The 72,089-nt window shown below is 43.3% G+C and overlaps 1 protein-coding gene and 1 non-coding gene across 2 annotated transcripts; both read right to left on the bottom strand.

The window, feature by feature from the left end:
- Nucleotides 1-23,064: 23,064 nt before the first annotated feature.
- Nucleotides 23,065-57,665, bottom strand: KCNS3 (potassium voltage-gated channel modifier subfamily S member 3). Its single transcript, XM_038748399.1, has 3 exons — nucleotides 57,587-57,665; nucleotides 44,136-44,328; nucleotides 23,065-25,094 (listed from the first exon to the last, which is right to left on the bottom strand). Exon 3 carries the CDS (start codon nucleotides 25,033-25,035, stop codon nucleotides 23,551-23,553), a length of 1,485 nt encoding a protein of 494 aa, XP_038604327.1. The 5' UTR covers nucleotides 25,036-25,094; nucleotides 44,136-44,328; nucleotides 57,587-57,665; the 3' UTR covers nucleotides 23,065-23,550.
- A 6,620-nt stretch (nucleotides 57,666-64,285) lies between these two features.
- Nucleotides 64,286-64,423, bottom strand: LOC119935591. Its single transcript, XR_005453390.1, has one exon. It is a non-coding gene; the product is annotated as a small nucleolar RNA SNORA7 (small nucleolar RNA).
- Between the last annotated feature and the right edge of the window lie 7,666 nt (nucleotides 64,424-72,089).

The following is a 72,089-nucleotide window of genomic DNA, read 5'->3' on the forward strand; positions in this document are numbered from 1 at the left end:
TCCTGGTCAAAGAAATTACATGAACAGAGGTTCAGGGACAGGAAATGTGTTGCCGACTTGTACTTCCCAAGCGCTTAGTACAGTGCTCTGCACACAGTAATCGCTTAATAAATGCGATTGATTGATTGATTGATTGAGATGCAAGAATGAGTCATAGTGAGAATCTTGGAAGGAGTGAAGAGGGCAAACTCTGTGAAAATTGCTGATATGTAGGCTTCAGAAAACTGATGGAGAGCCTTGAATCCAATGGTAAGGAACTTCAATTTGATTCAGATTATAATAATAATAGTAGTGGTATTTTTTAGGTGCTTACTGTGTGCCAGGCACTGTACTAAGTGCTGGGGTGGATAGAAGCAAATCGGGGTGGACTCAGTCCCTGCTTCACATAATAATAATAATGATGGTATTTGTTAGGCACTTATTATGTGCCAAGATGACATGGGGGGGTCACAGTGTAAATCCCCATTTTACAGATGAGGTAACTGAGGCACAGACAAGTGAAGTGATCACAGGACAGACAAGTGGCAGAGCCAGGATTAGAACCCATGACTCCCAGGCTTTTTTTATGGCATTTATTAAGCGCTTACTATGTGCAGAGCACTGTTCTAAGCGCTGGGGGGGATACAAGGTGATCAAGTTATCCCACGTGGGGCTCACAGTCTTCATCCCCATTTTACAGATGAGGTAACTCTATCTACTATGCCATGCTGCTGCTACACCAGATGGAGATGAGCAGCCACTGTGGCATTTTGAAGAGTGGAGAGATGTCTGCTTGTCAAAGTTTCAGAAGACAAACAGGGTACCAAACGCACCTGGAGATAAGGAGAGCTCGAGGAGGCAGATATAGAAATAGTCTAACTGCAGGAAAGTGAGTGTTTCAACCAGGGAGGTAGCAGTTTGGGTGAAGAGGAAGGGACAGTCCAGAAAATGTTCTGGAGGAAGAATTGGTAGGATTGAACTGCTGATTGAATCTGAACACTGAAAGACAGTGAGCAATCAGGTCCGAAATCAAGGCCGTGGGCTTTTGGTGTAGGGATGATGGTGGCGTTATCCATTAGATTGGAAAGTTATGGGAAGGGGAAGGTTCAAGGGAGAAAATGAGAAGTTTAATTTTAGATATGTTTAGTTTTAGATGCTGGCAGGCCACCCAAGTAGAGATATTCTGGAAGCAAATGGAAATTTGAGATTAAATAGCAGGAGAGAAGTGTAAATCAACAGTGACTGGAGGTAGTACAGGAGTTCCTGCTTTCTAAATGAGGGCAATATTTTAGGCACACTGAATTAAGCACTTTGGAGAGTACAATACAATGGAGTTGGTAGGCATGTTCCCTGACCACGGGATAAACTGTAAAAATCTCCAGATATTCATTCATTCATTCATTCATTCAATCGCATTTATGGAGAGCTTACTGTGTGCAGAGCACTGTACCTAATGCTTGGGAAAGTACAATGCAGCAATAAAGAGAGACAATCCCTGCTCACAGTGAGCTCACAGTTAGGAGATATTCAGAGGTTTCTCCATAATAATAATAATAATAATAATAATAATAATAATAACATTTATTAAGCGCTTACTATGTGCAAACTACTGTTCTAAGCACTGGAGAGGTTACAAGGTGATCATGTTGTCCCACGGGGGGCTCACAGTCTTAACCCAGCGCTTAGAACAGTGCTTTGCACATAGTAAGTGCTTAATAAATGTCATTATTATTATTATTATTATTATTATTATTATTATTATTACTAATCCCCATTTTACAGATGAGGTAACTGAGGCACAGAGAAGTGAAGTGACCTGTCCAAAGTCACCCAGCTGGCAATTGGCGGAGCTGGGATTTGAACCCATGACCTCTGACTCCAAAGCCCGTGCTCTTTCCACTGAGCCACGCTGCTCCTCTGAAGAAACTTTATTCCTGAAGCAAGGGCCTGGGAGTTAGCAGGATCTGGATTCTGATACCAGTTCTTTCACTTGTCCGCTGTGTGACCCTGGTGAACAAGTCACTTAACTTTTCTGTGCCTCAGTTACCTCATGTGCTAAATGGGAATTAAGATTGGGACCCCTATGTGGGACATGGACTGTGTCCAACCTGATTAGCTTGTATCTACTCCACCGCTTAGTACAGTGTTTGGCACATATTAAACACTTAACAAATACCAGGAAAAATGAATGAAATACAAATTAAAAAAAATAAAAAAATAAGACTTTGTTTTTTTGCATGATCATGCACAAAAACATTTTTTACAATATCCCTACATGTTGTACTCAGACCAGAAAATGCTATGAAAGATCAGATTGTACCTCACTCTCCCAAAGTAATATTCCAACTTAATAAACGCCTTGGCCAAAGGCTGGTGATAGTTCAATTTTCCAAGTAATGCAATTTAAGACTTGTTGCAGTATTTGGGAAGAAATGGTACCTAGGGGAATTGAGGAGTTTTAAATGTTGCTGCTGATGAGATATTTGAAATAGTCTGTTCTGTGACCATGCATCCATTATCCCTGCCAGTCATCTCCCAGTGCGTGTCGCTGGGCACGAAAGGACTGGACATTTTAATGCAGCACGAAGTATCACCATGAATGCAATACCTCAAGTACACATCCAGCTGAAGATGGGGTCTATCTCCTTTTAACCATTAGAAGCTAAGTGATGCTCACCAGAAATGTCAAGGAGCTAGAAAAGATGTCCGGGGAAGCTTGAGGCTTAACGGAAAGGGCACGGCCCTGGGAGCCTGAGGACCTGGGTTCTAATCCTGCCTCTTCTAGTTGCCTGCTGCGTGACTTTAAGTGAGTGTGCCAAGGTGAACTGGGATGCCAAGGTCAAAATGCTATCTTGTGATTGCCCACGCTAGCAAAGCGGAACTCAGAAGCATGGACGGGACACCACAACTGAAACCTAGAAGCAGCATGGCACAGAGGATACAGCATGGGCCTGGAACTCAGAAGGTCATAGGTTCTAATCCTGGTTCCACCACTCATCTGCTGTGTGACCTTGGGCAAGTCACTTGTAATAAAAATAATAATAATAATAATAATAATAATGGCATTTGTTAAGCGCTTACTCTGTGCAAAGCACTGTTCTAAGCGCTGGGGAGGATACAATGTGATCAAGTTGTCCCATATGGGGCTCACAGTCTTAATCCCCGTTTTTACAGATGAGGTAACTGAGGCTCAGAGAAGTTAAGTGACTTGCCCAAGGTCACACAGCAGACTTGTGGTGGAGCCGGAATTCAAACCCATGACCTCTGACTCCAAAGCCCGTACTCTTTCCACTGAGCCACGCTGCTTCTCTTGTACATATTTACTATTCCAGTTATTTTGTTAATGATGTGCATCTAGCTTTATTTCTATTTAATGTGGTGACTTGACACCTGTCCACATGTTTTATTTTGTTGTCTGTCTCCCCCTTCTAGACTGTGAGCCCGTTGTTGGGTAGGGATCATCCCTATATGTTGCCAACTTGTACTTCCCAAGCACTTAGTACAGTGCTCTGCACACAGTAAGCGCTCAATAAATACAATTGAATGAATGAGTGTATGAATGAACTTCTCTGGGCCTCAGTTACCTCATCTGTAAAACGGGGATGAAGACTGTGAGCCCTACATGGGACAACCTCATTAACTGGTATCTACCCCAGTGCTTAGAACAGTGCTTGGCACATAGTAAGCACTTCACAAATACCATCATTATTATTATTACTTTATTAGACATCCTAGGCCAGGAATGTGGAAGGTGTCCTTCACCTCCATGCCAACCAAATGAGATGCAAAGGAGCTGGAGGGAACGTGGGGGAGCAGCAGGGACAGAGATTGGATAAGAGGAAACCAGAAGGACAGATAACAAATACCTGCTGCCTCCGACGTTCTGCGCAGCGGTTCGAGACTTGCAGCGGCCGGCCGTGTGTCTCCTCTGCCCAAAACGTGGGATTCCCATTCTGCCTGCACCAAGTGACAGGCTGTGGGTCAGGTGAATGTCCTTCTGAGCACTCATGGGGCTGAAAGCTAGGTGCTTTGCCACATGTAACATATAAATATATTTGTCCCAAGTGGGAAGCATTCATGGTAGGGACCTAGCTGCTTCGCCACACGCAAGTAACACATAAATGAATTCCTCCTGAGTGGGAAACATTTGTGGGTGGGAGCTAGTTGCTTCTGCAAGTGCAAGTAACACCTAAGTGAATTCCTACCGAGTAGAAAACAGTCACGTGTTCTATTCCTGGCTCTGTCACTTGTCTGCTGTGTGACCTTGGACAAGTCACTTCACTTCTCGGTGCCTCATCTGTAAAATGGGAATTGAGACTATGAGCCCACTTGGGACAGGAACTGTGTCCAACATGATTTACTTGTATCCACCGCAGCACTTAGTACAGTGTCTGGCCCATAATAAGCACTAGTGCCTGGCCCATAAGTGTTAATAAGCACTTAACAAAAATCACAATTATTTTTATCTGCACTCATGGTTTCAGCTACCACCTCTCTGTTGCCAACTTCCAAATTTACTTCTCCAGCCCTGACCTCTCATCTAGCCCACGTCACTGCATTTCCTCTTGTCTCCAGGACATCTCCACTTATTGTCCCGTTGGAACCTCAAACTCAACATGTCCAAAAGAGAATTATCCTACCTCCTTACACCCACTACTCCCCCAATCTTTCCTATATCTATCACTGAAACTGCCTCTTCCTAAACCTAGAAACCTGTAACCTTATTGTCATCCTTCACTTGACACTAATTTGAAATCTTACATCCAATCTACTGCCAAATTGTACTAGTTCTTCCTACAGTAGTTCCTGGATTCTTCCCTTTTTCTCCACCAAGCCAGACACTACCCAGTCCAACCTCTTGTCATATCTTAACTAGACTTTTAAATCAGACTTCTCTCAGTTTTCCCTCCATCTGGTCTCTCCCTTCTCCAATCTACACAGTACACTGCTGTACCGATCATCTTGAAGAATCACTCAGATCACACCTTTCCAATCCCCAAATCCATGTGATGGCTCCCCATTTTTTTAGTGGTATTTATTAAGCACTATGTGCCAAACACTGTACTAATTGCTGAGGTAAATAAAAGATAATCAGGTTTGACACAGTCCTTCTCCCAAGTGGGGCTCACAGTCTAAAGGGGAGGGGGTACAGGTATTTAATCCCCCTTTTACAGATGAAGTAGCTGAGACACAGAAAATTTAAGTGATTTACCAAAGGTCACACAGCATTCTGGTGGCAAATCTGGGATTAGAAGCCAGATTGTGGGATTCCCAGGCCCACGCTACTGGCAGCATCAAGTAAAACCTCTCATGAATGGCTTCAAAGATCTCCCCCAGTTCTCTCACCTTACATTTCTGCTCTCTTCTCTTGCTATTCCCTACCTCACCCTCTTTGCTCCTCCCACGCTAACCTATGCCTCACTCCCAACTCTCCCACCTCTTCTCCTTCCAACCCCTTGCTCATGCTGTTCCTCCAATCGAAAACCCCTCCTTCTCCAAATCCATAACACCATTCTTACCATAATCAATGTCCTCCTAAAATCCCTTCTCCTATAAGCCACCTTTGTCTATCACCCAGCAGATTATATGAACCCACCAACCATTTCCAACACTCAAACAGTAATTTATACGCATCCTCACCACTTATTTATACGTTTACTTAATTGTGTTTTTGATTATTTTGACAGTTTCAGCTGTAAATGTTTTTCATGTGTCTCCGTCATTGGAGAATAAGCTCCTTGTAGGCAGGGAGCATGTCAGTTCATTGGATTGGGGATGATAATGTGAGTGATGATGCCAGCATTTATTAAGTGCTTGCCATGTACTAATCTCTAGGGTAGATTGAAGAGAGTCAGATCAGATACTAATCGATCAATTCTATTTTTTGAGTGCTTACTATGTGAAGAGCACTGTACTAAGTAGTTGGGTGAGTACAATATAATAGAGTTGGTAGACTCGTTCCCTTCCCACAATGAGCTTACAGTCCAGAGGAGGAGATGTACATTCTAGACTGTGAGCTTGTTGTTGGGTAGGGACTGTCTCCATATGTTGCCAACTTGTACTTCCCAAGCACTTAGTACAGTGCTCTGCACACAGTAAGCACTCAATAAATATGATTGAATGAATGAATGAATGAATAAGTTACAGATCTGTACATTTGTGTTTGTGGGGCTTGGGGAGATCTGGTTGGGGAGGTGGTCGGTGGGGATGGTGAATAAAGGGGAAAAAAATCAAGGCAATGCAGAAGGGAGTGGGAAAAGAGAAATGAGGACTTAGTCAAGGAAGGCCTTCTGGAGGAGAAATGCCTTCAGTAAGGTTTTGAAGGTGGGGAGAGTAATTGTCACATATGAAGAGGGAGGGCATTTCAGGCAAGAGGCAGGACATGGGCGAGAGGTCCATGGTGATATAGAAGAGATCAAGGAACAGTGAGTAGGTTGGCATTGGTTGTAGTAAGAGAGCAGTGAGATGAGGTAAGAGGGTGTAAGGTGAAAGAGTGCTGTAAAGCCAATGGGAAGGAGTTTCTGTGTAGGTGGATGGGCAACCACTAGACGTTCTTGAGGAGTGGGGAAAAATAGACTAAATGTTTTTGTAGAAAAATGCTCTGTGCAACCAAGAGAAGTAGGGACTGGAGTGGTGAAAGACTGGAGGCAGGGAGGTCAGTAAGGAGGCTGATACAATAATCAAGGCGAGATAGGATAAGTGCTTGGATTAATGTGGTAGCGTTTGGATGGAGAGGGAAGGGCAGATTTTAGTGATGTTGTGATGGGTGACCCGATAGGATTTAGTGAGAGATTGAATATTTGGGTTGAATGAGAGAAAATGAGTCAAGGACAATGGCAAGTTTGCAGGCTTGTAAGACAGGGAGGGTTATGGTGCTGTCAACAGTAATTGGTAAATCAGGAGAAAGGCAGGGTTTGAGGGAGAAGATAAGGAGTTCTGTTTTTGACAAGTTAAGTTTGAGGGGATGTGAGGACACCCAAGTAGAGATGTCTTGAAGGCAGGGGGAAATGCAAGACTGCAGGGAGAGAGAGAGAGACATCAGGCTGGAGATAGAGATTAGGGAATCATCAGCGTAGAGGTGGTAGTTGAAGCCATGGGAGAGAATGAGTTCTTCAAGGAAATGGGTCTAGACGGAGAACAGATGCTTATGCTTAGTACAGTGCTCTGCACACAGTAAGTGCTCAATAAATATGATTGAATGAATGAATGAAGCCAAGTTTGGATGTTTCCAGGAAAAGGGGATGGTTGACAGTATCAGAGACAGCTAAGAGGTCAAGGAGTATTAGGATAGAGAAGAGGCCATTTTATTTGGCAAGAAGGAGATCACTGGTGACCTTTGAGAGGGCATTTCTGTGAAGTGAAGGGGTCAGAAGCCAGATTGGAGGGAGTCATGCTGAGAATTGGAGGAGAGGAACTTGAGACAGTTAGTGTAGACAACTGGCTCAAGGACTTTGGAATGATAGGAGGAAAATGGGGTGATAACTGAATGGAGCCATGGGGTCGAGGGAAGGTTGTGGGTTTTTTTAGGATGGGGAGACATGAGCATGTTTGAAAACAGTAGGGAGGAAGCCATTGGAGAGCGAAAAATTGAAGATGGTGGTCAGGGAGGGAAGAAAGGAGAGGGCAAGTGCTTTGATAAGGTGCGAAGGGATGGGGTCAGTTGCACGAGTGGAGAGGATGGATGTTGAGTGAAGGCTAGAGATCCCCTCTAGAGATGCCTTGCTTGTATGCACCCCAGCACTTAGTACAGTGCCTGGCACATAGGAAGTGCTTAACAAATACCATTGTCATTATTATTATTATTATACTGCTGAGAATGCCATCCCTGTTTCACATAGGACTCACCCTCTAGGAGGAAAAGAGAACAGGTATATCAACCCCATCTTATGGATAAGAAAACTGAGGACAGAGTGGTTTAATGACTTGTCCAAAGTCACACAGTAGACAAATAGTGGAGCCAGAATTGGAGCTCAGGGCTCCTGACTCACAGTCCTGTTCTCCTTCAACTAGTCCAATTTGCTAAACACTTAGTACAGAGCATTGCACCCAGTGGGCTCTCAATAAATACTATTGCTACTACTGCTAATAGGCAAATTGTCCATCCATAACACTGTACCGAATATCTAAAATGATTCATAATCTCAACTTCCCCCTTAGTCTCCTCCCCTCTCTTTCCCTTTCCAGGTCTTTCTCCTGCTTTATTCTCTGAACTTCCTTCTTCAAACTTGGCTAATAGCAGTAAGAACAATGACAAGAATACTAACACTAATACTAGTGATAATAACTATAATACTAGTATTTGTTAAGCACTTAATTTGTCCAGGCAATGCACTAAGCTCTGGTGGACACAGTCCACGTCCCACATGGGGCCCACAGTCTTCCTTCTGTTTACCAAATCAAAACTAAACACAGGAAATAAAAGATTTACAAAGGATGAAAATGTCAGCAAGACAAACCAATGAGTACAGTTCAAATTCAGAGTTAAAGTGATAAATTGAGTCCTGAAAGCAAACTTTCCATGAGAACTTTTCTTGACAACATGTAGCAGCAATTCTGCAAATCATGGTTCTTTGGCTTACAATCTGTTGACATTTTTCTAAATCAAGACTTAAGTTTCTCCTGAAATGGGGTACACTTCATCAACAAGAAACCGTATCAGATCACATAAAAGTGCTATTTTTGGTATATTTTTTAAAGAAAAGTATGCAAGGCTCAGTCTCCTCCTCTGCCTCCCACCCCCTAACTGACTCTAGGTTCAGTTCTGGGTCCCTTTCTAATCTCCATCTACACCCACTTCCTTGCAGAACTCATTCACACCCATGGCTTTAACTACCATCTCTAGACGAGAGACTCCCAAATCTCTGTCTCCAGGCCCTACCTCTCTCCTTCTCTGCAGTCTCATATTTCATCCTGACTTCAGGACATCTATACTTGGGTGCCCCGCCGACACATCAAACTTAACATAAGAAGCCCAAAACAGAACTCCTCACCTTCCCACTCAAACCCATCCTCCCCCTGACTTTCCCATCACTGTAACAGCAGTGCCATTCTCCTTGGCATTAGCCTCAACTCATTTCTCTCGTTCAACCCACATATTCAATCTGTCACCAAATCCTGTCGGTTCTACCTTCACAACATTGCTAAAATCCACCCTTTCCTCTCCATTCAAACTGCTACCACATTTAATCCAAGTACTTATCCTATCCTGCTTCAATTACTGCATCAGCCTCCTTGCTGACATCCCTGTCTTTTTTTTCTCCCCCCTCCAGTCCATACTTCACTCTCCTGCCCAGATCATTTTTCTACAAAAACTTCAGTCTACGTTTCCCAAATCTTCAAGAACCACCAGTGGTTGTCCATCCAGCTCTGTGTCAAACAGTTACTCCATACCATTGGCTTTAAAGCATTCAATCACTTTGTCCTCTCCTTCCTTACCTCCCTGATTTCTTACCTCAGCCCAGCCTGCAAAGTTGACTCCTCTAATGCCAATCCACTTACTGTACCTCGATCTCATCTAACTTGCCAATGACCCCTCACCCACATCCTGCCTCTGGCCTGGAATTCCCACCCCCTTCATATCTGAAAGATGATCACTTTTTCCACCTTCATTACCCAGGAGGCCTTCCTCTACTAAGATCTCATTTCTTCTACTCCCATTCCCTTCTGCATTGCTCTTGCACTTGGATTTTGCAACCTTCATTCACCCCTCCCATAGCCCCACAGCACTTATGCACATATTCATAATTTACTCATTTTCATATATATATATATATATATATATATATATGTATATATGTATACACATGCCCCCCCCCCCACACACACACAGTTCTTTATGGTACTTAAGCGCTTACTATGTACCAGGCACTGTACTAAGCACTAAGGTGGTAACAAGTTAATGAGATTGGACACAGTGCCTGTCCCACATAAGGATCCCAGGCTTAATCCCATTTTACAGATAAGGTAACTGAGGCACAGAGAAGTGAAGTGATTTACACAAGGTCCCACAACAGACAAGTGGCAGAGCCAGGATTTAAACCCCCTGGCCCATGCTTTATTGGCTAGACCATGCTCTTTCCCAGCATGCATTAATTTCATTAACACATCTCCCCTTCTCGACTGTAAGCTCTTTCATGGTAGGGAATGTGTCTGTTATATTGTTATAACATACTCTTCCAAGTGCTTAGCACAGTGTTCCACTCCCAGTAAGTGCTCCTTAAATATGATTGATTGATTCTCCCAAGGATTCAGTGATGGAGGACGATCAAAAGAAACGATGAAACTCTCACGGGAATACCAGGTTCTTGCCCCTAAGAAACCACTGCCGTCTTTAACTTCTGCATGCTCCCATGTGCCTGCTCTATACAACTGAAAGGATCAATGCCTTTGTCACGATCTGCCCACCCACCCCCATGTGGCCAGGAATGTTCGGGCAGAATATTTCCATTGTTAAATATGAATCTGTTAGATTGGAAACTCCTTGAGACACCTCAGCTTCAGGTGTAGGATAGTTGCAGCAGTTAGGGGTGCAGGAACTTGGGGAACCCTGAGAAGAAATGGTTCACAACCTGTTTCAGGAAGAACAAGAAAGCTGGAAGGCCTTAGGACCCAGTGCAGGCCTACTAGGGCGCAGGCTCTCCTGAAGAGTGTCCTAGAGCTTTTTAATAATAATAATAATGGCATTTAATAAGTGCTTACTGTGTGCAAAACACTGTTCTAAGCGCTGGGGAGGTTGCAAGGTGATCAGGTTGTCCCACGGGGGGCTCACAGTCTTAATCCCCATTTTACAGATGTGGTAACTGAGGCACAGAGAAGTTAAGTGACTTGCCCGAAGTCACACAGCTTACAATTGGTGGAGCCAAGATTTGAACCCATGGCCTCTGACTCCAAAGCCCGGGCTCTTTCCACTGAGCCACACTGCTTCTCCTCTTTTTAGGGGAGGAGTTAGGATTGAGAACCCCTGGTAATGTCACAGTTATGCTACAAGTTGAAGACTTCCCCCTCTGAACATCAGTCTGTTATCTCTGATGCCTTCTTTAAATGATAAAGGTCTTTTGTGGTTCCAATCTTATCTTCTAGGTTGATGAATATAGTGTTAAAGTGATGATGATTATGATAATTAGAGTAATATTCATTCATTCATTTCATTCATAGAAGCACCATGCTCAGTGGAAAGAGCACGGGCTTGGGAGTCAGAGGTCATGGGTTCAAATCTCGGCTCTGCCAATTGTCAGCTGTGTGACTTTGGGCAAGTCAATTAACTTCTCTGTGCCTCAGTTACCTCATCTGTAAAACAGCGATTAAGACTGTGAGCCCCACGTGGGACAACCTGATCACCTTTTATCATCCCCAGTGCTTAGAACAGTGCTTTGCACATAGTAAGCACTTAACAAATGCCATCATCATCATCATCATCATCATTCATTCATTCAATTGTATTTATTGAGTGCTTACTGTGTGCAGGGCACTGTACTAAGTACTTGGGGGAGTGTGATACAATAATGAACAGACACATTCCCTGTTGACAATGAGCTTACAGTGTAGAGTTGGGGATTCAGACATTAATATAAATCCATAAATACAATACATATACATAAGTGCTGTGGGGATAATAATTTTGGTATTTCTTAAGCACCTACTGTGTATCAGGCAGTCTTCTAAACTATTGGGTAGATGAAAATTCATCAGGTTGAACACAGTTCCTGTCCCAAAAGGGGCTCACATTTTAAGTAGGAAGGAGAACTGGTATTGAATCCCCATTTTGCAGAACAGGAAACTGAGGCATGGAGAAATTAAATGACTTATCCAAGATCAAATAGCAGGAATTTGCAGACATGACATTAGAACACAGGTCCTCTAACTCCCAGGCCCCAATTTTACTTTACTCATTCCTAACTTTGATTTATACATTTTCTGGTTATTCATTTCAGGACTAGAATTATCTGTAGCAAGAAATTCTAAACTAGGAAAAAAACTCATAGAATGCTGACAACATTTGTGAATCCATCATTATCTCTTCCAACAATGAGGATATTTAAAAAGAAAGATTCTTAAAGTGACCACATCATGAATATGCGATTTGAGTATGCTGACAATCATTTTTCAATCCATAAATATCCTGCCATATGTTTCTCTATCCCACTCCTTTTATTCTGACTCAGTCAATTTAATTGTCTAAAAAGCTCAAATTCATCAAATTCCTCACTTCATTTTATGTTGGCTTTTATGAAGTCTAAATGAGGAAAATCAAATGAAAGAACGATAGAAAAAGAAGCAGTGATTTTGTATGACTATTGGAGAACGGGATAGGGAGGTCATAACAGAGCTCAAGCTGAAACAAGTTGATAAAGTTATTTAAAGACAAAATTCTACTATGCACTTTGGATCATGAGATGCCTTTTGGCCTAGTGGAAAGAGTATGAGACTGGAAGTCAGAGGACCTGGATTCTAATTCCGCTTCTGCGACTTTGCTGTGTGATCTGTGTGTGATCACTTTAACTTTCCTGTGCCTCTGTTCCCTTCTCTGCAAAACGGGGATTCAATATCGGGTCTCTCTCCTACTTGGACTGTGAGTCCCATATGCAACTCTTCTATCTACGCCTGTGCTCCTCTCTCAGGATTCCACCTGGAGAGTTTCCAGTACTGTACCAGTCTCAGTTATGGGAAGGAGAGTTAAGCAGAGGCATACTCATTCCATTCCTAGGTTGGGCAATGGCTAGTGAGTGGAAGGCAATCTGCTACAAGTCAAAACTCACCTGTGCTGGGTAGCAGTGGCATGAAAGAGAGTCGAGGGTGGAGACACAAGTTTACTGCGTGGAAGAAGGCAATGGTAAACCACTTCCATATTTTCACCAAGAAAGCTCTATGGATACGCTACCAGAACGATTGCGGATGGAGGCGGGGCGTTCTGCGAGAGATGTGTCCATTGAGTTGCTATGGGTCAGAGGTGACTTGATGGCATAAGACAAGACAAGATCCCATTGCTTAGTGCAGTGCTTGGCACAAAATAAGCACTTACTGAGTACCATCATCATCATTATTATAATACACCAGGCTATCATCAATTGTAAGCTTCATGAAGGCAGGGATTCTGCCTCCTACAATACTTTTATTCTACCTCCCCAAGTCGGCAAAACTGTACTCTGCACACAGTAGGCATGCATATGCTAATGACTTATCTTGAGATATTGAAATTTACATAACTTTGGATTTAATCTTTTTACAAAATGATCTACAAAGAAAGTACATGACTTCCTTATAACCATTTTGCTAAATTAAAGATGCTTTGGAATCAAAGTCTGCTAAGAATTGCATAATACACCAGAAAACAAAGATTATAAGGGTGAAGCAGTGTAAAAACACAAGGGAGGATATTCTCCAAAACTTATTTCCGATGGCACCTCAGTAAGGGACAAAACTGCCAAATTTTTTTAAAATGTGCAACCCCATTGTGAATAATCTATTATTAAAAGCACGATTATAAATATATGCAATATATATACAACATAGGTTTCTGTAACCCAGTCCACACATTTTTTTATGGTAAGAATTTACTATGGGCCAGACACTGTACTAAGCGCTGGGATGGATACAAGCAAATCAAGTTGGACACAGTCCATGTCCCACATGGGGCTCACAGTTTTAATCCCCATTTTACAGATGAGGTACATGAGGCACAGAGAAGTTAAGTGACTTGCCCAAGATCATACAGCAGATAGGTGACAGATAGCAGATTCAGAATTAGAACCCAGGTCCTCTGACTCTAAAGCATGTGCTCTTTCCAATTAGGCCACACTGCTTCCCTCTTGGCTCCTCTAACATCAGTATACTTACTATACCTTGAACTAGTCTCTTTCACCGTTGATCACTTACTCACATCCTCCCTCCTGCCTCATATCTGACAGACCACCATTCTCTCCATCTTCCAAGTTGTACTAAAATCTCATCTCCTCTAGGATGTCTTCCCTGACTAAATTCTCATTTCCTCATCCTAGTCTCCCTTCCTTTGGCATCACCTTTGCACTTGGGTCTCTACCTCTTTAGCGCTTTGATACTCACCCCAGGCCCATAGCACTTATGTGCATGTCCTATTCTCTGCCATTTCTATTTGAAATAGTTAAATACTTGCATTCCCAACCAGATTATAAAATCCATAAGGGCAGGGACCATTTTCTCCCCTGAGAGAAGCAGCATGGCTTCGTGGAAAGAGCACGGGCTTGGGAGTCAGAGGACATGGGTTCTATCCTGGCTCTGCCATTTGTCTGCTGTGTGACCTCAGGCAAGTCACTTCACTTCTCTGTGCTTCAGTTACCTCATCTGTAAAATGGGGATTAAAAGTGTGAGCCCCACATGGGACAACCTGATTACCCTGTATCTACCCCAGAGCTAAGAACAGTGCTTGGCACATGGTAAGCAATTAACAAATACCATAATTATTATTATTATTATTTTTACAAACACTCATCCTCTCCCAGCCACTAGTATGGTGCTCTGCACACAATAGGTTCTCAATAAATATAATCGATTAAAGTTACTGAAATGCTGATAGTAGAAATTGGAGGTGGGGGGGAAGCCTCCTTGTAGTATGTAGCAGAAAAGTTTACTCCTGGGTAAAGATCTATGGACTTGAGATGTAACTTGTTGATAGGGAATATAAAGAGTTGAAAATAAGTCCATATAGCCCAACAGTGCCAAAAGAATGCTTCTGTTGGATGGGAAAAACCAACAGCGGTCACAGTCACTTGTGTTTCAAGGACAAGCTACAGAGCTAAACAATTTTCCCAAACTTTAGTTTGTGGAAGAGCCACTTTTTCAGGTGCGTCGGAAACTAATCTCTTTTAACTTCTTCCTGGGACAGCTGCTACTTCTGTTTTGTAGTTTTATTTTATTATTTTTATTTATGGTATTTATTAAGTACATTAAGCTCAGGGATAGATACAAGATAATCATATCAGAACCATTCCTGCTCCACTTGGGGCTCATAATCTAAGATTGAAAGCAGTAAGGGAAGAAATTTCTACAAGAAGCTAGAAAATTAGCTCCAGTAAAGGTGTCATTTTAAATAGTTCTGTGGATTTAATGAATACATGTGTGTTAGCAGACTGTCTCTCCCCTAGATTCCCCAACAACTCATAAGCTAACATGTGTGTGTATACATATGTACATTTTATATTCAAACTACATGCATGCATGTATATACATCTATTTTATATGCAGACATACATACAAATATATATCCGTGTATATGCCTGAAAGTAAGCTCGTCCTCTGTACTGTAAGTTCCTTGTGGGCAGAGACCATATCTGTTTATTGTTATATTTTGCCCTCCCAAGCACTTAGTACAGTGGTCTGCACACAGTAAACTCTCAGTAAATATGACTGAGTGAATGAAAATATGTACTAATATATGTAGATACATATACACACATATGCACTCCTTGGCCCATGCTCTTTCCACTAGACAACACTGCTTCCCAAAATGTGTCCCGTACCTACCACTCTAACTTCAACATCTCATTTAACCTACAATCCCACATTCCCCCTTGGATTTCCACCAATACCTCAAATCCATCATGATCTGAAATATTTCAGAAAGGGGAAATGGGAGAGAATAGCCTATGTATACTGTCAGGGGTAGGGGTGGGGTAAGTATCAGAGTTCTATCAGACCTAAGTGCACAGGTGATGTAGAAGGGAGGGAGAATAAGGTGAGGAAATGAGAGTTTACTTAGGGAAGACTAAATATACGTAGTTTATATATACACATCTACACACCAATCAGTGGTATTTATTGAGCATTTGGTGTGTACTGAACATTTTATATTTGATATACTTATGGGTGTTTACATAGATATACTTTATATGCTGATTTTCTTTCTGCCTAAAATTATTTTGATATAAAGTTGTCTTAAAATTAGAAATAATCTGACCAATATAGACTGCAAATGCATGGAGTTATATTTGTAGGTATACGTACTATTGATAACATGTACACATCTGCAAATTATTTATGTGAATGCCCATCTCCCCCTCTAGGCTGTAAACTCACTGTGGGCAGGGAGTGTGTCTACCAACTCTGTTGCATTGTACTCTCCCAAGCACTTAATAAACACAATAAGCACATAATAAGCACTCAGTAAATTCCACTGATCGGCAGATTGTTTGAGATGTCTATCCACTGGAGGTTTTTGAAGAGCAGAGAAATGCGAGTTGAGCAATACTTAATAATAATAATAATGATGATGATGGCATTTGTTAAGCGCTTACTATGTGCAAAGCACTGTTCTAAGCGCTGGGGGGATGCAAGGTGATCAGGTTGTCCCACGGGGGGCTCACAGTCTTAATCCCCATTTTACAGATGAGGTAACTGAGGCTCAGAGAAGTTAAGTGACTTGCTCAAGGTCACACGGCAGACATGCGGTGGATCCGGGATTTGAACCCAATGCTTCAAGATACTTCAAGATGAGGATCCAAGTAGGAGCACATAGAAAAGATTGAAGGGGGAAAGACTGGTGGCAGGAAGACTAGTGGAAGAGGCTTCTGCAATTAATTTAACTGGGTGATAGGAGTTTGATGCACGGTGTTAGCTATTTGGTTGGAGAAACAGGGGAGGATCCAGGAAATGTTATGGAGGAAGAATAGATAGGACTTAGGGGAAGTTGAAATTGAGAGCTGAAGGTCAACCCAAGGTTATGAAATTCTGGGATAGGGTGATGGCGGTGTGGTAAAGGAGATGGGAAAGGCAGTAGGAGTGGGTTGGCTCAGTGGAAAGAGCCCGGGCTTTGGAGCCAGAGGTCATGGGTTCAAACCCCAGCTCCGCCAATTGTCAGCTGTGTGACTTTGGGCAAGTCACTTAACTTCTCTGGGCCTCAGTTACCTCACCTGTAAAATGGGGATGAAGACTGTGAGCCCTCCGTGGGACACCCTGATCATCTTGTAACCTCCCCAGCGCTTAGAACAGTGCTTTGCACATAATAAGCACTTAATAAATGCCATCCTTATTATTATTATTAAGGAGAAAGATGAGAAGCTCAATTTGGGGCACGATGGGTCTGAGGGTCTGGTGGACATCCAAGTGGAGATGTCCTGGAGGTGAGAGGAAATACGAGATTGTAGGTTTGGTGAGAGGTTGAGGCTGGAGCAGAAGATATAGGAGACATTTAGGAAAGCAATCTGGCCCAGGGGAAAGAGCAAGGGCCTAAGAGTCAGAGGATCTCGGTTCTAATCCCAACTCTGCTATTTGCCTGCTGTGTGACCTTGGACACATCACTTAACTTCTCTGTGCCTCAGTTCCCTCATCTGTAAAATGGGGATTAAATCATCCTCTCTGTCCTACTTAGATGGTGAGCAGCACTTGGGACAGGGACTATGTCCAGTCTGATGACCTTGTATCTACCTCAGTGCTTAGTACAATTATTGGCACATTGTAAGTGCTTAACAAATACAATAATAATAATAATAGCATTTACCAAACATATATATATGTGTGTATATATACAATCACACACACTCTAACACACACAATGTGCATAGATTTTGTGATGCCCCTGACAGTAGTGATTGTGAAGTTTTATATACACAGGTGAATGTGGCTGAAAAGACCAATGCAGACGGGGCACCCATCCTGAATTTCTACTATCACTTGTATTTATCAAGCAATTATTGTGTACAGAGCACTGTACTAAGCACTTGGAAGAGTACAGTCTAACAATAACAGACACATTCCCTGCCCACAGGAGCTTTTATCTATAAGGGAAGAGAAGCAGCGTGGCTCAGTGGAAAGAGCATGGGCTTGGGAGTCAGAGGTCATGGGTTCAAATCCCAGCTCTGCCAATTGTCAGCTGTGTGACTTTGGGCAAGTCACTTAACTTCTCTGGGCCTCAGTTACTTCATCTGTAAAATGGGGATTAAGACTGTGAGCCCCCCATGGGACAACCTGATCACCTTGTAACCTCCCCAGAGCCTAGAACAGTACATTACACATAGTAAATGCTTAATAAATGCCATTATTATTATATACACATTATTATAAATGAATAAATTAACATTGAAATAAATCTTTGGCTCTGATGAACTTGTCCCCTACTGGACCTGCCTCTGCTTTCAATTCTGCCTCCTAACATTCAATCTTCATGAAACCTTTGTGTTGTGTGACCTTGGGCAAGTCACTTAACTTGCTGAGGCACAGAGAATTGAAGTGACTTGCCTGAGGTCACATAGCAGAGAAGTGGCAGAGCCGGGATTAGAACCCACATCCTCTGACTCCCAAGTCCGTGCTCTTGCCACTAGGCCAAGGTGCTTGATGCCAGTGATTCAACTCTGGTCTAGGTGACTCTGGTGAAACTGCTCCCAGAGTAAAATGCATCTTCTACAGCACAGACACACAAAAATTAGAGAATTATAAGTGGAAATAACCTAGAGAGGCCATTCGGCCTAGCCCCCTGTCTCTAGACAGGTGACTGGCTCAGTGCTATTGAGCACTCACTGTGTGCAAAGCACTGTCCTAAGTGTTTGGGTGAATACAATTTAAGCCTATCCTGCTTAACAGTCTTCAGTAAAAAGACAGCAGCTAGTCAGCATCCTCCCCATAAAAGCTCTTTTTTTAATATCTGAAAACACATTTGGAAGTCTCTTCCTTCCCCCTTAGTCCTCAATGGCCAAATCTACAAAGGACAAAACAAGCATCCATTTCCCAAATAAAATCTCTCGAAGCAATATATTTCATATTAGGGAAAATAACTGCAGCTCAGTTCCCACACTGGAACTCCAAGATTGGAGCAGGATTTTTTTTTCAGACCTAGTACAGATTAACAGATGACAGTTTTGTGTTACTTACACATTCCGAGGTCTTTTGCTTGGGAATGTATCTCATCCTGCTGGCTTCCTGATTGGTCCTAAATTCATCTAGCTGGCAAAGACTTTGCAGAGGTGTTGACAGGTCTGAGGTGGATGCCTCATCCCCTGTGGTGTAGACTGCCGATATCCTGAGTTCCCTGAAGGCAGGGTTCATGTTTCTTGCTTCTGTTGTCTTCTCCCATGCAGGAGGAGCTTTACTTTCAGTAGGTGCTCAGTAAATAGCACTGATGTGATTACCAGAGGACAGAGATAGTCTGTCTATATCTGTTTGTTCTACTAAAACCACACATCTTCCAAGAGACCTTCCACAACTAAGTCCTCATTTCCCCTAATTGCCCTCCTTTTTGTGTCACCTATGCACTTGGATCCATTCCACTTAAGCACTTCATTCACTCATTCAATCATATTTATTGAGCACTTACTGTGTGCAGAGCACTGTACTAAGCACTTAATCATATTAACTGAGTAATTACTGTGTGTCGGGAACTGTACTAAGTGCTTGGGAGAGTATAACAAAATAATATAACAAATGCATTCCCTGCCCACAACAGGCTTACAATGTAGATGGGAAGATGGACATTAATATAAATAAATTGTGGAAATGTACATAAGTGCTGTGGGGCTGGGGATGGGGGTGATGAATAAAGGGAGCAAGTCAGGGTGATGTAGAGGGAGTGGGAAAAGAGGAAATGAAATCTTATCAAGGAAGACCTCTTGGAGGAGATATGCCTTCAATAAGGTTTTGAAGAGGGGAAAAAGTAATTGTCTGCTAGATATGAAAAGGGAGGGCATTCCAGGAGAGATGCAGGATGTGGGCAAGAAGTTGGTAGTGAGATAGATGAGACTGAGGAACAGTGAGTAAGTTGGCATTATGGAGTAAAGTGTGCAGGCTGGGTGGAAGTAGGAGAGTAGTGAGGTGAGGTAGTAGGGGGCATGAAGATTGAGTGCTTCAAAGCTGATGGTAAGGAATTTCTGTTTGATGCAAAGTGGATGGGCAACCACTGGAGGTTCTTGAGGAGTGGGAAACTTGGACTGAATTTTTTTTGTAGAAAAATGATCTGGGCAGCAGAGTGAAGTGTTGACTGGAGTTGGGAGAGTCAGGAGGCAGGGAAGTCAGTAAGGAGGCTAATACAGTAGTCAGGATGGGATAGGATAAGTGATTGGATTAACATGGTAGCAGTTTCTAGACTGTGAGCCCACTGTTGGGTAGGGACTGTCTCTATATGTTGCCAACTTGTACTTCCCAAGCGCTTAGTACAGTGCTCTGCACACAGTAAGCGCTCAATAAATACGATTGATTGATTGATTGATTTGGATGGAGAGGAAAGGATGGATTTTAGTGATGTTGTGAAGGTTGAACCTACAGAATTAAGTGATAGATTGAATACGTGGGTTGAATGAAAGAGAGGAGTCGAGTAATGCCAAGGTTTTGGGCTTGTGAGAAAATCAGGGGGAGGACAGGGTTTGGGTGGGAAGATAACGAGTTCTGTTTTGGACACGTTAAGTTTGAGGTGACGGCAGGACATCCAAGTACAGTCATCTTAGAGGCAGGAGACATGTGAGACTGCAGAGAGAGAGGGAGATCAGGGCTGGATATGCAGATTTGGGAATCATCTGCATAGAGAGGGTAGTTGAAGCTGAATGGGTTCTCCATGGAAGTGTGTGTAGATAAAGAATAGAAGGGAACCCAGAACTCAGTCCCCTTGAGGGACTCAGACAGTTAGGGGATGAGAGGCAGAGGAGGAGCCCACGAAGGAGACTGAGAATGAGAGGACAGAGAGACAGAGGAGTACTAGTAGAGGACAGCATCAGTGAAGCCGAGATTGGATAATGTTTCCAGGGGAAGGAGGTGGTTGGCAGTGTCGAAGGCAGCTGAGAGATTGAAGAGTATTAGGATGGAATAGAGGCCATTGGATTTACCAGAAGATCATCATCATCATCATCATCATCATCATCAATCGTATTTATTGAGCGCTTACTATGTGCAGAGCACTGTACTAAGCGCTTGGGAAGTACAAATTGGCAACATATAGAGACAGTCCCTACCCAGCAGTGGGCTCACAGTCTAAAAGGGGGGAGACAGAGAACAAAACCAAACATACTAACAAAATAAAATAGAGTAGATATGTACAAGTAAAATAAATGAATAAATAGAGTAATAAATATGTACAAACATATATACATATATACAGGTGCTGTGGGGAAGGGAAGGAGGTAAGATGGGGGAGATGGAGAGGGGGACGAGGGAGAGAGGAAGGAAGGGGCTCAGTCTGAGATCATTGTTGACCTTTGAGAGGGCTGTTTCTGTGAAGTGAAGGGCCACCACAAGCCCCACAGCATTTAAGTACAGATCCTTATACCCTACCATTTCCCTTTAATAATAATAATAATAATAATGTTGGTATTTGTTAAGTGCTTACTATGCGCCGAGCACTGTTCTAAGCACTGGGGAGGTTACAAGGTGATCTGGTTGTCCCACAGGGGGCTCACAGTCTTAATCCCCATTTGACAGATGAGGTAATTGAGGCCCAGAAAAGTTAAGTGACTTGCCCCAGGTCACACAGCTGACAAGTGGTGGAGCCAGGATTAGAACTCATGACCTCTGACTCCCAAGCCCGGGCTCTTTCCACTAAGCCACGCTGCTTCTCAAAATAATTATGGCATTTGTTAAGTGCTTACTATGTGCCAAGCACTGTTCTAAGTGCTGAGGAGATTACAAGGTGCTCAGGTCATCCCAAGTGGGGCTCACAGTCTTAATCCCCATTTTACAGATGAGGTAACTGAGGCACAGAGAAGTTAAGTGACTTGCCCAAAGTCACACAGCTGGCAAGTGGCGGAGCCAGGATTAGAACCCATAACCTCTGACTCCCAAGTCACTCTGCTTCAATTTACTTTGAAGTTTCTAGGTTGTAAACTCCTTGTGGGGATGAAGCATGTCTACCAACTGTATTGTGCTGTACTCGCAATCAATGGCATTTATTGAACACTTACTGAATGCAGAGCACAGTACTAAGCACTTGCAAGAGTACAGTACTATACAGATGGTGCATACGTTACCTGCCCACCAGCAGCTTATAGTCTAGAGGCGAAGGCAGATGGTAAAATAAATAGAGAAATTACAGATAGGTATACAAATGCTGTGGGATTGATGGTGGGGTGAATAACAAGGACCTGGGTGATACAGAAAGGAAAGGGTTTAAGAGAAATGATTAGCTTAGTTGGGTGCCCAACCCAACCATTTTGTATCTTTCCCAGAGCTTAGAACAGTGCCTGGTACATAGTAAGTGCTTAACAAATACCATTATTATTAGTAGTAGTAGAGAAGTTGTCCACTGTGGGGGTGGAACAGGACTACCAACTCTGTTATACGTATTCTCCCAAGTGCCTAGTTTGGTGCTCTACACACAATAAGTACTCAGAAAACACAACTGATTTATTGATGTGACATTAATAAGGCTTTAAAGGTGGAGAGTGGAGATGTTTTGTATATTAAGGGAGAGGATGTGAAAATCCAGAGGAAGGATATGGGCAAGGGAGAAGTGTGCAAGTCTCCCAAGGACTCAGTACAGTGCTCTGCACATAGGCAGTGCTCAATAAATACCAAGTGATTGATATTCCACTTTTAAGGCCCCAACTAACTGAAGATAGTCCTGACCAGAAATTACACCTGAGGCACCCGAGGACCTGTCCTCTGATCAGAGATACCATTTTTGTGCAAAGACAGTTTTCAGAAATATACAATCCATTCTCCTTAAAATGGTGGTCACGATCCTGATAAACATTGCTTTCAGGCAAACACCTTAACTTTATAACACACACCATCAGACCTGGGTCCCACCATGCATACAACTATTTTTTCCGATATCGCATCATGTTCTTAACCAGAGAGACATGCATTGTCAGATGAACGTTTCCTAACTCTGTAACACTGTTCTAGGGAAAATGCATAATAAAAATACTCATTATGGAAGAACTGAGTATATATGCAAAATTAGGACGGAAGCCCTAATCCATTTGATCATCCAATCTGGCGGATGATAGCTACTTACCAGCAAAAACAATATGCTGAAAGTGAGAACCATGTATATTTTACATTCCCTAATTAACTGAAGAGAAACAAGGAGTATGAGGAGAACAATTACTGTCTTCCCTATTTTTTTTCCATTTAAAATTGTTTCATCGGTTAAAACAGCAAACTGTGCCAGCCAATTGCCCATTCTCAATTAGGAAGTTTATTTGGTTCCTAATTTCCATATTTGGCAAGTAAAAATAGATTTACATGCATTTTTCCCAGAGCTGTTTTCATTTTGTTTACTTTCTTGTGGGCCTACATGCATGTATAGCCATTATTTTATTGTGCCTTTTATTCTACATGTTGGTAATTTACAGTTATCAATGCAGTAGTAAATTACACACACACATAGTGGCGTATTAGCTGCAGTCGCAAATACTGCATTTAATAGCAATTCTCTCCCCTCCACACACCCCCGCCCCACCCCAAGACTGCATAACACTAGTCACATAAAAAATAAATTGCTGGGTGAGGCAAATGATCAAGCCCCATGGCTGTAGTACAGTTTTAAAGCAACGAATGTCCACCTATGGCTGATAGGTACCCCCTGAGTTTTAAGCGATCTGAACCAATCCACGGACATCAATAAAGCTGTATTAACCCAACGTCTGAAAGGAGAAATGGAGGATGAGAAACGGAGCCCGCTCATTTTGCTGCCCCATTCTCCAAAGAAGCTGCGTTGTGAATGTCTTCGATATCTTCGATGCTCGAGGCGTCGGTGGAATCTTGATCGCTTGCAACGATTCCCACGGACGATAGGCTGGAAATGAAGGAGTGCATCCGTTTTGCATAAATATCCCTAATGTTAAAATAAGGCATCTCATTGCATTTCTCCTGGTGTTCATCACAGTTCTGGTCCCCGTCCATATCCTTCTGTTTTTGGTAGTATTTGGAAAACTTATTGAAGATGATGGTGATCGGGAGGGCTACCACCAGTATCCCGCAAATGATGCAAACGCTCCCGATGAGCTTTCCCGCTAAGGTGACCGGATATGTGTCCCCATAGCCCACGGTGGTCATGCTGATGGTCGCCCACCACCAACAGATTGGAATGCTGCCGAGTTCCGACGTCTGGTCATCCTTTTCCACGGAGTAGACCAGCACTGAGAAAATGGAAATCCCCACAGCCAGGAATAAAAGCAGCAGCCCAACCTCGTGGTAACTGTGCCTCAGAGTGGCGCCGAGAGATCGCAGGCCCACTGAGTGCCTGGCCAGTTTCAAGATGCGGAATATCCTCATGAGTCGCAGAATCTGAACCACTTTTCCCATGTTCTCAATATCTTCGCTCTCTTCCTCCTTCCTGTCCACGGCCAAAGTGGCATAGAACGGAATGATGGATACGAAATCAATAATGTTCAATGGCTTTTTCCAGAACTTCTTTTGACACGGGGCGGCGACTAATCTTATGGCTAGCTCGCCCGTGAACCAGACGATGCATGTGATTTCCACCGCTTCCAGGATGGGATCTTCCACCTCCCTGTCATTCACATCTCGCTTCTGGAACTCCGGCATGCTGTGGATGCACATGGCCACTATGGAAGCCAGGACGACACTCAGGGAGGAAATTGCAATCAACTTGGCTGATAACGAATGTGCAGGATTTTCCATCCGGACCCAGATTTTCTTGCGGAGTTCCCCAAACCTCAGCTTATCAAATTTCTCCAGTTCTTTCTCAAATATGGAGGATTCTTCGTAGGAAGAGTCAGTGTTAGTTTCATTGCTTTTCTGATCCCAGTCCTTATCCGAGTTTTCTTCCTTTCTTTCTTGATATCTGTTACTGCAGCAGGAATCGATAAAAAGCTCATTGATCCCCCAGTACTCTATCTCCTGGCAGAAAGAGAACACGCAGAGTTCCTCCATGACATGAATTTTGCCCGTGTAGTAAAAGTTCAAGACGTATCTGAATAAGGATGGATTCCTATCAAAGTAATACTCCTTCTCGGCCACACTGTAATCATCGCACAGTTCCAGGATGGCTTCTTCAGAGTGGCATCTGAGTAGCTTGCCCAGCCTAGTGTGGGGAAATCGCAGAAGGGTGCTTTGATCAACTGTCTGCTTAAACCCCCCAACGTTTAAGTTGACAACTTCCTCATCTTGTCCAGGACTGTGGAAGATTGTGCCAAAAACCATTGTGCATGTAATAGATACGTTGTTGTGTAGCAATCACTGCAAAGATTACATTGCAGCACCTGGAAGGGAGACAAGACTTTATTAGACAGCTCAACTTCAAGTGAGGATTGCCAAATTATTTGACAACTCCTTTAGCCAATATGAGCCTCTAAACTAAAACAAAGCAAGAAAATATGGAACAAAGGGGACAATGGCATTTTATTAGGTCAGCATGATCCCCTTGAAGAAAACGGATGATCATAAATGGTCAGGGAATGTGTCTGTTAATTGTTATACTATACTCTCCCAAGCTATTAGTACAGTGCTCTGCACACAGTAAGTGCTCAAAAATATGACTGGATGAATGAATTAAAGGTTGACTTTCATCCCTTTTCTGAATCGGGAGGAAAGATGGTAAAATCAGTTCTGCATGGATACTATTTTTAACCAGCATACCTGCCCTTAATACTCCCTCAGAGTGCAGATCAGGATGGATCATTAGGGTGTGGAGGTGGTTTGGCCTCTGAGCAGATAAGGTCGGTGGTGTTCCTTGAATGGCTCCAAAGGAGAGCAGCCTTCTCACTGTCACTGCCATCATGATACCGAGATCAAGTATTGGCCGGACTGTGACTTGCTCCCTCCTGGACCTGTCCCACTCCCACATTCTCTTTATCCCTTTCATTCTCCAACCATACCCACACCTTCCCCCTCCAGCCTTGGCACCAGACAATACCACTCTGCCCTAAGAGGAGGACGGCAGAAAGGGCATGGCAACTCCCTGTGGACCCTCTGCCCATACTTATGTTGCTGCCCTGTGGTAGAGAACCATGATTTACCCAGCCTGCCTTACGGAGGAATCCTCGGGCATCAGGCACAGAGTTACATGTCAGGCAAGTACATTTTTTTGGAGGGCAATAGCTAAATCAGGCCAAGTGGATATGATGCTCTGATCAGATTGTCCACTGAACATCTTTTCCTTTCTTTGTCCCACTTTCTTTGTGGCCAGGAGAAGATATGCCACTGTCCTTTCAAGGTGGAAAATACAGCCATGCACATTTCATTTCCTCATATAGTAAAGGTCTTAATCAGACTATGTGACTATGTTTCTTTATTGTCGTTCTTTGCCCCACTTCTATGGTCATTCTCAATGCTTCCCACTTTCTTCCCAACTCCTTTTCACTGGCTCCATCATGTATTCTGAACCTCATGGAAGACATGGCATTTAGCGGGATACCCTATTCAGGTTACATTTGTGCTTTACATTTTCTCACAGCCCAGTGGGAAGCTATCTTTGCCACAGCTGGGGATATTTTCCAAGTACATTTCAAGTTTCACCATAACTGATGCTATTTAGTACACATCAAAAGTGATCAAGAATAGATTCCAGGAAAAAAAGATTAAACTAATTGCATTCCATAACATCATCACACACTTGTAAATGCTGACCCAAGCAATCAGCCAAGTAAAAGAATTACAAAAGAACTGCTCTCACCAATACACAACATAACTTTCTTCTGCTCCTTTTCTCCTATACCTCAGATTTTTCCAAATACCAGTTTATTTCCAATCACCTACACATGCTTTTCCCAAATTCCATTGTATACTATTAAGGAATCAGCAAAACATAACAACATGCACAAAAATGTTCCTGTTATCTTTTATAGGAAGGAGACGGGAAGTAGTGTGGCCTCGTGGAAAGTACATGGGCTTAATGATTGAGACCTGGGTTCTAATCCCAGCTCTGCCACTTGCGTATGGTGTGACCTTGGGCAAGTCTGTTAATTTTTGGTATCTCAGTTTCTTCACATGTAAAATGGAGATCCAAAAATCTCTTCTCCCTTCTACATGGATGTGAGCCTCATGAGGGACAGGTACCGTGTCTGATCTGATCATCATATATCTAGTCCGTTACTTAGTGCAGTGCGTGGCCCACAGTAAACTCTTAAATTCCACAAGGATTATTGTAGGGAAAATATTTGGATTGCTCTTGTCTGGCCATCTTATCCTTCTTGTGCCTGGGACCTTTTTTGGTGGTTGTAGGAAAAACCTGGGTGATATACTTGAGGGGAGAAGGACTCCAAATTGTTTCTTAAAGTTAGACAGGCAACATGCCCCATAGTAAACTTATTGTGGGAAGGCAATATGTCCTCTAGACTGTAAGCTCATTGTGGGCAGGGGATGTTTCTGTTGTATTATTGTTTTTTACTCTCCCAAGTGCTTAGTACAGTGCTCTGCACACAGTAAGACCCAATAAATAGCACTGTATTTTCTCTTGCACTCGGTCTTCCTAATCCACAGACTTCAAGGAAGCCCTGCATGGGGCAGTCCTAATACATATGTTCTTTGATGGTGCAAAAGGAAAAAGCCTCATTTTTAATCAAGCATTTAAAGGTATACACAATTTATATTGTTGCAATTGCTACAGTTCAGTAAAAAAAAATCAGATATTTGAATCCATGGCGGATGGTTCCACCATTAGTTTTAACTTCAAACCCTTCTGGGAACCCTGACATATGTACATCTGTGTAGGAATCCCATCTTAAGGATCGGCATAATAATAATAGTAGTATTTGTTAAGTGCTTATTGTGCCAGGCATGGTACTAAGCGCTAGGATAGGTACAAAATAATCAGGTGGGACGCAGTCCCATCCATGTAAAGCTCACAGTCTTCATCCCCATTTTACAGATTAGGAAATTGAGGCACAGAGAAGTTAAGTGATTCACCCAAGGTCACAAAGCAGACAAGTCCTCTGACTCTCAGGCCTGTGCTCTTCTCACTGTGCCATGTTGCTTTGTTGTTCTGCTTGACCAAGCATTTCAATTTCTCCCTCCCCAGCTGTGTTCTCCCAAATGCTGACAAACATAGATCATCTCCTCTCCAAATAGGGGCAGAGGCCAAAGATGCCCACAACCAGGATACCAATCTGTTAGGCACACAAAAAGTATTCTGAATCAATCAAGAAGCACCACCAAGGAGCATTCTTGAGGTAAGATTGAATAAATTATACATCATTCTCCTCATACTGAAATAAAGCTTGGGAGCATAAGAGTTGCTAAGCATAAAAATAGATTTTTGTTACATGACAACCCAAATGCTGTCTGTATTTACATTGTATGTTTATTTTAGTGGATTGTTCTTGTCTGACCATCTTATCCTTCTTGTGTCTGGGAACTTTTTTTGGTGGAAAAGCCTGGGTGATATACTTGAAGGGAAAAGGACTCCAAATTGTTTCTTAAATTTAGACAGGCAACATTCCTCATAGTAAACTCATTGTGGGCAGGCAATGCTTCCTCTAGACTGTAAACTCATTGTGGGCAGGGAATGTGTATGTTATATTGTTGTGTTGTACTCTCCCAAGTGCTTAGTACAGTGCTCTGCACACAGTAAGTCTCAATAAATACCACTGTATTTTCTTTCCCTGGCACTTGGTTTTCCTAATCCACAGACTTCAAGGTAGCCCTGCTTGGGGCAGTCCTAATGTATATGTTCCCTGATGGTGCAAAATGAAAGAACCTAATTTTTAAACATTTAAAGGTATATGCAACCAATTTCTATTGTTGTAATTGCTATAGATCAATAAATGTCAGTATTACTGCTCCTACTGCAGAAATCATCAATTTTATATCAAAATATCCTTGCTCTTATGAAGCCCCATTCACATGCCTAGCCAGTCATTCACTTATTCAAACATATTTATTGAGCACTTTCTGTGTGCAGAGCACTGTACTAAGCACTTGGGAGAGTACAATATAACAATAACAGGCACATTCCCTGCCCACAGTGAGCTTACAGTCTAGGGACAAGTTAAATCTAACCAGTTCACCATGAAATTACATGGTAAATTCGAACACTAACAATACCAATTTACCCATCTCGTTCCCTCTCACCCCCCATCCCATGCCAGCTCACCTCATCTCACTCCCATCCAGCCATCCCCCAACCCTCGCACCATCCCTTACCCTCCCATCCTTTCCCGGAGCTGCCTGTCACCCCACTTCCTCCCACGCCAGCCCCAATTAGCTCACTCCCATTCAACTCTTCCCTACTCTTTATGCTGACCCTGGCCCTCGTACCCCACCCCCAAACCAGCCAAGTGTGGCCTGTGGATCCCCAACTCCATCATGGGAAAGCTTCCCTTCAACCACAACTGTTCTTTACCCAGTCACTGTTCCTCTTCACCATTACTGAAACCCACATCACACTGTCTCCCCCTGCCACTCTCATCAGTGGAGGCCTCTCCCGAAGACTCACAGGAAAGGGGGAGGAGTTGGTTTCCTTCTTGCTCCCCAGTGCTACTTTTGCACCATCCCACCTCCCTGATCCCTAAGCATTTAGTACAGTGCTCTACATACAGTAAGTGCTCAATAAATACGATTGAATGAATCCCTCACTTTCCCTTCCTTTGAAGCCCATATCATCCTCTTCTATCACCCACTCTAGTTACTAGTCACAGTTATCTATTGCTCATAGGCTCCTCCTGCAAATTCCTGAACTATTTTAATCTCTTTCTTATATTCCTTCTCTCCTTCTCCATCCATACATTGATTTTGGGGACTTCAATATCCTTGTGGATTGCCACAATAACCCTTCCTCTTACTTCTCAACTCCAATGACTTCCTGCTCCACCCCACCTCATCCACTCACCAACCTGGGCACACCGTCAATCTCATCATTTCTAGTCAGAGAGGCTCAGTGGAAAGAGCACAGGCTTGGGAGTTAGAGGTCATGGGTTCTAATCCTGGCTCCACCACATGTCTGCTGTGTGACCTTGGGCATGTCACTTATCTTCTCAGAGCCTCAGTTACCTCATCTGTAAAATGGGGATTAAGACTGTGAGCCCACGCGGGACAACCTGATCATGTTGTATCCCCCCCAGCACAAAGAACAGTGCTTCACACACAGTAAGCACTTAACAGATACCATTATTATTATTATTATTAGTCACTGTAGAATCTCTACCCTCCCAACTCCAGAATTCCTCTATCTGAACTCAATCTCCTCACCTGCATACTCTCCCGCACACCCACCGCCTGAAAATCTGTTCTGTTTCATATCAAAGACCTCCAATCTTTGACCTCTTCCAATTGTCTGATGTCACCATGACCCATTTGATCTCCATACTTAAACTACCTTCTCCTGACGCACAAATCAATATGCTTAACACTGCCCTCTCCAATGAACTCGAATTTCTCTCTCCCTGTCCCTCTGCTGATTGCGTACCACTAATCTGCAATCTGAATAATCTCCACAGGGCATTTCCTCTGCTTCTGTGCATGAGCCGTGGAGTGATACTGGCAGAAATCCAGACAACTGATTGTCCTTGTCCATCTCAAATTGATGCTTGCCTGCTTTATCTCTGCCCTTTCCTCCACTAGACAACAATGCTTCTCCATCCTTATTTACTCCCACAGGCATTGTCCATGCCAGTTGATCCAGATCTTTAACTCCCTCCTCAATCTCCCTGTTCCTCTGCCTCCACCATTTGTTTCTTCTAATAACCTGCACATGTAATTTATGGACAAAGTTGAAATTTTCAGATGTGATCTCCATAAAATCTCCCCTGCTCCTCTCCAGTCCCTTCCTCCTCCTGCCCCTTCTTCAACTCTCCCCTCTTTTCCAGCATATTTTAAGAAGAGATCTGTCTCCTCCTCTCAAAATCTATCCCCTCTACCTGTGCCTCTAATCCCATCCCCTCACACCTTATCAAAAGCCTTGTCCCTTTCCTTCTTTCCTTCCTCTCATCTTCAACCGTTCACTTTCCAATACCTTTATCCCACTGCTCACAAATATGCTCATATATCTCCATCCTAAAAAAAGAAAAAACAATCTAAAAGCTCTTGACCCCAAGATCCCTCCAGTTATTGCCCCATCTCCCTCCTACCACTCCTCTCCAAACACATTGACTGAATTGTTCACACTTCCTCTCTCCTCAATCCCCTGCAATCTGGTTTCTCTCCCCTTTCACTACACAGAAACAGCCTTCTCAAGTCACCAATAACCTTCTTCTTGCCAAATCCAAACCCTGAATTCCATCCTAATTCTTTTGACCTCACAGCTGCCTTTGACAATTTGGAACATCCTCTTCTTTGAACCATTATAAAACTTTGGCTTCCCTGGCACTGTCTTCTCCTGGTTCTCCGCCTCACTCTCTGCTGCTTTCTTCTTGTAGTGAGCCCACAACAAGTTGCCTTTTTAGTGACTGTTCGTGATCTCGTGAACAACAAAAGATAGAAGAGACTGGCGAAGGCATGGATGGGCTCTACCTGACTGCAGGTAATTCCTGGCCTGTGAGGGTGGAGCATGGAGGGAGGTGTGGCCTTCTCTCCCTGCTCTACCTGGTAACGGTCCTGGACCAGTCAATGACTGTCATGTAGAGCCACAGCTGTGACGCCTAAGGAAGATAAAAGGCAGTTGCTTTGAATTGTGAAGGGGCACACAGAAGTAGCAAGAGAAGAATGGAGGCACTCAGAAGACACATGAGGTAACTGCAAAGAGCAGCACTGAAGCACGTGGAGCAGAAGCATTCAGGAAAGAAGCATGCACAGAGGCACGCTAAATAATCATCATCATCATCATCATCATCAATCGTATTTATTGAGCGCTTACTGAGTGCAGAGCACTGTACTAAGCACGTAGAGCAGCAGAAACACCAGGAGGGCAGCACTGGAAAGCAGTAGAAGGTAACAGCACTTGGAAGCTGGCAGAACGGGCTCCCTTGACCAGCAGACTGGTATTGCACCCTTGGTGGAGTGGAGTGGAGTGAGTGTTTGTGTGTATGTGCCACTCCCTTGTGCATTAGTAAAACTAAGTAAAAAACTTTCCACAGTAACCTTGGTGGTTGGTGGTATGGTTTGACTTTACTACGTATCACCGAGGCTCCACTGGTCCAGGAAGGTCCTGGTTGGTATGAGCTGGGTGGGGAGGGGGGATTTGTGACACTTCTCGGTCACTTTTGCAGGCTCCTCCTCTACCTCTCACCCTTTAACTGTTGAAGTCCCTCAGGTTCACTTCGGTGCCCCCTTCAACTTTCCATCTATATCCATTCACCGGGAGAACCTATTCACCCCCATGACTTCAACTATACACAGATGATTCCCCAATATTATCTCACCAGCCCTGACCTCTCTCCTCTGTGGTCACACGTTTCCTCCTGTTTTCAGGATATCTCTACCTAGATACACTGCCAACGCCTGAAGCTTAACATGTCCAAAACACAACTCCTCATCTTCCCACTCAAACCCTGTCCTCCCCATATCCTTCCCATCACTGTAGACAATACCACTAACCTCATTATTCATTCATTCATTCAATTGTATTTACTGAGTGCTTACTGTGTCCAGAACACTGTACTAAGTGCTTGGAAAGTACAATTCAGAATTATCTCGCCATCTCTTAACCTGGCTATTGTCCTCGGCTCATCTCTTTCATACAACCCACATATTCAGCCTGTCACCAAATCCTGTAAGTTCTACCTTCACAAAAATCACTAAAATCTGCCCTTTTCTCTGCATCCAAAGTGCTACTATGCTGATGCAAGCACATATCATATTTATTAAACACAGTGTGTACTGTACTAAGTACTTGGGGGAATACATAGAAGCAGTGTTGTCTAGTGGGTAGAGCATAGGCCTGGAAGAGTATAAGCCTGGAAGTTAGAGAACCTGGATTCTACTCCCTGCTCTACCACCTGTCTCCTGCATGTCCTTGAGAAAGTCACTTAACTTCTTTGTGCCTTACTAACTTCGTCTATAAAATGGGGATTAAATCCTACTCCCTCCTATTTAGATTGTGAGCACCAAAAGGGACATGGACTTATCCAACCTGATTAACTTGTATCTACCCAGTGCTTAGGACAGTATTTGGCACATAGTAAGTTTTTAACAAGTGCTATAATTGTCAACATCAGGGTTATCTATCAAATCTTTATTGCACAGAGAGCACTGTACTAAGCACTTGGGAGAGTACAACAAAACAGAGGTGGTAGACATGTTCCTTGCCCATAATGAGCTTACAGTCTAGAACAGAGACAGACATTAATGTAAATAATGTATAATACATAATTTTTAGATCTGTACCTAAGTGCTGTGGGTTTGAGGGTGGGGTAAGTATCCAATGCCCAAAGGTCACAGATCCATGTGCATAGACAATGCTGAAGGGAGAGAGAGCTGGGGAAAAGAGTGCTTAACCAGGTAAGGCCTCTTGGAGGAGATGTGACCTTACTTACAATTATTAATAATTATTATAATACAACAGAGTTTGTAGAGCTGCTCCCTGCCCACGAGGAGCTTAGAGTCTAGAGGAGGGAACAGGCATTAAAATAAATTACAGATATAATAATAATTATGGTATTTGTTAAGCGCTTACTATGTGCCAAGCACTGTTCTAAGCACTAGGATAGACAAAAGGTCAGCAGATTGTCCCACATGGGGCTCCCAGTCTTAATCCCCATTTTACAGATGAGGTAACCGAGGCACAGAGAAGCTAAGTAACTTGCCCAAAGTCACACATCTGACAAGTGGGGGAGCCAGGATTAGAACCCACAACCTCTGGCTCCCAAGCCTGAGCTCTTTCCACTATACCACACTGCTTCTCTGATATGTACATAAGTGTATATGTATGTACACTGATGTATATATGTATACATTTATACATATAGAGAAGCAGCATGGCTCAGTGGAAAGAGCACGGGCTTTGGAGTCAGAGGTCATGGGTTCAAATTCCGGCTCCACCACTTGTGAGCTGCGTGACTTTGGGCAAGTCACTTAACTTCTCTGTGCTTCAGTTACCTCATCTGTAAAATGGGGATGAAGACTGTGAGCCCCCCGTGGGACAACCTGATCACCTGGTAACCTCCCCAGTGCTTAGAACAGTGCTTTGCACATAGTAAGTACTTAACAAATGACATCATTATTATTATTACATAAATATAGATATGTATATGAGGGCTTTGGGGTGAGACTGGTGTGAACATCTAGTGCTTAAAGCATACAAGTCCAAGGGCAAGGATGACATAGAAGGGAGAGGTGATAAAGGGAAATGAGAACTTAAGAATAATAATGAATGTGGGATTTTTTAAGTGCTTACTATGATCCAAACACTGTTCTAAGCAGTGGGGTAGATACAAAGTAATCAGGTTGGACATCGCCCTTGTCCCTCATGGGGTTCGCAATCTTGATACCCGTTTTATAGATGAGGTAACTGAGGACCAGAGAAGTGAAGTGACTTGCTCAATATCACACAGCAGATATGTAGCAGATGTGGGAATAGAACTCACGACCTTTGATTCTCCAGCCTGTGCTCTTTCTACTAGGCCACACTGCTTCTCCAATTTAGTTTGCCTCTGAAGGAGATATGATTTTAATAAGGCTTTTAAAGTGGGGAGAGTAATCATCTGTCAGATATGAAAGGGAAGGAAGTTACAGGTCAGAGGCAGGACATTGGTGAGGCATTGGTGAGAAAGACGAGATCAAGGTACAGTGAGTAGCTAAGCGAGCTTCTGCTGATTTTATCAGTTTTCTAAAGAAGGAACATTCGCTCCACATCTCCCCACTCTTCAAAACTCTCCTCTGGTTGCCCATCCACCTCCACATCAAACAGAAACTCCTTACTGTTGGCTTTAAAGTAATCACTCTACACTCTAGACTGTAAGCTTCCTATAGGCAGGTAACAGGTCTACCAACTGTTGTAGTGCACTCTCCCAAGCATTTAGTACAGTACTCTCCACAGAAAGAACTCAATAAATACATCAACTGAGCAATCTGGAATATCTAGCCCCAGGGAACACAAATTCCTTTTTCTTCAGTAATATCCAATTCACCTTGAGTCCACAATTTCTCATTTGCATGTTTATCTGATTTGTTTTTTACAGTGTTAACCTGCAAAATCTAATCTGGATTTATGTCCATTCCCATCTGTGAGTATATTTTTCCTATTGGATCATAAAGCACAGATATTACAATTTCAAATGAGTTAGCAATTTATCTCAGAAAGGATGAATCCTCAGTCGCTCCACTCCACAAGCAAACACGCGCAGAAAGTCATCTGATGAGATTATCTCCAGCATCAAACAATCCTATCCTAGAAACGTGACTGGTGTTTAATCAGAATTCCTGTCACGCTAACCCGTAGCCCATTAGAAAACCAGACGCAGCAGCAATCACGAGGAGCTACTGGGGAAGCCAGAGGAAGTTGACCGAAAGGAGCTTGAGAACAGCAAGATAGGAGAAAAGGGAGAGAAGGGAGAGGAAAGGGAGATATGGAAGGGGAGAGGAGAGAAAGGAGCGTTAGGGGAAGAAGCTAGAAAATCCAGTCTCTCCCCTGAATTGCCGCTGGTCCTCCATGATACTTTCCCCATTAGTCACCTCTCCCTTACACCCTCTGCTCTTATGAGCTACTCTGCCAGAAACACAAGGCACAGCACTGGGTTTCTGACTACCAACAAGTATCTTTGCTGTGAAGATCTAGTAGCTGTCATGACAGGCCATCTCTGTTTTCTAAGAACAGTTTTGTAATGTAAGTATCTTCCTCCCTTGTGAGAAATGGGAGATGTATTCAAGGTCTGGCTCATTTAAATCAGATTTGGGTACTCTCGCTAATAAGGCTTTAATTGCCTCATTTTAGAACATTTAGAATCAAACACTTTAACTGCCCTATTAAAAATATTGACTTTTCCTGAAAATCCCTTCACAATCCAGAATCAGCCATAGATCAGAACTGTCTGTGAATGAATAACACAGCAGCATTTGCCTTTACTGCAGCCTGCCCATGGCCAGAGATCCGAACAGCTTCTGTATGGAAAACCAGAAGCAAGGAAAGAAAAGTAAAGAATACAGTAAAACAAAGCCTCAGACCCTCGTCATCTTTAAGCAGAAGGCTCGTAAGGGTCATGAAACAAGGAGGCAAAAGAGAAAATAATTGTCAGGTGCAGTAAACAGGAAACACAATAGCACAGGAGTTGGTCTTTGTGTAAGAACAATGGGGCTGAGACTGAGAGTACTACTTTGGCCTTGACAGTTGTAAATACTCCACTGGTGACTAGTTAATGTGCATGGGTGAATTTCACCATCGGCAGAAGAGTGCACTACTAATTCTGCCTTCATGCCCACACTGCAGCCAACAACAGAAACACATTAGATTTCAAACTGTTCCAACCACTATCAACTTAGTTTCTAAAGTTTGCTTCTGTTATTGGGTGTGAGTTTTCCTGATCAACACCATCTTTAGGTCTACGTCGATAAAGAGTAACAGAGTTCTCCCCACCCACAGGCATCTTGAGATTTAACTATAAAAGTCAAGCCAGTTAACTGTAAACTTGTGGGCAGGGTAAGTGCCTGCCTTCAAGACATCTCCATCTGGATGTCTGCCCTCCATCTAAAACTCAACATGTCCAAGACTGAACTCCTTATCTTCCCTCCCAAACCCTGCCCTCTCCCTGACTTTCCTATCACTGTTGACGGCACTACCATCCTTCCCGTCTCACAAGCCCACAACCTTGGTGTCATCCTCGACTCCACTCTCTCGTTCACCCCTCACATCCAATCCGTCACCAAAACCTGCCGGTCTCACCTCCGCAACATCGCCAAGATCCACCCTTTCCTCCATCCAAACTGCTACCCTGCTGGTTCAATCTCTCATCCTATTCCGACTGGATTACTGCATCAGCCTCCTCTCTGATCTCCCATCCTCCTGTCTCTCACCCACTTCAGTCTATACTTCATGCTGCTCCCTGAATCATCTATGTGCAGAAATGCTCTGGGCATGTTACTCGCCTCCTCAAAAATCTCCAGTGGCTACCAATCAACCTACACATCAGGCAAAAACTCCTCACCCTGGGCTTCAAGGCTGTCCATCCCCTCACCCCCTCCTACCTCACCTCCCTTCTTTCCTTCTACAGCCCAGCCCGTACCCTCCACTCCTCTGCCGCTAACCTCCTCATTGTGCCTCGTTCTCGCCTATCCCGCCGTCGACCCCCAGCCCACGTCCTCCCCCTGGCCTGGAATGCCCTCCCTCCGCACATCCACCAAGCTAGCTCTACTGAGAGCTCACCTCTTCCAGGAGGCCTTCCCAGACTGAGCCCCCTTATTCTTCTCGCCCTCCTCCCCCTTCCATCCCCCCGCCTTACCTCCTTCCTCTCCCCACAGCACCTGTATATATGTTTGTACATATTTATTACTCTATTTGACTTGTACATATTTACTATTCTATTTATTTTATTTTGTTAGTATGTTTTGTTTTGTTGTCTGTCTCCCCCTTCTAGACGGTGAGCCCGCTGTTGGGTAGGGACCGTCTCTCTATGTTGCCAACTTGTACTTCCCAAGCATTTAGTACAGTGCTCTGCACACAGTAAGCGCTCAATAAATATGATTGAATGAATGAAATGAATGAACTGTTATACTGTACTCAGACTTTATCTCAGAAAGGATGAATCCTCAGTAACTCCATTCCATGAGCAAACACGAGCAAAAAGTCATCTCATGAGATTATCTCCAGCATAAGCGTGGCTCAGTGGAAAGAGCACGGGCTTTGGAGTCAGAGGTCATGGGTTCAAATCCCAGCTCCACCAATTGTCAGCTGTGTGACTTCAGGCAAGTCATTTAACTTCTCTGTGCCTCAGTTCCCTCATCTGTAAAATGGGGATTAAGACTGTGAGCCCCCCGTGGGACAACCTGGTCACCTTGTAACCTCCCCAGTGCTTAGAACAGTGCTTGGTACATAGTAAGTGCTTAATAAATGCCATCATTAGTAGTAGTAGTGTTATTATTACTCTCCCAGGCACTTGGTACAGTGCTTTTCACACAGTAAGCACTTAATAAATATGATTGAAATTTCTCACTGGGCCTCAATCTCACCTGTCTTGCAAAAACCACTGGCCAACATCCTGCCTCTGACCTGGAACACCCTCCCTCCTTAAATCTGACAATCACTCTACCCGCTTCAAAGACTTATTGAAGGCCCATCTTCTCCAAGAGGCCTACCCTGACTAAAACCCACTTTTCCTCATCTCCCACTCCCTTTTGCATCACCCTGACTTGCTCTCTTTGCTCTTCCCCCAGTCCCAGCCACACAGCACTTAGGCATATTTCTGTAATTTTATTTATTTGTACTGATGTCTGTCTCCCCTCCTCTAAACTGTGAGCTCGTTGTGGGCAGGGAATGTCACTGTTTATTATACTGATGGCATTTGTAAAGTGCTTACTATGTGCAAAACCCTGTTCTAAGTGCCAGGGTAGATACAAGGTGATCAGGTTGTCCCACGTGGGGCTCGTAGTCTTAATCCCCATTTTACAGATGGGTAACTGAGGCCCAGAGAAATTAAGTGACTTGCCCAAATTCACACAGCTGACAAATGGTGGAGCCGGGATTAGAACCCATGATCTCTGACTCCCAAGCCCGGGCTCTTTCCGCTGAGCAATGCCACTTCTGTATTGTTTATTGTTATGTTGTACTTTCCAAAGTCCAAAGCTCTGCACTCAGTAAGCACCTTAATTATGATGGAATGATTGATTGAATGAATGAATGAATGAATGATTAATTGACTGGGGCTCCTTCCTGTAGCCATGTATTGATTACCCACTTGCTGGGGCACGAATCTATATATGCCATGACTACAGACAATCATTTGTTGGTCATTAGAGAAGCAGTGTGGCTCAGTGGAAAAAACCCAGGCTTGGGAGTCAGAGGTCATGGGTTTGAATGCTGCCTTCACCACTTGTCAGCTGGGTGACTTGGGAAAATCACTTTATTTGTGCCTCAGTTTCCACATCTGTAAAACGGGGATTAAGACTGTGAGCCCCACGTGGGACAACCTGATTACCTTGTATCTCCCCCAGTGCTTAGAACAGTGCCTGGCACATAGTAAGTGCTTAACAAATACAATCATTATTATTATTATTATCTAATTACTTTGAAATCCCAACCCTTAATGGACCCACAAACCAACAAACAATAAGAAAGCAAAGGCACCCAAGAGGCAACTCAAGAATAAAGGTAGCAACATGGACTAATGGAAGGAGTGAGGGCCTAGGAGTCAGAGGACCTGGGTTCAAATCCAGGCTCTCCCAATTGCTTGCTGTTGTGCCACTTAACTTCCCTCTGCCTTGGTTCTCCTGTTCTCCCTCCTACTTAAACTGTGAACCCCACGCAGGACAGGGGGACTCTGTCTGATCTAATGTACATGTATCTAGCCCAGTGCCTAGAATGGTGTTTGACACATAAGCACTTAAATACCATTACAAAGAAACCTAATAACCTTGAAACAAAGGGTGGACAAGTTAATCTTAATGCTACAGAACATAGCAGTTCAACTAATAATGTGGAATCTACCATGTGCCAAAACACTGGCAAAGAAAAGATCAATAACAATAATCATGGTATTTGTCAAGCGCCCACTCTGTGCCAAGCACTGTTTTAAGTGCTGAAGAAAGCCTACCATTTATTTATGGGTATTTCCCACAAAACGGATTGAAATTGCCAAAACTGCTCAAATATGTACTATGACCAGTCAAGTGCAGGGGAAAAACAACCTTGCATTCATGGGCAAATACATGGGACCAAAGTTCTCCTGTTTGATCTGCTTCTAAGATTTCAATTGTGACTATCGTCGAGTCACCTTGGGGGAATTCCACAAGGCCCTCCTAATCCACATACTTCATGCAGTAGCCTAGTAACATATTTCTTAAAGAAGTAAAGGGAAAAAGCCTCATCTTCAACAAACCATCAAAGGGGATATTCCACTAATTTCTTTTGTTAATTTCTTCAGATCAACTAAAAGCTTTTGTGTTTATTTTTTTTATGAGGCACCGAATCCCTGAGGGAATGTTCTGAATAGCCTAAGGGTCCGTTTGATAGATATTACTGTTCGAGAGTGCTAATTCTTTCATCTTTGGTCTTTTTGATTCATTGCCATTGTGCTCATTTTTCTTTGCCTCTTATTTAGACTTCAGGCAAGCTGAACCCAAGATGAAACAGGCACACCTTGTTTAATTCTCGAGAGAGGAAGCTGATTTTCCCGCCGGGACCATTTGTTTTTCTTGGGATTATTCGCCTACTCCTGTGTTAGTGGGAAGGCACTCAATATTAAGGAGGCAAATATTTCAGTTCTTTGTGTACTCCTGGTTTTCCCACTATATATGACTTGGTCAATTTGATGGAATCTTCAATTTTTCAGAGTGTAAATGCTCTTTCCACTAGGCCAAGCTGTACACTGTGTGCTTGCCTCATCAATCAATGGGGCAATCAATGGTATTTTTTGAGCTCTTACTATGTGCGGCACCATACTAAGTTCTTGGGAGAGTACAATACAACATAATTATCAGATATGTTCCCTGCCCATAATTACCTTACAGTCTTGAGGGGAGGCAGACATTAATGTGAATAAATAAGTAATTTAAATGTATAATTTAAAGATATGTAATAATAATTATTATTTTTATGGTATTTGTCAAGCACTTACTATGTGCCAGGCACTGTACTAAGCCCTAGGGTGGATACAAGATAATCAGTTTGGATTCAGTCCCTGTCCCACATGGGGCTGTGAGCCCCACGTGGGACAACCTGATTACCTTGTATCTCCCCCAGTGCTTAGAACAGTGCCTAGCACATAGTAAGCGCTTAACAAATACAATCCCCATTTTACAGATGAGGTAACTGAGGCCCAGAGAAGTGAAGTGACTTGCCCAAGGTAACACAGCCGACAAATGGAGGAACAGGGATTAGAACCCATGACCTTCTGACTCCCAAGCCCATGCTCTATCCACTAGGCCATGCTGCCTCATACTTAAGTGTACTTAAGTATGTGCATAAGTGCTATGGGCTTATATGAGGGCCTTATGAAATGCAGGCTACTTGAGTAACTCAGATTTAGATAGGGTCTGTCTTTCACTAGCAAACATCTGTAAGTATTCACTTCTCATTTTGTGAAGATATGGAACCCACTCCCTTCTGCATCGCCCTGACTTGTTCCCTTTGTTTTCCCCCTTCCCAGCCCCACTGCACTTAATAATGGCATTTATTAAGTGCTTACTATGTGCAAAGCACTGTTCTAAGCACTGGGAAGGTTACAGGGTGATCAGGTTGTCCCACGGGGGCTCACAGTCTTAATCCCCATTTTACGGATGAGGTAACTGAGGCCCAGAGAGGTTAAGTGACTTGCCCAAAGTCACACAGCTGACATGTTGTGGAGCCAGGATTTGAACTCCTGACCTCTGACTCCAAAGCCCGGGCTCTTTCCACTGAGCGATGCTGCTTCTCCTATGCACATATGCACATATCTACAATTTATGAATTTATATTGATGTCTGTTCCCCCCCTTAGACTGTAAGGTCACTGTGGGCAAGGAATGTGTCTGTTTATTGTTGTATGATATTCTCCAAAGTGCTTAGTACAGTGCTCTGCACACAGTAACCATTCAATAAAGAGATATTATTACATTGATCTATCTGTCCCCTTAATTTTTTTATGGTATTTGTTAAGCATTTACTATGTTCCAGGCACTGTACTAAGTACTGAGAAGCAGCATGGCTCAGGAGAAGGAGTCCGGGCTTTGGAGTCAGAGGTCATGGGTTCAAATCCCGGCTCCGCCACTTGCCAGCTGTGTGACTTTGGGCAAGTCACTTAACTTCTCTGTGCCTCAGTTATCTTATCTGGAAAATGGGGATTAAATGTGAGCACCAAGTGGGACAACCTGATCACCTTGTAACCTCCCCAGCGCTTAGAACATGCTTTGCACATAGTAAGCGCTTAATAAATGCCATTATTATTATTATTATTATTATTATTATTATTATTATTATTATTACTGGGATAAATACAAGCTGATCAGGTTGGGCACAGTCCCTGTGCCCTATGAGGCTCCCAGTCTTAATCCCCATTTTACAGATGGAGTAACTGAGGCACAAACACTTGCCCAAGATCACACAGCAGAAAAACAGCGGAACTGGGATTGGAACCCAGGTCCTCTGACTCTCAGGCCTGCGCTCTATCCACTAGGCCAAACTGCTTCAATAATCATTTTCCTTTTTGCAGCAACAGGACAAGTTAACTTTTGCCATTTCTAACTACTGTTTCAGATTTTAAAACCAAGAGAAAAAATGTGGAGAAACCTACCAACACATCTCTGAATTAGAACTAGAAGTAATTTTGGGAAGTCTAAAAGCAAATTATCCTTGGGGTCTTGAGCATAAAGACAGAGTAGGGGGGTTCCCCAGGGAGGATATGGAGGAAATCTCCTTTCCAAGGAAGGTTTGACAAGTTTTAAGTGCAATCCACAAATAAACCACATAGGAAAGAAATGCTTTAAATGCAATGATAAATATGAGGGAACTTTCCACATGAACTGTAGTCTTGTTATACCTCAGAGGATCTACAGGGGAAGAAACTCTACCAAATTGATGAACATAAGCTCCTGTGGACAGGGAATGAGTCTACCAACTCTGTTTTATTGTACTCTCCCAAGAGTTCTGCACAGTGTTCTGCACAGAGTAAGCACTCAATAAATACCATAGATTGAAAACTGGGCTGAGGGTGGATGAAATATCTGAATATAATCTGTTACACAGGTCACCTGTTCTGAGAACTCCTGGCTTTAAAGCAAAACTGCCTCTCCTCCCCATCCCCACTGCCCTACCTCCTTCCCCTCCCCACAGCACTTGTATACATTTGTACAGATTTATTACTCTATTTATTTTACTTGTACATATTTACTATTCTATTTATTTTGTTAATGATGTGCATACAGCTTTAATTCTATTTGTTCTGACGATTTTGACACCTATCTACATGTTTTGTTTTGTTGTCTGTCTCCCCCTTCTAGACTGTGAGCCCATAGTTGGGTAGGGACTGTCTCTGTATGTTGCCAACGTGTACTTCCCAAGTACTTAGTACAGTGCTCTGCACAGAGTAAGCACTCAATAAATACAAATGAATGAATGAATGAATGGTGACTTCAAAATTTTTAGATTTCTTGGCAATATCTTTCAGATATTTTGGCATATTTTAATCAAAACCACTGGGACACAGCTAGGTCTAATGGAAAGAATGAAGAACTGGAAGCCAGAAGAACAAGGTTCTAATCCTAGCCACACCACTCATTTACTATGTTACCTTGGGCAAGTCCCTTAGCTATCTGCATCTCAGTTTCCTCAACAGTAAAATGGGGATTAAAAATCCTATTCTCCCTCCTTCTTCGCATCATTATTATTGCATATGTTAAGCACTTACTGTCCTGCACTGTTATAAGTGAGGGGGTAGATACTAGTTAACCAGGTTGAATGCAGTCCCTGTGCCACATGGGGCTCACTAAGTCGGGGAGAGAACAGGAATTGAAATCCTCATTTTATAGAAAAGGCAGGGAGAAGATAAGTGATTTGCCCAAGGTCACAAGTGGCAGAGCCAAGATTAGAACCCAAGTCCTCTGACTCCCAAGTCTCTTTCTCTTTCCATTAGGCCACACTGTTCCCCTTGACTACAAACCCCATGTGGGATGGAACTGTGTCCAATCTAAATATGTAGGAAAGTGCTTGGCTTGGAGTAAAGCCTTTAATACTATCATTAATATGATTATCATTGTTATCAATTTCCTTGGGGGAAAAAATCCTCTTAAAATACACTAGTCCCAGTCCAGACAGAGCTGATGTTTGCTACATCTTTTCACTGCATGTACATGTATACTCTTTCATCTGATTAGTGCCTGAGAGCTCGTCTTTCCCCTGTGGGCTGAAAGATACTCTTGTTCATCATTAACCATCTTATTTATGACCCCTCTGCTACATACTATATCGCCAGTGTATCATTACTGTTTCTCCTAAATGGACATAAATTCTCCGTTGTTTCCAGCTGCCTTCATATGAATACCATATAATAGTAAGGTTGGAAAGGCATTATTCTATCTCTTAATTCCTACCAGAACTTACTTAATGACCCAGATATATTGTCATTATCTTATGAATAAAAGTCTCCAAGGAAAGAAGCTAACAGTCACTTTTGGTAACTGCTTCCAGCATGCAATCACCCTCACAGTCAGAAAATTCTTCCTGGCATACGACCTAAATTTTTCCTGCTGGAAATTTAGACTGCTCCTCTTCCTACGGTGACAGAGAAACAGACAGACAGACAGATCTCTTACCCACGCTCTGGAGAGGTTACACACTTTGCCCTCATTCTGCCCAGAAGAATTTCCATTGCCATCTTGGAAGGTCTGTGCATCTATCCACACAGGGATCTGTGGTGCACAAAAGAGCTCAGCTTTGCAGACTGGAGAGAAGAACCTTGTCCTGTGATTCTACAGTTCAAATAAGTCGATGGAAAATCATTCTCACCTTTGGAGGAAATAATTAGAGAAGAGATCATTGAATCTCAAAGGTGGAATTCATGCCCAATACTTTATTCTTTTTTTTTTCCTCATTTTCAGCTCCCTGGTCAATTTTAGTAATGAATGAGAGAGAAGAGAACAAAATTCAGTGCAGGCCTCTGGGATGGGGTTACTCTTTCTTAGACTTTGAGGACCCATGTGGTATAGGGACCATGCCTGACCTGATTATATCTTTTCCAATGCTTAGTATAGTGCTTGGCATATAGTAAGTGCTTAACAAATAACATGATTATTATTATTATTCTCTTAGTGTCACAGTGGGAGTGGAAATGCAAATGCTACTACTATTTCAGGAAAAGGAGCTACAAATAATCAGAAATAGCTCAATCCATTGAATTCATTAACAACAAATGCTAGTGATTTACTCTGCCCCAAGCACAATGCTAAGCACTAGGGTAGATTCAAGATAATTATATCGGTCACTGTCCCTGTCCAGATGAGTCTAAGGAGGTAGTACAGGTCATTTATCCTCATTCACAATGAGGAAACTGAGCCACAGAGAAGATAAATGGTAGAACCAGAAATTAAACATCGGGGGAAACAGCATGGCCTAATGAATAGAGCACAGGCCTGGAAGTCAGAAGCACTAGGGTTGCATTCCCAGCTTCATCACTTGTCTACAGTGTGACCTTGGGCAAGTCACTTCATTTATCTGGGCCTCAGTTACCTCAGCTGTAAAAGGGGGATTAAGACTGTAAGCCCCTTGTGGGATATGGACTGTGTCCAACCTGATTACTTTGTATCTACCTCAGTACATAGAACAGTGCCTGGCACATAGTAAGCACTTAACAAATAACTATTTTTTTAAAAAAAGGTGTCCCAATTCCCAGTCCTGTGCTCTGTCCACTGGACCCTGCTGCCTCTACTCATGTTAATAATTATAATAATAATGATGGTATTTGTTAAGCGCTTACTATGTGTCATGTTAATAATAACAAAAACTTTGAGCCTTGGAGATAGAGAAAATTGGGCCAGAACTTATCACCACAGAAACAAATTTCACCTACACAGGCTCACCTTCCCCCAAATGAGTATGTGGATGGAGAGGAGACCTGGAGAGAGGAATCAAATGTCAGGAGTAAGGGGAAACCCATTTCCACTCTCATCATGCATACGTACCACCTCGCAATTCAGTGACCCCTCGTCTCTTTTTTCCCACTACTTTTTACCATGTCACCATCCAGCTGGGCTCTAGCAGTAGCTCACAGCAAAATGACCACCACTCTTAGTACTGGTAGTGGGAAAGTGTGGCGAATGGAAAACAGGAAAGAGAGAGGAAGAATGATCACTTAGGGCCTTCAGGAGGGATCTTAAACTACTGCCCTGCCCTGGATCCTGTTTTCTTCAGCCAGACTCTAGACTGAAGCTTGTTGTGGGTAGGGAATGTGTCTACCAACTCTGTTGTGGTGTACTCTCCAAAGCGCTTAGTACAGTGCTCTGCACATAAGCAGCGATCAAGAAATGCCAGTGATAATAGTGATTGATCAACCCTTTTATTCAAAAAGTATTTATTAATAAACAAAGAAATCCATTTTCACCCCCTACAGTGACAATTTCATGTTCATACTCTAATATTACTAAAGCCTCTATTTAAATTAAAAATTAAGATTTAAACCTCCTAAAAAAATCTCATCCTTTAGCATTTTGTAACATAAAAACTATGCCCTAGTCTGATGTTTTGATCCACGTAGATGTATGTTAACAAATTCATAAGAAAACCTAAGTTCACAATGTCATCTTAAAGTGGATTCAAGACAAGGAGATTACCCATCATTGGTTATATAACACTTTATTTACAGTCATGCCTTTAATACATTTATGCTGATACACAAGTGCCTATTTCTTTGTTTTCATGTTATCGTATGCAATACTGGGCCATAAAAAATAGGCCCTGATTGCAGTTTTTAAAAGAAACTGTTGTATATCACATTCAGTGGTGAAACAATGATTAAGGTAGAATCTATTGGAAATGCATTTACAAGCTTCTCTGGCCCACATGAACGTAAGTCATTTGACCTCAACCCAGCTATTTAGCAGAAAGGCTTGCAGGGTTCCAGTGCTCACACTAGTTATCCAAGCTGCGCTTGAAATAGGGTGAAAGGTTAAATGTGGAGCACAAGAGTTTTAATCTGCAGACTAGAACCATCTTTGACTCCCATGATCTGGAAATCTAAGACAGTCAAAAAAAATCAGTAACAGAGAAGTTCGAATTGTTTACTGCTATCCATTTGTTCTTTGGATAGTACGTGATAAGTGCTTACTATATGCCAATCACTGTTCTTCCAATGTGCCGTATTGTTGTTTTATGTCACATAATGAATAAGTAAAATGCAAAATATCTAGTCTTCGGAGAAAAATTATACACTCTAAAATACTCAAACTTTCTGGCAGATGCCTTTCCACTCACCTCCAATACAGTACCTTTGTAGTCCCCTTCATGGAAAAAATGACCTTGATTATTATTAATTTATTTGCTAGCTCAATTTTGAAAATTGCTGTTCCGTCATCTATTATTTATTAAATAATGAGACCTAAAATTAAATAACCCCATTCTTCTAAAGGGCCCAATGGAACTCACTTATTATAGTCTCTATTCTGAAAGCATTTCTTGGAGACCAGGAGAAAGGGAATGATACTGAGCCTATCCTGTTTACATTTTTTTAAAGTAAGATTCTTCATCCTTTAGTTTATGTGTGGGCATAAGGGTGAGTCCTTGTACCAAGTGCTGCGGTAGATACCAACTAATGAGGTCCTATGTGATCCATAACCCACATGAGGCTCACAGTCTTAATCCCCATTCTACAGATGAGGTAACTGAGGCACAGAGAAGTGAAGTGACTTGCCCAAGATCACACAACAGACAAGTAGAGAGCATCATGGCCTAGTGGATACTGCATGGGCCTTGATTGATTGATTAAGACCTTGGTTCTTATCCCAGCTCTGCTGCTTGTCTCTGGTTAGGCAAGTTACTTCATTTTTCTGTACCTCAGTTACCTCATCTGTAAAATGGGGATTAAGACCATGAGCCCCTTGTAGAATATGGTATGTGTTCAACCTGAATGACTTATACTTGCCCCAGCACTTAGTTCTGTGCTGGCACATAATAAGCAATTAAATACCATTAAAAAAAGTGGAGGAGCTGGGATTAGAACTCAGGTCCTCTGACTCCTAGGCCTGTGCTCTTTCCACTAGGCCATACTGCTTCTCTACCCAGTATATATTTCCTTCTCCATATAAGTACAATCGTCCAGATCCAAGACCTTATAAGGTCTACCCCAATTTAAACCCCGAGTAAATGATCACAGTTTTAGGGAATGGAAAACGGAGGCATGCAGGGTTTAACAATTTTCCCAGGGCCACATCAGTAGTTAATGGTACTACAGAGAACAGAACTCTAGGTTTCTATTCACAGACTAATATTCTCTCCCCATTAGATCACACTTCCCACACACCTAGCCGCCAGGCAGGAAGAGAAGCTGAGATACAAACTGGTGAAGTGATTTGCCAAGATCGTGGTGACCTAAAGGTAAACAACAGAACTGTGATTACACTCAACCCACAGTGAGACTTGTCAGCCTAATATCTGGGCCACTCTATCAGCTTGCTTCCTCACAAGACAGGAATGAAGATGAAGCATTGGGAGACAGGGAAACCAGGAAAACCAGGAGCTGGAAACTGAGTTATTGAAGAGAATTAATTTCGAGGAAGAAAAGTACTGGCTCAGAATTGAGCCTGTAGGTCACACACAGCTACTAGGTGAGAGAAGAAGGACTGAGAGCCAGCAGAGGAAATTGAGTTATACGTTCAAAGAAATGGTAAGAGAAGCAGGAGACAAATAAAAGGCGGTATCTCAGGTGTCCGGACCTTGCTCATAAACCAGTCCGTGGATGAAATATCCTTCATGTAAATCTGATCTGGATCAGACAGAGTAACAGTTTATGCATTCTTCCAAGAGTCGTTTCCCAACTAATTGTCATTCTTCTGGCTATGTCTTCCTTCCTGCCACCTTTCATGCTCTTCTTTTTAATGGTATTTGTTAAGCACTTACTATGTGCCTGGCACAGTAATAGGCACAGGGGTAGGCACAAGTTAACCAGTTTGGATGCAGACCATGTCCCAAATGGGGCTCACAATCTTAAATGCCATTTTACGGATGAGGTAACTGAAGCACCGAGAAATTAGGTGACTTGCACAAGGTCACACAGCAGACAAGGGTCAGAGTTGGGATTAGCCCATTGTTGGGTAGGGACCTTCTCTATATGTTGCCAACTTGTACTTCTCAAGTGCTTAGTACAATGCTCTGCACACAGTAAGCACTCAATAAACACGATTGAATGAATGATTAGAACCCAGGTTCTCCTGACCTCCAGTTCCATATTTTATCCACTAGGCCGTATTGCTTCTCATCCTGCACTTGTGGGTTGCATATTTTTTTCATCTATTTCTTTTGTTCTACTTTTACCATTACCAATTGTGGCTGTTCTACCTCTAAGTTCCCTTGGTGCTTTACAACTTGTGTCTGTATAACCTTCCCATTAGGTTGCAAGTACCAAGAGGGCAGGGACCGGGTTTTATTTTATTTTTAGTGCATGCTACCAAGGACCAAGTGCAGTGCTCCGGGTGGAGTACAGTCTCAGCGCTACATTCACAGAAGCCACTCAGGAAATCCTGATGAATGAATAATAATAATAATAATAATAATAATAGTAATAATAATTATAGTATTTGTTAAGTGCTTACTATGTGCCAGGCATTGTACTAAACACTGAGGTGGATACAATAAAATCCTGTTGTACATAGTACCTGACCCACATAAGGCTCATAGACTCAATCCCCATTTTACAGATAACTAAGGCACAGAGAAGTGAAGTGACTTGCCCAAGGTCACAGAGCAGATACATATCGAAGCTGGGATGAGAACCCAAGACCCTCTGACTCCCGGTCCCATGTTCTATCCGCTATGCATACTGCCAATGGGAAAGATGGACAAAGTAGCCAGGAGCATTGTAGAGTTGGAAATCAATGTTCTTAATATAAATAAGAGTTGGCAGTGGTATATAAAGCACCAATACTCCCATGGATTTACTTATGCTGTAAAGATTTTATGGTATTTATATTTTCTTTTCCTCCTCTGCCCAGATGGGAAACTGAGGGCATCACTCCAAGGGCTAACCAAAAAAACAAAAAAAAAAAAAACAAAAAAAAAGCCCAAATACGGGCTGACGTGACATGCAACCTCATTTCATGCTCTGGAGAATGCTCTAAAACAATGGCTCCATTCTACTATCTCATGACCATTTTCCAACTTTGAATCTTTGTTCTTGTTACTAATTTCATACTTCTTGGGGAAAAAGGTGTTCATCTAAATCTGCTCAGTAAATGAGTCAAACATCAGTGCATAGATATCAACACGATCCTCAGCCTCCCAAATAAGAAAAAAGGCAACTTGGATGCATCTATGGTTTAAACAAAGACAGATGGTTGATTTTTTCATCTCATTGTGTAGTAGTATGTCCAGATCACTGCAGCCTTGTTAAATGCTAAATGCTTAGCTAACTATACTCTGATCTTCCTTGATTTACCCTAGCAGGATACTACCAGTTTATCGAAAAGTTGTTGAGAGAGCTCCATGTCAGTTTTTCTGGGAGGTCTTTGACATTTCAGTAGCTCTCTGATACAAGGAACCTCAATTCCAAGCATAACTTTGATAGTACATCAACTTTTTCCAGAAGACTGTGGATACTACAAAGGATACACCTTGAAAGTTTGACAAGATCGACTCAGATTTGTCACCAAATCCACCCTGGCTTGTAGGGTGGCTTGAAGTCTGGCTTGAATACTTCATCAGTCTCCTCGCTGACCTCCTCTTTCCAGTCTCTTCCCTCTCCAGTCCACATTTCGGTTGGCTGCCAAGATCATCTTTTGGAAACTTCATTTTGCACATATTTCTACGGTCCTCAAAAACCTCTAATGGTTGCTCTCTCCTCTCCTCAACAAGCAGAAATTCCTGACCTTCAACTTTAAGGCACTCATTTAGCACATCCCCTTTTGGCATCCACTCTCTTCTCCCTCCTCTTGCCAAGTCGCACTTATCTCCCCTCAAGTAACCTGCATACTCTGCCTCTTTCTCCTTTCTCTCACAGCTCTCCCCAATGTCCATGACCTTCGCCTGCATGGAACTCTCTCCCCCATCCATATCCAGCAGACCATTGCTTCCTCAACCAGGAATCATCTCCTGATTAAATTACCATACCTCTCCTCACATATCCTCTCGCCAACACTCCAGCAGTTCTGTGCTACCTAAGTACCCGAGTACTTATACTCAACACTGCATGTGTTTCCCCGCTCCCCACAAAACCTCTACAGGTTGCCTATTCCTCTCTCCAGACTGAAACACCTTAGCCACTGGCTTGAAAGCTCCCAATCAGTTCTCCCTCTAATTTATCCATTTTTCTCCCACTGTGCCCCAGCTCTCTCTCTCTTGGCTCCTCTAATGGCCTCTTGCTCACTGTTTCTTGTTCTGTCTCCTTCCACCACCACCCTAATTGATATTATTTACTGAGCACTTATTCTGTGCTGAGCACTTAGGACGTACAGTAGATATAGTGCACATGATCCTTGCCTCTGAGAAGGGTACAAGCTCTTATTCACCCCCTTCCTCCGGCCTATGAAAAGATCAATGTTCTTCCCATCTTTGAATCCATTCTGAAATTACGTGTCCTCCAGGAGACCTTCCTCAATTAACTTCTAATCTCACTTTATAATCTCCCAACTGCCATTTCAACACTTCTGTTCACCTAAGCACTTGAGTACTCTGAATCCCCTGAGGCATTTATCTATAAATCATTATACTCAATTATTTCCTCCTATCTATAATTAATTTTAGTTCCAGTCTCCTCTGTTAGATTGTAAACTCCTTGAGGTCATAGATTGGGTCTACTAATTCTAGTGTACTCTCTCTAGCACTTAATGCAGTGATCTGCACATGTTTTCACTATTACAGATTGATATCAATCAATCAATCAATCAATCGTATTTATTGAGCGCTTACTATGTGCAGAGCACTGTACTAAGCGCTTGGGAAGTACAAATTGGCATCACATAGAGACAGTCCCTACCCAACAGTGGGCTCACAGTCTAAAAGGGGGAGACAGAGAACAGAACCAAACATACCAACAAAATAAAATAAGTAGGATAGAAATGTACAAGTAAAATAAATAAATAAATAGATAAATAGAGTAATAAATATGTACAACCATATATACATATATACAGGTGCTGTGGGGAAGGGAAGGAGGTAAGACGGGAGGATGGAGAGGGGGACGAGGGGGAGAGGAAAGAAGGGGCTCAGTCTGGGAAGGCCTCCTGGAGGAGGTGAGCTCTCAGCAGGGCCTTGAAGGGAGGAAGAGAGCTAGCTTGGCGGATGGGCAGAGGGAGGGCATTCCAGGCCCGGGGGATGACGTGGGCCGGGGGTCGATGGCGGGACAGGTGAGAGCGAGGTACAGTGAGGAGATTAGTGGTGGAGGAGCGGAGGGTGCGGGCTGGGCAGTAGAAGGAGAGAAGGGAGGTGAGGTAGGAGGGGGCGAGGTGATGGACAGCCTTGAAGCCCAGGGTGAGGAGTTTCTGCTTGATGCGCAGATTGATCGGTAGCCATTGGAGGTTTTTGAGGAGGGGAGTAATATGTCCAGAGCGTTTCTGGACAAAGATAATCCGGGCAGCAGCATGAAGTATGGATTGAAGTGGAGAGAGACACGAGGATGGGAGATCAGAGAGAAGGCTAGTGCAGTAGTCCAGACGGGATAGGATGAGAGCTTGAATTAGCAGGGTAGCGGTTTGGTTGGAGAGGAAAGGGCGGATCTTGGCAATGTTGCGGAGCTGAGACCGGCAGGTTTTGGTGACGGCTTGGATGTGAGGGGTGAATGAGAGAGCGGAGTCGAGGATGACACCAAGGTTGCGGGCTTGTGAGACGGGAAGGATGGTAGTGCCGTCAACAGAGATGGGAAAGTCAGGGAGAGGACAAGGTTTGGGAGGGAAGACAAGGAGCTCAGTCTTCGACATGTTGAGCTTTAGGTGGCGGGCGGACATCCAGATGGAGATGTCCTGAAGGCAGGAGGAGATGCGAGCCTGGAGGGAGGGGGAGAGAGCAGGGGCAGAGATGTAGATCTGGGTGTCATCAGCGTAGAGATGATAGTTGAAGCCGTGGGAGCGAATGAGGTCACCAAGGGAGTGAGTGTAGATTGAGAACAGAAGGGGACCAAGCACTGAACCTTGGGGAACCCCCACAGTAAGAGGATGGGAGGGGGAGGAGGAGCCTGCAAAAGAGACTGAGAAAGAACGACCGGAGAGATAAGAGGAGAACCAGGAGAGGACGGAGTCTGTGAAGCCAAGGTCAGATAACGTGTTGAGGAGATGGGGGTGGTCCACAGTGTCAAAGGCAGCTGAGAGGTCGAGGAGGATTAGGACAGAGTATGAGCCGTTGGATTTGGCAAGCAGGAGGTCATTGGTGACCTTTGAGAGCGCAGTTTCCGTGGAATGAAGGGGACGGAAGCCAGACTGGAGGGGGTCGAGGAGAGAGTTGTTGTTGAGGAATTCTAGGCAGCGCGTGTAGACAACTCGTTCAAGGAGTTTGGAAAGGAATGGTAGGAGGGATATGGGACGATAACTAGAAGGTGAGGGTGGGGTCAAGAGAGGGTTTTTTTTAGGATGGGAGAGACATGGGCATGTTTGAAGGCAGAGGGGAAGGAACCAGTGGAGAGTGAGCGGTTGAAGATGGAAGTTAAGGAGGGGAGAAGGGATGGAGCGAGAGATTTCATAAGATGAGAGGGAATGGGGTCAGAAGCACAGGTGGCCGGAGTAGCACTTGAGAGGAGGGAGGAGAGTTCCTCTGAAGATACCGCTGGGAAGGATGGGAGAGTAGCAGAGAGGGTTGAGAGCCGGGGGGTTGGAGAAAGGGGGGAAGAGACTTTGGGGAGGTCGGACCTGATGGATTTAATTTTGTTAATGAAGTAGGAGGCCAGATCGTTGGGGGTGAGGGACGGAGGAGGGGGAGGAACCGGGGGCCTGAGAAGGGAGTTGAATGTACGGAAGAGCTGGCGGGGGTGATGGGCATGGGTGTCAATAAGGGAGGAGAAATAGTTTTGTCTGGCAGAAGAGAGGGCTGAGTTAAGGCAGGAAAGGATAAACTATAATAATAATAATAGGATAGGATAATAAAAGGATATCTATAATAATAATAATAATAATAATAATGATGACATTTATTAAGAGCTTACTATGTACAAAGCACTGTTCTAAGTACTGGGGAGGTTACAAGGTGATCAGGTTGTCCCACGGGGGGCTCACGGTCTTAATCCCCATTTTACAGATGCGGGAACTGAGGCCCAGAGAAGTTAAGTGACTTGCCCAAAGTCACACAGTTGACAATTGGCAGAGCTGGGATTTGAACCCATGACCTCTGACTCCAAAGCCTGTGCTCTTTCCACTGAGCTATGTTGAGGATATCAACACATCTGCAAGGGCTTTTTCTCAGTACATAGCACATTGAGTAATTGCCATAGTATTTCAAAGATGACCATAAAGGTCATCTTCCAAAAGACAAGTGAGAATTTAGACAATTCTAGTTTCTCACTGCTTCTCACTGTCTGCTAGATCCTAGCCTACTGCTGGAAATTATAACTAATCTACAATTTCGGCTTATAGGTAGGCATTATCTTTCCAACACGAAAGATCCAGAAAGCTACACAAACATCTCTGCAGTGTATTCTTACACCTTAAAAAGCATTTGACACTGGCTAGTCTGTGCTCTGACAATAGTAATAATGGATTTGTTAAGTGTTTACTATATGTCAGGCATTGTTTTAAGCAATAAGGTATGTACAAGCTAATCAGGTCAGACTGTGTCTCAGTCACAGTTGGAGCTCACGGTCTAAGTAGGATGGAGATCAAGTGTTCAATCCTCATTTTACAGGTGAGGGAACTGGGACACAAACAAGTTAAGTGACATGCCCAAGGTCACACAGCAGGCAAGTGGTGGTGTCACAGTTAGAACTCAGGTCCTCAGACTCCCAAGTCCACGATCTTTCCACTAAGCCACAGCTGCTCCTTCTACTACTAACACATTTGGCTGGCTTGAAAGGTTCACCAAAAACCCTGATGATATATTTGGTTGCATCAGGGTTAAAATAATAATAATAATAATGGCATTTGTTAAGCACTTACTATGTGCGAAGCACTGTTCTAAGCGCTGGGGGGATACAAGGTGATCAGGTTGTCCCAAGTGGGGCTCACAGTCTTAATCCCATTTTACAGATGAGGTAACTGAGGCACAGAGAAATTAAGTGACTTGCCCAAAGTCGCACAGCTGACAAGTGGCAGAGCCGGGATTAGAACCCATGACCTCTGGCTCCCAAGCCCGGCCTCTTTCCACTGAGCCACGCTGCTTAAAAGTGCCTTGTCTTTCACCTTTACCAAAGAGCAAGCAGTGTGCATCATCATATCCTAATAAAATAATAATATTATTTGCTAAACACTCTGTACTAAGCACTGGAGTAGTTACCAGATAATCAGGCTGTACAATTCCATGAGAAATAGAGAAGCAGCATGGCCTAGTGGATAGAGCACAGGCTTGGGAGTCAGAAGGACCTGGTTTCTAATCCCAGCTCTGCCACTTTTCTGCGTGTGACCTTGGGCAAGTCATGTCACTTCTCTGAGCCTCAGTTACCTCACTGTAAAATGGGGATTAAGACTGTGAGCCCTACACGGGACTGGGAATGTGTCCAACCCAATTTATTTGTACCTCTCAGCGTGTAGTACAGTGAACACAGTAAGCACATAACAAATACCATTATTATTATTTGAATTTTAATAATGTATTTATTAAGCCCTTACTATATGCCAAGCAACACACTGAGCATTGGGTTATGTACAAGACAATCACATCATATACAGCTCCTGTATATGTGGAGCTCAGAGTCTAAGCGGTAGGGAGAACAGATATCTTGTCCCCATTTTACAAATGAACAACTGAACAAGAGCAGTAAAGTGGTATGCCCAAGGCCGTACTACAGGCCAGTGGCACCTGAGACTAGAACCTGAGGTTCCTGAATCCCAGACTTATGCACGTATTAATAATAATAATTATGGTACTTGTTAAGTGCTTACTTTGTGCCAAACACAGTTCTAAGTGCTGGGGTAGTACCAGTTAAGTAGGTTGGACACAGTCCCTGTTCCACATTGGACTCACACTCTTAACCCCCATTTTTTACAGATAAGTTAACAGGCACAGAGAAATTAAGTGACTTTCTTAAAGTCACACAGCAGACATGTGGCAGAGATGAGATTAGAACCCATGACCATCTGACTCCCGAGCCCGTACTCCATCCACTATGCCATGCTGCTTCCACTATATATACAATTATATCAAATGTGCTAGAGGCAGTGAGACCCTACTATGTACTAATGCCTGTGCTCTGAAAGTGTATATACACACCCACACCCAGAGAAATGAGGATAACTAGGAATTGCCTCAGAGTTAGCAGAGAATTTGAACTGACAATAAGCCTGTAAAAGACTCAGGTTTTAAAGCAGCCAGCACCCAATAAAGTCATGTACTACCAAAGTTTGTCCCCCCACTAATATAACTGAAGGAAATATTTGTATTCTCTCATCTAGCTGGTTCAATGAGAAGCAGCATGGCTTAGTGAATAGAGCATGGGCATGGGAATGAGAAGGACTTGGCTTCTAATTCCAGCACTGCCATTTGTCTTCTGTGTGACCTTGGGCAAATCACTTCACTTCTCTGTGCCTCGGTTCTGTCATCTATAAAATGGGATTGAGACTGTAAGCCCTATGTGGGACAGGGGACTGTGTCCAACTGGATTTGCTTGTATCCACCCCACCACTTAGTGCAGCGCCTTGCACATAGTACGCACTTAACAAATACCACAATTATCATTATTAGTACACTGTCCAATGATAAACAAATTTACACCTTGGCGAAGTGGCAGATCCATTTATTATTATCAAGCTTCAGACCGATCTAAAGGGCTACCAAGATTTTTTGTTTGTAGTTTGTTTTTAATTTTGGTATTTGTCAAGCACTTACTATGTACCATTCACTCATTCAATTGCATTTATTGAGCACTAACTGTGTGCAAAACACTGTACTAAGCGCTTGGGAGAGTACATTACAAGAACAAACAGACACATTCCCTGCCCACAGCAAGCTCACCGTCTCACAGTCCTGATCTCCATTTTACAGATGAGGTAATAGGTACAGAGAACTTCATTCATTTATTCATTCAATCGTATTGAGTGCTTAGTGTATGCAGAGCACTATACTAAGTGCTTGGAAAATACAATTCAGCAACAGATAGAGACAATCCCTACCCCAACAACGGACTCACAGTCTAGAAGGGGGAGACAGACAACAAAACAAAACAAGTGGAGAGGCATCAATAGCATCAAAATAGATAAATAGATATATATAGATATATGCACATCATTAATAAAATAAATAGAATAATAAATATGTACAATATATACAAGTGCTGTAGGGTGGAGAAGGGGGTAGAGCAGAGGGAGAGAGCAGAGGCGATAGGGAGGGGAGGAGGAAAAGAGGGGCTCAGTCTGAGAAGGCCTCCTGGAGGAGTTGAGCTCTCAGTCGGGCTTAGAAGGGGGGAAGAAAGCTAGTTTGGCAGATGGGAGGAGGGAGGGCATTCCAGACCAGAGGAAGGACGTGGGCCGGGGTCATTGGCGGGACCGGCGAGAACGAGGCCCAGTGAGGAGGTTAACAGCAGAGGAGTGGAGTGCATAGGCTGGGCTGTAGAAGGAGAGAAGGGAAGTGAGGTAGGAGGGGGAAAGGTGATGGAGAGCTTTGAAGCCAATAGTGAGGAGTTTTTGCTTCATGTGAAGGTTGATGGGCAACCACTGGAGATCTTTGAGGACTGGGTGACATGTCCAAAGCATGTTTGTAGGGCAAGTGACTTGCCCAAGGTCACACAGCAGACAAGTGAAAGAGCCAGAATTAGAACCCAGGTCCTTCTGACTCCCTGCAATGTGCTCTACTCATTAGGCAATACAGTTTCTATAGAGTTGGAACCTTTCCTCTGCCTATGAGAGCTGGAGCTCTCTGCAGGAGGCTCATTCAAATTTCTGGGTAGTAAAATTGACATCTGGACCCTTCCTCCCCCTCCAAATGGACTCACAAATGCTGAAGTCCTGGAATACAATCAGCTCACCAGTTGGAGGCAATGCTTATTGCTTTGCAACTTCCCCAGGTAGGACAGGTGAGGGTAGTAGATGATAGCAGTACTCCCAAGCAGCTGGGTATGGCGAGCTGAAATGGAGCATAAGGAAGCAGGAAAGGCAAACAGAAAATGTCAAAATAAAGCATAGGTTTCAAGTAATGTCACTGGAGGCAGAGAACATGTCTACCAACTCTGTTATACTGTACTTTCCCAAGAGCTTAGTACAGTGCTCAGAACACAGTAAGCGCTCAGTAAATAAGATTAATTAATTGAATGACGTACGCCGATCAGTCACTGACTATTGGAGGGCAGCAGAAATAAAACTGTGGGGCTTGGAGAAGTCAAGAAAGAGTTTTCTCTTCATGCTTGGGTAAGAGCTCACTTTATTGGCACCAACTTTCTAGAAGACCAAGAATCAGTATGACTTAGTGGATAGAATAGAGACTGGGAGTCAGATGGACCTGGGTTCTAATCCAGGCTCTGCTACTTACCTTCTATGTGACCTTGGGCAAGTCATTCCACTTCTCTATGTCTCAGTTTCCTCAGCTATAAAAATGGGGATTCTCCCTCTTTAGACTGTCAGACGAATGTGAAACAGGGGCTGTGTCCGACCAGATTAACTTGTACCTACCCCAGGGCTGAGAACAGTACTTGACACATAATTAAAAAAAGACCACTGCAGCAGACAAACAGGCCTGGTGGGAAGACATTAGGAAAGGGTGTGCAAAGATGTAAGGAGACAGTCAAAATTGTATTCAGATAATAATAATGATGATGATAATAATAATAATAATGGTGGTATTTGTTAAGTGCTTACTATGTGTGAAGCACTGTTTTAAGCATGGGGGGGATACAAGGTGATCAGGTTGTCCCACGTGGGGCTCACAGTCTTAATCCCCATTTTACGGATGAGGTAACTAAGGCACAGAGAAGTTAAGTGACTTGCCCAAGGTCATACAGCTGACTAGTGGTTGAGCCGGGATTCGAACCCATGACCTCTGACTCCCAAGCCAGCGCGCTTTCCACTGAGTCACGCTGCTTAAGTGACTTGCCCAAAGTCACAAAGCTGACAAATGGCGAAGTCGGGATTAGAATCCATGACCTCTGATTTCCAAATTCCCTGCTCTTTCCACTAAGCCATGCTGCTGTTTCACAGAACAGATGTGAGACCAGCCCACTAGTATAAGGATCCACCCTTACTTATAGAATGTAATCCCTCTAGTTTGTGAGCTCGCTGTGGTCAGGGAACGTGCCTATCTGTTGTATTGCACTCTCTCAAGTGTTTAGTAATAATAACTGTGGTATTTGTTAAGTGCTTACTGTGTGCCAAGCATTGTACTAAATGCTTGGGTGGATACAAGGAAATCAGGTTGGACACAGTCCCTGTCCCACACAGGGCTCACAGTCTAAATCGCCATTTTACAGATAAGGTAACTGAGGCCTAGAGGAGTGAAGTGACTTGCCCATGGCCACACAGCAGACACATGTCAGAGCCGGGGTTATAACCCACGACCTTCAGACTCCCAGGACTGTGGTCTACCCACTGTGCCATGCTGCTTCCATTATATAGAGTGCAGAGCACTACACAAATCTACATCTCCTCTCCTGTTCACTCTCCCTCCCTCCAGGCTCGTATCTCCTCCTACCTTCAGAGCATCTCCATCTGGATGTCCTCCCACCACCTAAAACTCAACATGTCCAAGACTGAGCTCCTTACCTTCCCTCCCAAACCCTGTCCTCTCCCTGACTTTCCCATCACTGTGGGAGGCACTACCATCCTTCCCGTCTCACAAGCCCTCAACCTTGGTATCATTATTGACTCTGCTCTCTCATTCACCCCACATATCCAATCCGTCACCAAAACCTGCCGGTCTCACCTTCATAACATCACCGAGATCTGCCCTTTCCTTTACATCCAAACCGCTACCTTGTTAGTACAGTCACCCACCCTTTCCCAACTGTATTACTGCATCAATCAATCAATCAATCAATCGTATTTATTGAGCACTTACTATGTGCAGAGCACTGTACTAAGCGCTTGGGAAGTACAAATTGGCATCACATAGAGACAGTCCCTACCCAACAGTGGGCTCACAGTCTAAAAGGGGGAGACAGAGAACAGAACCAAACATACCAACAAAATAAAATAAGTAGGATAGAAATGTACAAGTAAAATAAATAAATAGAGTAATAAATATGTACAACCATATATACATATATACAGGTGCTGTGGGGAAGGGAAGGAGGTAAGACGGGGGGATGGAGAGGGGGACGAGGGGGAGAGGAAAGAAGGGGCTCAGTCTGGGAAGGCCTCCTGGAAGAGGTGAGCTCTCAGCAGGGCCTTGAAGGGAGGAAGAGAGCTAGCTTGGCGGATGGGCAGAGGGAGGGCATTCCAGGCCCAGGGGATGACGTGGGCCGGGGGTCGATGGCGGGACAGGCGAGAGCGAGGTACAGTGAGGAGATTAGTGGTGGAGGAGCGGAGGGTGCTCAGCCTCCTTTCTGATATCTCATCCTCCTGTCTCACCCCACTTCTGTCTGTGTTTCACTCTACTGCCTGAATTATCTTTCTACAGAAACACTGTGAGCATGTCACCCCCCTCCTCAAAAATCTCCAGTGGTTGCCTATCAACCTTTGAATAAAGCAAAAATTCCTCATTATTGGCTTCAAAGCTCTCCACTACCTTGCCCCCTCCTACCTCACCTCCCTTCTGTCCTTCTACAGCCCAGCCCGCACACTCTGCTCCTCTGCCACTAACTTCTTCACTGTGCCTCATTCTCGCCTGTCCCACCGTCGACTCCTGGCCCACATCCTACCTCTGGCCTGGAATGCCCTCTCTCCTCACATCTGCCAAACTAGCACACTTCCCCCCTTCAAAGCCTTAATGAAAGCTCACCTCCTCAAGGAGGCCTTCCCAGATTGAGCCCCCCTTTCCTCTACTCCTCCTTCCCTCCCCATCGTCCCTACTCCCTCCCTCTGCTCTACCCCACCTCCCTTGTGCCCCACAGCACTTATGTATATATGTACGTATTTATTATTCTATTTATTTTATTAATGATTTGTATTTATAATTCTATTTATTTACATTGATGCTATTGATGCCTATCCACTTGTTTTGTTTTGTTGTCTGTCTCCCCCCTTCTAGACTGTGAGCCCGTTGCATAGGGCTTGTCTCTGTTGCTGAATTGTACTTTCCAAGTGTTTAGTACAGTGCTCTGCACAAAGTAAGCGCTCAATAAATATGATTAAATGAATGAATGAATGAATGAACTTAGCATTGGGAGACTACAGAAGAATAAGTAATCACAAACCCTGTCACCAAAGAACTTTCAGTCTAGCTATTTTTAGAACTATGAGAGTACAGTCCTTTGCACACAGTAAGCGAAGATCCTTTAGACTAAGCTCATTGTAGGCAAGAAACATGTCTTCTTATAGTGTACTTTCCCAAGTGCTTATCTTTATATACTCTAAATTACTTATTTATTCATATTAATGTCTGTCTCCCCCTCTAGACTGCAAATTCCTTATGGGTAGGGAACATATCTGCTAATTCTGCTGGCTCAGTGGAAATAGCACAGGCTTTGGAGTCAGAGGTCATGGATTCAAATCCTGACTCCACCAACTGTTAGCTGTGACTTTGGGCAAGTCACTTAACTTCTCTGTGCCTCAGTACCTCATCTGTAAAAAGGGGATTAAAACTGTGAGCCCCCCGTGGGACAACCTGATCACCTTATAGCCCCCCCAGCACTTAGAACAGTGCCTTGCATATAGTAAGTGCTTAACAAATACCATTATTATTATTATTACTCTCCCAAGTGCTTAGTACATAATAAGCACTCAAAAAATACCACTGAGTGATTGCTCAGTACAGTGTTCTGCATATAGTAAGCACTCAATAAGTAGGATTGATTGATTACGTATAAGCAATGTGGGAGTATATGTCCAACTAACACCAATCTTTTCAGCCACATTTGTTCACATGGGTAGAACCTCACTGTTAGCAGTGCCATAATTACATTAGGAAGGACGTAATTACATTAGGCATCACATGTGTGTACGTGAGTGTTGGGTATGCATTAGGGTTTCTCTTGTCAGCTGTTCCTGAAAGTAAGCATTGTTGGTAAAATCAACAGCATATGGAATCCAGGGAGTTGCCATCTTCCTGTATTCCAACTCCATAGGTGAAATTCTAAAATTTTGGAAGGAACCGTGCAGCATACTAAACCTGCTTCAATCCAGCTGCATGCCAGCTATCATATTGCATTTCTTTCAGGAATGCATTAGTGTTTTAATCAATCAATCCATGGTACCAAGTACTTATAGTGTATACAGCACTGTATTAAGCCCCTCATGTAGTACAATAGAGATGGAAGGCACCATCTATTTCTGCACTCAAGGAGCTAATTGCATCAGGTTAAAGTTCCCTGTTCCCATACAATTAGATCCCTCTGTAATGCAGCACAGACTGTGGCTAGATCATGGGACTGGGAGTCAGAAGGATCTGGGTTCTAATCCTAGCTCTGTGACTTCTCTGCTGTGTGATCTTAGACAAGTCATTTATCTTCTCTGGGCCTCAGTACCTCATCTGTAAAATGAAGATTGAGACTATGCGCTCCATGAGGGACAAGGACTGTGTCCAACCCGATTTCCTTGTATCCACCCCAGCACTTAGTACAGTTCCTGGAACATAGTAAATGCTTAACAAATATCACAATTATTATCATTGCATTATTATAAATGCTCCTAAACCACACTAGGGAGACAATGTGATTCGAGCCTGAAAACACAGGAAGAGTCATAATAATAATAATTATTATTATGGTATTTGTTAAAAGCTTACTATGCGCCAAGCACTGTTCTAAGCACTGGGGTAAATACAAGGTAATCAGGTTGTCCCATGTGGAGCTTATGGTCTCAATCCTCATTTTACAGATGAGGTAACTGAGGCAGAGAGAAGTTAAATGACTTGCCCAAAGTCCCACAGCAGACAAGTTGTGGAGCCGGGATTAGAACCCATGACCTCTGACTCCCAAGCCTGTGCTGTTGCCACTAGGCCATGCTGCTCCTCTTGTTATCCATAGCTACAGAAAGCTTTACATAATCGTAGCCAGTGCAGTCTCCAGAAAACCAAGTGTAGATATTCAAAACCGCGTTAGCAAAGAATCAATCATCTACCAATCCTATTTATTGAGTGCTTACTGTGTGCAGAGCACCAAACTAAGCACTTGGTAACTAAGTACCATAGAGTTGGTAGACATCTTGCCTGCCCTCAAGGAGCTTACAGTCTAGAGAGGGAAACATGCATTAAAAGAAATTATGGATATGTACAGAATTGCTGTGAGACTGAGGGTGGGGTGAATAAAGGTTGCAAATCCAAGTGCAAAGGCAACCCAGAATAATAATGTTGGTATTTGTTAAGTGCTTACTATGTGCCAAGCACTGTTCTAAGCACTTGGGGGGATACAAGGTAATCAAGGTTGTTCCATGTGGGGCTCACAGTCTTAATCCCCATTTTACAGATGAGGGAACTGAGGCACAGAAAAGTTAAGTGACTTGCCCAAAGTCACACAGCTGACAAGTGGCGGAGCCGGGATTAGAGCCCATGACCTCTGACTCCCAAACCCGGGCTCTTTCAACTGAGCCACACTGCTTCTGAAGAAATGAGAGCTTAGCTAGAGAAGGCCTCTTGGAGTTGTGTCTATGTACTCACAATGTACAGCCAAAGCTATAATAAATCAAAAGTGTTTAGTGAGCACTTATAATGTGCAGAGCACTGCACTGAGTATTGGGAGACTTTAATCTCCAGTGGCTACCAATCAATCTGCGCATCAGGCAGAAACTCTTCACCCTGGGCTTCAAGGCTGTCCATCACCTCGCCCCCTCCTACCTCACCTCCCTTCTCTCCTTCTCCAGCCCAGCCCGCACCCTCCACTCCTCTGCCGCTAATCTCCTCACCGTACCTCGTTCTCGCCTGTCCCGCCATCGACCCCCGGCCCACGTCATCCCCCGGGCCTGGAATGCCCTCCCTCTGCCCATCCGCCAAGCTAGCTCTCTTCCTCCCTTCAAGGCCCTGCTGAGAGCTCACCTCCTCCAGGAGGCCTTCCCAGACTGAGCCTCTTCCTTCCTCTCCCCCTCGTCCCCCTCTCCATCCCCCTCATCTTACCTTCTTCCCTTCCCCACAGCACCTGCATATATGTATATATGTTTGTACATATTTATTACTCTATTTATTTATTTATTTTACTTATACATAGCTATTCTATTTATGTTATTTTGTTAGTATGCTTGGTTTTGCTCTCTGTCTCCCCCTTTTAGACTGTGAGCCCACTGTTGGGTAGGGACTGTCTCTATACGTTGCCAACTTGTACTTCCGAAGCACTTAGTACGGTGCTCTGCACACAGTCAGGGCTCAATAAATATGATTGATTGATTGATTGTTTATACCGTCAAGTCTTTTCCTACCCATAGCAACACTGTGGACACATCTCTCCCAGAATGTCCTGGTCTCCATCTGCAAGCGTTCTGGTAGTGGATCCATAGAGTTTTCTTGGTAAAAAATACCGAAGTGGTTTAACCACTGCCGTCTTCCACGCAGTAAACTTGAGTCTCCACCCTCGACTCTCTCCCATGCCGCTGCTGATCAGCATGGGAGAGTTTTGACTTGTAGCAAATTGCCTTCCACTCGCTAGCCACTGGCCAAGCCAAAAATGGAATGGACAGTCCTCTGCTTGAATCTCCCTCCTGCAGCAGAGACTGGTAGAGAACTGGAAACTCTCCAGATGCGACCCTGAGAGGGGATTGGGAGACTACAGAAGAATAAGTAATCATAATCCTTGCCACGAAAGAACTTGTAGTCTAGCTATTTTTAGAACTATGATTTTTTTCTATTCCTTCTGGTAATTCTCCTTCGTTTATCATTCGTTATTTGAATGTTTAAATTTTTCAGAACTGAGCTTGTCGCCTAAATCTATTTTTATAATAGAGTGGTTTTTTTTCTTGTTTGAATGTAACCTTAGTAGAATAAGTCACTACCACGGTGGAAATATATATGTTTCGCACCTGGGAGTGGATATTGAATTACAAACAAACTAAATGTAGCCCCAGGCACTCTGGCAAATGGCCATCAAGCTCATAGTATCAAAAGGTGTTCCACTATATTGCAGCTGTCGTTTTACCTGACCATCAGTGAGGCTGACTAGTTTAATAAAACTTGCTTGAAAAGTCAGTCTGTCAGTCAACTGAATTTATTCAGTGCTTTTTGTGTGCAGAGCACTGTACTCAGTGCTTGGGAGAGTGTAATGGGTTCAAGTCCCGGCTCTGCCAATTGTCAGCTGTGTGACTTTGGGCAAGTCACTTAACTTCTCTGTGCCTCAGTTACCTCATCTGGAAAATGGGGATTAAGACTGTGAGCCCCCCATGGGACAACCTGATCACCTTGTAACCTCCCCAGTGCTTAGAACAGTGCTTTGCACATAGTAAGCACTTAATAAATGTCATTATCATATTACAATATAACAATATAACAGACACATTCCCTGACCATGATGAACTTAAGAGAAATCAGTCCAAGACCTTCATACAGTTGGAGCCCTATACTTACTATCTTTCCAGTTAACATCACTTCTTAGCTGCTTCTTAATATTGCAAACTCACTCCACCGCAACAGCTCACACAACCTTGTGTGAATTCCAGTAGGGATTGCATCAGCTGTGTACTTTCGGGAGCACCTAGAATTAATGAGACTTCCCCGTCTAACCATCTAGTCATTGGTGGATTGGTCCTCTGTTTTTCTGTTTCTTTGTTTTGTTTTGTTTTTCCCCCATTAAGCCCCATTCATCTATCCCTGCAGAATCTGCCGGCAGGCATTTCTCCTCTTTGTCTCTCTTGCTCCATTGTCTACAAGTGGGTAGTAAGGGGACAGGGAGAGGAGAAAAAGAGAGGAAACTTCTGGGAAACTTGGCTAATGCAGCTGGGATCAGCATTATGCTGATAACTTAACTGCAGATCCTGTAAACCGCAAACTCCTTGCAAGCAGGGATTGTGTCTAACAATCAGTGGTATTTAGTGAGCTTTTACTGTGTGTAGAATACTGTACTAAATGCTTGGGAATTGCCAAAGTTGCCAGACATGTTCACTGCCATAAGGAGATACCAACTCTATTATATTGTACTATCCCAAGCACTTACCATGGTGTTCTGCATGCACTAAGTGCTCAATAAATACCACTGATTGATTGAGCTACTAATTCTATTATACTGTACTATCCCAAGCACTTATTATGGTGTTCTGCATGCACTACGTGCTCACTAAATACCACTGATTGATTGAGATCACCATCATGGTCGTGATCTACTAGTTGCAAAGCACTTGGATAGATACAAGGCTATAATAATAATGATGATGATATTTGTTAAGTTCTTACTATGTGCTAAGCACTGTTCTAAGCGCTGGGGGGGGGTACAAGGTAATCAGGTTGTCCCACGTGGGGCTCACAGTCTTAATCCCCATTTTACAGATGAGGTAACTGAGGCACAGAGAACTTAAGTGACTTGCCCACCGTCACACAGCTGACAAGTGGTGGACCTGGGATTAGAACCCATGACCTCTGACTCCCAATCCCGGGCTCTTTTCACTGAGCTATGCTGATTGGACACAGGATCTGTCTCACAAAACATTCATAATTTAAAAGCAAGGGAACTGGTATTTATCTCAGTTTTACAGATGTGGAAACAAGGCACGCTAAGGTTAAATGACTTGCCTGACGTTGGTAGGCAAGTGGCAGAGACAGGAATAGAACCCAGGTGTCCTGACTCCCTGCGCTCAGCTTTTCCCACCAGGCTATGCTGCTTTTCTATATAAGATGAAGAAAGGTGGTGGAGATCCTTGAAGTCAGTAGCTGGGGAGAAATAAAGGTGGAAGTAATGGATTCTCTCATTCAACACTGTATTAAGTGTTTGAAAAGTAGAATACAGCACTAAAGAGGGACAATCCCTGCCCACAACAGTGGAGGGAGAGAGAATGGAGAGCGAGGAACAGTTAGAAGGTTAGCTTAAGAATAGTAAAGAGAACAAACTGGGGTGTAGTGGAAGAAGAGAACAGACAGGTGAGTGGAAGGCAGCTGCCCATCCACCTCCTCAAACAGACTTTCCTTACCATCGGCTTCAAAGCATTCACTTAGCTCTTGCCTTCCGACCTATCCTCACTCATCTACCATATCTCACACCACACACTTCACTCCGCTAAAGTCAACCTATTCTCTGTACCTCGATCCCATCTATCTTGCCCCCAAATTCTTGCCCTTTCCGGAACTCTTTCCCCATTAATATCCAGCAGACCACTGCTCCCCCACCTTCAAAGCCCTACTAAAATCATATCTCCTCCAAGAGGTCTACCGTGACTCCCTCCCTCCCTTCTGCACCATCCACGCACTTGATATGTAATAATAATAATAATGGCGGCATTTGTTAAGCACTTACTACATGCAAAGCACTGTTCTAAGTGCTGGGGAGGATACAAGGTGATCAGGTTGTCCCATGTGGGGCTCACAGTCTTAATCCCCATTTTACAGATGAGGTAACTGAGGCACAGAGAAGTTAAGTGGCTTGCCCAAAGTCACACAGCTGACAAGTGGCAGAGCTGGGATTCTCCCCCTTTTAGACTGTGAGCCCACTGTTGGGTAGGGACTGTCTCTATATGTTGCCAATTTGTACTTCCCAAGCGCTTAGTACAGTGCTCTGCACATAGTAAGCGTTCAATAAATACGATTGATGATGATGATGATGATTCTAACCCACGACCTCTTACTCCCAGGCCCGTGCTCTTTCCACTGAGCCACGCTGCTTCCCCACCATAAACCCCACAGCACTTGGGAACGTTTCCTGACACTTCATGCTCTCATTTACAACTCATTTCAATGTCTATCCCCTACTAGACTGTAAGCTCCTTGAGGGCAAGGATTATGTCCATTAAATGTAATAATAATAATAATAATAATAATAATGGCATTTGTTAAGTGCATACTATGTGCAAAGCACTGTTCTAAGTGCTGGGGAGGCTACAAGGTGATCAGGTTGTCCCATGTGGGGCTCACAGTCTTCATCCCCATTTTACAGATGAGGTAACTGAGGCACAAAGAAGTTAAGAGACTTGCCCAAAGTCACACAGCTGACAAGTGGCAGAGTGGGGATTAGGACCCATGACTTCTGACTCCCAAGCCCATGCTCTTTCCACTGAACCAAATATATGGTACTGTATTTATTCATTCATTCAGTCGAATTTACTGAGCACTTACTGTGTGCAGAGTACTGTACCAAGTACTTGGAAAGTACAGTTCAGCAATAAAATGGAGACAATCCCTGCCCACACCGGGATTGTACATCGCCGAGCATTTAGTACAGTGCACTACACACAGTAAGTGCTCACTCAATAAAAAAAATTGATTAAATGATAGTAAAGAAGAGCTTTGAAACCAAGTTAGGCAATTTTGTTTTATAGGAGTAGCTTGGGGAGCAGTTGGAGGCTTTTGGGGAGGGGAATGTTGTGTTCCAAATGGTATTTAGAAAAGATGAGATGCACTTTGGTGAGATCATTAAGGAGGCTATTAAGGAAATTTGGTTGGAGCGCACTTGAACCAGGGTGGTAGTTTTAAGAGGTGGAGACATGAAATATAGATGAAGAACTGGCAGGATTTAAGGGGAGTATGACTAGCAATCAATTGTATTTATTGAGGGCTTATTTTGTTCAGGGCACCATATTAAGCACTTGGGAGAGTACAATACAAAGTTGGTAGACACATTCCCTGCCCACAGCAAATTTACAGACTAGAGGGTTATACAAACATTAAATCACAAATATTTACATAAGTGCTGTGGGGCTGAGGGAAGGGGAATAAAGGATGCAAATCCAAGTGCAAGGTTGCTGCAGAAGAACATCAGAGAAACTCATTGCGGGAAGGGAATGTGTCTATTTATTGTTATACTGTACTCTCCCAAGCACTTAATACAGTGCTTTGCACACAGTAAGCACTCAGTAAATACGATTGAAAGAGAAAGTGAGGGCTTAGTTGGGAAGGCTTCTTGGAGGAGATGTGCTTTCGATGGGGTCGCCTAACTTTCATTCATTATCCATACATATGGGCGGTGGATGTGGGAGATAAATCAAAGATGTCTCTAATTAGATTTTGAGCATGTGAGACAAGAAGGATGGTAGGATTGCTCACAGTGATGGAAAAGCAAAGTAGAAAGGGACAGGGAGAGCAGATGAATAGTTCAGTACTGGCACAATTAATTTTATGGGATAGGCATTCATTCAGCTGGATTTATCTTTAAGGCAAGATGGAAATATAGGATTTTAGATCAGGTGAAAGGTCAGGTTTGCCCTGGGGATCTTCTGGGTAAAGTCTCGAGACTCAAAGCTCATTATGGGCAGGGAAAATGTCTGCTAATTCTCTTGTATTGCACGTTGCCAAACATTTAGAATGGTGTCTACATGTTTTGTTTCGTTGTCTGTCTCCCCCTTCTAGACTGTGAGCCTGTTGTTAGGTAGGGACTGTCTTTATATGTTGCCAACTTGTACTTCCCAAGCACTTAGTACAGTGCTCTGCAGACAGTAAGTGCTCAATAAATACAATTGAATGAATGAATGAATAAATGTTCTGCAAATAGTAAAGCCTCAATAAATACCACGATTGATTGATGGATTAAAGGATGGGTGGAATCCTGCTCTAGCTGTGAGCCAGACCTATCTTCACCAAATTCTACTATTTGGTAGTAGTAGTAGGGAAGCAGTGTGGCTCAGTGGAAAGACCACGGGCTTTGGAGTCGGAGGTCATGGGTTCAAATTCCGGCTCCGCCACTTGTCAGCTGTGTGATTTGGGTAAGTCACTTAACTTCTCTGGGCCTCAGTTCCCTCATCTGTAAAATGGGGATTAAGACTGTGAGCCTCACGTGGGACAACCTGTTCACCTTGTAACCTCCGCAGCGCTTAGAACAGTGCTTTGCACATAGTAAGCGCTTAATAAATGCTATTAAAAAAAAGGACCTGGGTTCTAAGCCCAGCTCAACCACTTGCCTGCTGCATGATCTTGGGCAAGTCATTTCACTTCTTTGGGCCTCAGTTCCCTCTTCTGTAAAATGGGGATTAAGACTGTGAGCCCTATGTGGGACAGGGATTGGGTCCCATCTGATTAGCTTGTATCTACCCCAGTGCTTAGAACAGCGCTTGATACATAGTAAGCATTAACAAATATTATTATTATTAGTGTTAGCAGATAATAAATTCTATTCTATTACCAATAAATACAACCTAGGTGGTATTTATACACCTGAGGAATCCCTGTCCCTTTTGTGTAAAGAGGAGAACGGGACTCAATACAGAATCACATTTCGACAAAGGAAACTGATCATATCACAATTTTTATCTTTCTCTGTAAATTCCCAACAGATTAAATGGACTAAACGGACAAAGTTGACTACCCTGGTGTAAAAAAAGTAAACACATATTGCCTTTATTATATTTTACTTCGGAGTACTAAAGCACCTTCATTATATTTTGCTTTGTAGGGCTAAAGCTTCCAATAGGCTTTCTACATATTTACATATATGCCAGAGTTTTCTAGGTAGATTTCAAGTAGGGTCTTCAAATTTCAGGGAGCTTAGGGAAAAAGTCAGTCTTTTCTACCAGGTGAAACTAATCCAAACAAAATAAAATATCATAGCTAAGGTGTTTATTGACCACCTACTTTGTCCAGAGCACAAACTAAATGTTTAAGCAAAATGTAAGACACCTGCCCAACCATCCAGGTGCTTAAAGTCTAATAGAGGAGAAAGGCAGAAATAAGGAATATATATATATTCCTATATATTCCCACATTCCTATAAATTCCTATTCCTATATCTATATTCCTATATATATACCTAAATATAGATAGATAAATGTCTCTATCCATATATGTTTTACACAGACATGGAGAGAGGAAAAGACAAAAGTGTAGAAGAGTGAAACAAATGAATAATTAAATGGAACACGTTCTTCACTATATATACCCTATCCACAAACTTCCACCTCCTCTAAATGGAGTACAATGTTTGCAGAGGAAGTAAACAAAACAGTGTAGGGCCATTAGATTGATTTGATCAAAATTTACTAGAAAGGGAATTTTCCTTGATGAAAACCACAACATTGTCTAACTTTCTAGAATCAAATACGGAGTTTTACTGGAAAATGCAAACCTGAACAACGTCTTTAAGCCTTTTAGACCCTGCTGACTGTAATCCCTACATGCTGAGACAATTAACCAAAGGAACCAAAAATTCAAGCAATCAATCACTAGATTGTGTCTGTCAGCTCTATCACATTCTTAGTATAGCAATCTGTGCCCACTAAGCACTCAATATCATTGATTAATTGATTGCATTTCATTTGTAGATATGGAGCCTGATTTCCCTTTCCTTCCCCCTCGACCCACCCTAAAATAGGACCAGACTCACATAAAGTCACTTGGAAAGCTTTTAGGAGGGATGGAGAAAGGTTCCAGCTCCACCCCCCAGCCACTGTGCATGAGTGAGAATCAGCATGGCCAATTGGAAAGAGCACAGTCCTCGGAGCCAGAGGACCTGGGATCTAACCCTGCCTTCACTACATGTCTGCTGTGTGACCTTGAGCAAGTCACTTCACTTCTCTGTGACTCACCTCATCTGTAAAATAGGGATTAAGACTGGGAGCCCCAAGTGGGAAATGGACTGTGTCCAACCTGATTATCTTGTAACTACCCCAGCAATTGGTACAATGCTGGCACATCATCGGTGCTTAACAAATACTAACATACAAAAAAAGGGGTAGGAACCATCAAACACTTGCAGAACTAGAAGGGGCCTAACCTGGCAGGGGGAGGAAATCAGCTAAGCTCTCCTCCACATCAAAAGGGCAAGCAGCATGCATCTTTATATAACATTCTCCCAAGCACTTATTGTACTCTCTTCCCACTGTAAGTGCTCAGTAATTACCTTTGTACAGTGCTCTGCAACCTGTAGGTGCTCAATCTATTGATTGATTTTTCACCGGCAAAGAAATAGTGAGGAGAATTTCTGAAATGAGATTTCTTCTTCAAAATCATGCCCATACATGTTCCCTTCACTTTTTAATCTTCCCACCCTCAGGCAACAAATGCACAGATAATGGATCACTGTTTAAATAAAAAGCAATGCAAAGTGTACAAACCTCTTCAAAATTCCAAACTCACACCCTTTAATTCACTAATGTCAGCATGTTGAGAAAGCATATTACAGGCTTTAGATAAAGCTCTACTAACTTCACTAAGGAGATTGGCCAAGTACATTTTCATTTAACCTATGTCTGTCTGGTGATCCAGCTGCTAAGAGAGTGAATCCTGAGTGTTCTATGATGATATAGTAGTTAAAGTAACTTTAATACATAATTTCATAATTTCACTTAATACATAATTCA

The sequence above is a fragment of the Tachyglossus aculeatus genome, chromosome 1 (genome assembly GCF_015852505.1).
Source record: "Tachyglossus aculeatus isolate mTacAcu1 chromosome 1, mTacAcu1.pri, whole genome shotgun sequence".
Classification (NCBI taxonomy): Eukaryota; Metazoa; Chordata; class Mammalia; order Monotremata; family Tachyglossidae; genus Tachyglossus; species Tachyglossus aculeatus.

Bases quoted from the DNA above. Each gene is read 5' to 3' on its own strand.
- KCNS3 (XM_038748399.1), bottom strand. From the start codon at position 25,035: ATGGTTTTTGGCACAATCTTCCACAGTCCTGGACAAGATGAGGAAGTT.